This window comes from Triplophysa rosa, linkage group LG23 (assembly GCF_024868665.1).
Source record: "Triplophysa rosa linkage group LG23, Trosa_1v2, whole genome shotgun sequence".
Classification (NCBI taxonomy): domain Eukaryota; kingdom Metazoa; phylum Chordata; class Actinopteri; order Cypriniformes; family Nemacheilidae; genus Triplophysa; species Triplophysa rosa.
In genome coordinates this window covers 6,607,482-6,679,570 of record NC_079912.1, presented here as the reverse complement: position 1 = coordinate 6,679,570, position 72,089 = coordinate 6,607,482, and the positions used below count along the sequence as shown (strand labels likewise).

The following is a 72,089-nucleotide window of genomic DNA, read 5'->3' as shown; positions in this document are numbered from 1 at the left end:
GATGTCCTTGATGTCCATCAAATTCAGCCATAGGTGCCGTTCCAACACCACCAGTTTGGCCATGGCCCGACCGACTGCTTGGGATGTGACCTTCGTAGCCCATAGAGCTAAATCTGTTGCGCTGCGCAGCTCACGGAATAACGCCGGGTCTGTTTCATCCATGTCGCAGAGGAGCTTCGCCTGGAAGACTTGGAGCACTGCCATCGCATGGAGGGCAGAAGTAGTTTGGCCGTCGGCGGCGTAGGAATTCACTGCCAAGGCAGACTTCAGGCGGCACGGCTTGGATGGATGGCTGGGTCTCGCCTTCCAACCGCTGGCCGAGGATGGGCAGAGGTGGGCAGCCACGGATTCCTCCAGAGGTGGGACCTTCGCATAGCCATGATAGTCAGCGCTGTCAACTGTGGAGAGCGTGTGGGTGACAGAGCTGTGGGCGCGAGTCGAGTGGGGAGCGAGCCAGGATCTGCTGAGCTCCTGGTGGACCTCTGGGAAGAAGAGGACGGGTCTCTTGCGGGGAGGTTGTTGACGGCGCCCCGGCTGCAGAAACCACTCGTCCAGACGGCTGTGTTCAGGCTTCACCTGAGAGGACCAATCGAGGCCGAGCTCTGCAACCGCTGCGCTCAAGCTCGCGGCTCCGCTGCTTTTTCCGTCTCTGCTCGAGAGGGACAGGAGGGGGAGCACAGGGAGTGGGATCGCTGAAGTGGGCGATCCAGGCCAGAAGTACGGCGAGGGAAAGATGCTCAGAGTGGGGGCAGCTTGCACCTGTTAGAGCTGTCTTGGCGTGGGTCCGTCCTAGGCAGGCGACACACTCTGGATGGAGATCTTTGGAAAGCAGAGGGGCTCGACATGAGCCGCAATGCCTAAGCGCCATTTGAATCAATGGCGCTCTTTTTAGCTCTTTTATTGATCTTCGGGTAGCCGTAGGGGGAGCGTAGATTCAGCTGCTGGACTGGTCGATGGAGAATTAAAGTCTTCTTCTTGGAGCAGCGAGATGATCGCACTGAAGGAGAAAAATGGTACTGGACGGCATCCGGCCCGGACTTATATAGGCGAGCGGCGTCGCCCAAAATGGCGGGCTTGAACACCATTGGTCTGTGATTTTCACAGACGTTAACCAATAGGCTTCAGTATTGGATAAAGCAGGAATTTTCCCATAGCGTTTGCAACGCAATGCGAAGTGAACCGTATCGAAAGGGAACAGCAATATTCCAGCAGCTAGGGCACCATAAAAAATGCTAAATGACATTTTTGTTAAGTAAAATTACATGTTTTCATGATATTTTACAACCAACTTGTAAATTTGCTGACTTAACTGTAGTTTTAAATGTTTTCATTTATTTCAAAATAAAACAATAAATCAACAAAAATAACCAAATAGCTACCAATGCTCAGATGAAATTAGTCCTAGAATACCTTTTCATGTAGAATTGGATACAGTTTATTAAAGTTTGACAGACTTTACAGTCTGACTTTAAACAGGTTCACACCAAAAGCTATAGACCATTTTGCAAAATGTAAACACTGGTCAAGAAGCACTTCTTGTTTCCGTTTTTTAATTTCACATATATAATGAGGTACAGTATATCCATACGGGTCGATGACGTACAGTACTTCCGCTAAAACCTCAGCCAGGCTTTTACATCCATAGAGAACAATGGCGTTTCGCTTCAGTATGCACATAGGATTACGATCAACAACATGAGTATAATTATTCAAACACTTTGCCATACGTCGACAACAAAAAAAGGAGAAGCACGTCAGGCTATCCGTTTGAAGGTACATCAACAAATATGAAAAAGGTCAAGTGAAATTTTGCACTTACTAGAGGCATGATCACAGAGGCACCTAACAATGCTCTCCCGTAGTGCTGTCGGTTCGCCGAAATTTGAATGTTTTCTTACTAAACACATCGTTATCACTTTGTGAAAAATCCCCTTGCTATGAAAGTGGAAGTGACCTACCTGGCTGAGATTTTGGCAGAAGTACGTCATCGTGTGCATATACCCCATTAAGAAATATTAAGAAATATTTGATTTGACATTTTTACAAAATGGTCTACAGGATAAAAGCATCCTTCCCTGGGATACTCTGGGAATCAAACCCATAACCTTGACGTTGCAAGTGCCATATTTCCCCCCACTGAACTACAGGAAAGTTGTGACCCTACTAATCCTTTAATTGCTGGATAATTTCCACTTACTGTCAGGAATGACCTTCTCAGCCACTGAGTAACTGTCAGTAGGAGACACAATCAAAAATCCCATGGTTAAATTAGATGATTTAGTTTGAAACAAGCTGGCATGGAAACCCAACAACATGCCATGTTGCATTCTGCTTAATACCGAATCCGGGAATTTCAGCTGAGGCTGAGATCAATAACATTCAGTATAACATGACACTCCCCCCAAAATGTCATCAGATGCCAAAATGGCTGTTTTTACTGTCAGTCTTTTTTAACCTGTCTCCCTGATGGTTGGCAAAGGTATCATTTTACTGCAGCTGTGAAGACAGCAAACTTATACGTGAAGATCTAAAGAAAGTTCCTGGCAATTCCGCTGCTGATTCTCCACATCAAAAGGCCTCACATCTCTTTAACCTGAAAGCAAATATGATTGAAAGTGAAAGCAATCTAGTTTAATTTAACTTGGTTGCTTAATTTATTAGAAATGAAGTTGACATGGTCATGTGTGTGTGCACTTATCTGTATTCGTAAGATAAGACAATCCACTTATATTGGTAAAAAATGATAAAAGGTATTACAGAAAATATTTTTTAGAATGTTTTATAATATTTTTAGTTAAAGTTACTAAGCATGGTTTCTAGGTCTTTACTGCAAAATTTGTGAAATCAATATTTAACTCCTGGCATTTTATATTGTATATTATATAATAATAATAATGTATATCACATTAAAAAAGCACATAAGTTGAACTTAGTTCAAATTTGGAATAATTTCTGCTCACAATAAAACCAAGCTTTAATCAACCTTTTTAGTTTCGTCAAGTTTTGATAAAAAGTTACAATAACTTTTTTGTTAAAACAACATTATTCAACATTCCTTCCATCATTAGCTTCTAATATTATTTTTCAATTCATTTCCCTCTTGTCTTTATCTAATGATACGTCAGTTTCATATGTCACATAACACTGTCAGTTCTACAGCAAGTGCTTTGATGTGCTCCGCTTCTCTCTGAGGACTTTGTGAATATTAAAACTCAATGCGTCCATTAATAAGGGGTGCTTCGCATTTGCAGGCTAATTTGTATTTCTGCCTCATTTAGCGTTTGAAGTCACTTCACCATCATTTGAGGCATTTCCGATCTGCAATCTTTAAAGGTCTAGCTACATTAATCAACAAGTATTTACCAGAGAAACTAATGATTATGAAAAGTGATGAAGGTACTGATAATGAATGCTCAAAGACACAGCCATCTGTATCTATCCATACCTCACCATAACATGACAATATAAAATATAGCCGCAAGCAGTCATGATGGGCTCAAGCTCTACTGCGCCACCTCTCTCAAAAAACAATGAATGGTGGGCATGTGCATTTACATTTACATTTAGTCATTTAGCAGACGCTTTTATCCAAAGTGACTTACAGAGAGTTCAGGGAGCAATAAGCAATATGTCACACAGGAGCAATAATACAATAGGTGCTAATACAAAGTTACTAGTTTCAAGAAAAGCTAGACCACTACCTGTTGAAAGAAAGAGAGAGGGTTAGTTTTTTTTCTTATTTTTTTTTCATTTGTCTGTCAAGTATTCACAGAAGAGATGGGTTTTAAGTAGTTTTTTGAATGTTGTGAGAGATGTGGTTGACCGGACTGAGTTAGGAAGAATGTTCCACCAGGAAGGAGTTGTGAAGGAGAATGAGCGGGAAAGCCATTTACTGCCCTTATGAGAAGGCAATACAAGACGCAGCTGGTTTGCTGAAAGCAAGGTTCTTGATGGGGTGTAAGAGTGTAAGAGGGTGTGAAAGTATGCCGGTGCAGATCCAGTGATAGTCCTGTAGGCAAGCATTAGTGACTTGAATCTGATACGGGCTTCAACCGGTAGCCAGTGGAGAGAGATGAAGAGGGGCGTCACATGAGCCCTTTTGGGCTGTTTGGAAGACGAGGCGTGCTGCTGCGTTCTGAACCAGCTGGAGTGGTTTGATAGCCTTTGCAGGAAGACCAGCAAAGGAGAGCATTGCAGTAGTCCAACCTTGAGATTACCAGGGCCTGGAGAAGGAGTTGTGCCGTATGCTCAGTGAGATAGGGTCTAACCTTTCTAATGTTGAATAAGGCATATGGGCATGTCCGCGTTGTCTTTGCAATGTGATCATTGAAGGACAGCTGTTCATCAAATATGACTCCGAGGTTCCTGGCTGTTTAGATGGATAAATATTTAGATGGATAAATATGAGTGATCTATTTAAAAGTGCTGTAAGTCACACAATTCTTGCTGCCAGTTGGTGGTGCTATGACTGTGACCCACAATAATCACATTAATGTGATCAGACCCTATAAATAAACATAAAGCCAATTCAAATCACTTAATGCAAGCAGATGATATGAGACAATTTCTAACTTTTTTACTATAAGTTTATTCCATCTTTTCAGCAACATCATACTATATATCAAAATCTGTTCTCAATTTACCATCTTCAGTGTTGACATAGTAATGTCACTTTCATGAATCCCCAATGAGAAGTGTATAAAGTTTACCACATGCAATTGTCAAAAAAGAAATCCACATTAAATCCAAGATGGCCGACATCGTGTTGGGCAGAGCCAATGACGGTATGGTTGAAAGTTGTTTGGTTTGGTGAGACCAATTGTACCAAGTTTGCTAACTGTATGTTAACCTAACAGGCGCTACAGAGCCCCCTTTTTCCTACTTTTACACAAATGTAATATAAATCTTAGGGGTCCACAGAATGTGTCTGTTAAGTTTCAACTCAAAATACACCACATATCTTTTATTATATGCCCTAAATGCGTAGTTCTGCATGTGAGGAGAAACGCGCTGTTTTGGTGTGTGTCTATTTAAGTGCAAATGAGTTGCAAGTCTCCACCCCCTTTTCAGCAGAAAACGCAGCCAGGGCAGTGAGCCTGTGCTTCCAACGCATTTTCTGCAGGTGAAAGTAACGTTACACATGACAGTCCCTTCGCGTGTTTACAATCCACACACATTGCTTTCTTTGAGTGAGCAGACAAACATTTTACAGTGATATTTTACCTACTTTTAGGTTGCCACAGGTCCCTGGGGTCTTACTTAAAAAAATATTGGTACTTACAATGTCTTTATCTGCAGCTTTGCCTCTTTCAGTCTGGAGGATTTCCATGGAAAATTCATTGCTCTCTTGTCTCCTTTGAGGCTGGGAAAAGTTTTCTGTGCTGGTCTGTGTCGCCAACAACAGAACAGTTAACATGCTTTGCCATGGTGTCAGAACTAATAAACGTATGTCGCTTGCGAAAACAAAATGGCAGCAGCGCCATGGGCGGACACGTTCAGATAAAGGGGCGGTATTATTATAAAACGAACACCTACCTACGTCAGAAAGGGAGCGAAATCGGATCGGCTCGTTTTCTCACAGGCTTGCAGAGATAGGCTTACATAAACAAAGTTATTGGGTTGTCATTTTTCACATTTTCTGAGTTGGTAGATGCAACAGAGACCCGATTATAGCACTTAAACATGGAAAAAGTCTGATTTTCATGAAATGACCCCTTTAAATGAATAGAAATGCTGAGTAATTCATTAATGAGGATGACCTTGCTTTAAAAACCTAAAATTGAACTTTGCAGAAAAGTTTTGTACTATCTACCTTATCAGTTAACAAACTTTACAAGAGTCAGATTCTCTATTGTTTTCTCCTTGCTTTCTGTTATTTTTTATTCCTTTTTTCTTGTTCACATTTCTAGCTCACTTTTCTTTCTCTTTCTCTCGCTCTCCATTTCTTTGCTTGGCTCTTTGGAAGTCTGACTGTTGATTACAATCATAAATTACTCACTTTTATTCTTGCTGTGCGTGACTGGCGTGATTTTTTCCCATTCTTCTTTCTTCTCCAGTTCTCTGATAAGGTACAGGAGCATATCTGATGCTGAAGGTACGTGATTACGTCTCAATGGACTCTTTTGGCCATGCAAAAACTCCCCTCCACAACGCAGGACATACATTTGCATTGAACCCAGTCTTTGCTATTGCAGAAGAAAAAAAACGTTTGTTTCATCAGCAGTGTCACCTCCAAAAATTTGACAAGCACTAAAATTGACAGTTCAGTTCAGATATAATACATAACAAATAATCAGAATTATGAAATTAACTAGCGTGTTAAGCATTCTTATTTTAAAGTAACACCTGGAGGCTTTGATGTGACTTTGTCTTATATTAATAGTATCAGCAGGGCTATAATTCTGTATAGGCACAAAAGGATGTCGATTATCAATTCTATGCTGATACAAAGTACAACAGCACAATTGGGTGATATTGCTTTATCTTATTTTTTTTTAATTTAAGGGAAAATTTAACCCAACTTAAAATTAAGTTGGGTCTGTGAGACCTCTTTGCAATGTGTACTAAAAATGATGTGATTATATATTTTACAATATATTGTTTCTTTTATACATGTATATTTATTTATATAAACATCTACATTTATATTTGTATTGTTCATCAAATAAAATAAAAAGAAAACATAAAATATAAATTGTTTACACAAAGAATAAACAGTAAATTTTTTCATAACAGATTATTAATCATATATGTTGTCTGTTGCTTGTAACTGCATAAAGTAAACATCTGCAAGTTTATTTACATACATTTATGGCAGTATTGCAGTATTTTAAAACGGAATAATGCTGAGTAACAAAAACATGAACAATATGTACATTTCACACAACATTTGTAGTTAGCTCATGCATTTGTTTTTAATGTATTTGTCTTTGAACGATTGAAAGGATGCATTGTACATCATCCCCTGTGTTATACTAGTGTTCCTTATGTCTTTAATCTCGAAACCACAAAACCCTTTAAGGAAACATGAATTTACATTAGATTAAAAAAGGAGCAAGTCCACCACTGCTTTCTAGGTACATCTGCATGATAGATGCTGGCAGCCATGTGGTCAGGAGTAATATACACTTACCAGTCACCGATGCTTATTCATTTGTTGTCCTATCTAGACTACAGTGAGGTACATTAACATTGGATTGACCTCTACAAAACAACAAAATCCTTAAATGCTGCCCCATTACACCTATTTTATATATTTAGTCAAAAACAGACCCGTTTTAAATGCCCCAAGTGTATGTGCATGGGGAAAAGTAAGCAGAGGTCCATTTGCTCGTTGAATGTGAATAAATACATATCCTTAGGCAATAAGCTATTTTAGAACAGTGCTTGGCTAACATCTCTCTCTCTCTCCATCTGGACCTTTCCAAATGCCCCTTTCCAGGATAAACTGTGAGCCAGGGATATTCATCTCTAGTGCTTTTTTTGGTTTCTTTCAGGACGGTCATTTTAATGACCCAACTTAGTGGAGACTGAAATGTTACCAAAACCGTTATCCTGTTGTACAGTACAATAATAGCTGTACTATGGCACCATTGTACCACAGTACTTTTTGTTAAAAATGGTACTCACATTGTACACTTCAAGATTTTTCAAGGATGGTACACTATTATAATACCTATCACTTTATTACAAAATGACTGATAACATTTATATATTCATAATGTTTAAATGTTATGGGATTTATATAGTATTTAGAATACCATGCTGTTACTATTGCCACACATTTACACTGCATAAGTGACCCAATTTGTTTTTTTTTCTTACAATGTGGCACAGATCGGATATGACGCACATGCGTGTAAGCAGGAAAAAAGCACACCGATGACGATATTCTCAGATCAGTTTTAGGCCTCATGTATCAATGAAATTAAATCAGATATGAATTAGATAACTGCTTTGCATTTACTGTGTAAGCGGACAGATCAGATATTATTGTTAAAGCGAGTTGTATGAAAAAAAATGATGTGAACGACGTTAGCTCAGGTAGACACCAACCACGATTACCTGGTTCTTTTCATGACTTCTGTCTTTTCATTAGTATTTTGTTTTCATGACTCTTTTCATTGGCGAAAAGTTTTGCTACGCAATAAAAGCGAAACCTTGTATATGATCATTTTGCCTGCATTGCCCTGCGCAGCGTTTTATTTTCTTTGCGGCTTTTCTGGGTCAGTACGTCAGTCTTGAATAGTTTCGCCAAGTGTTTAGTATAAATACATACATCAGATATAACATTATAATTATAACATGGTTATTATTACATTATAACCATGATAAAGTCAGTGCACTTACTGGTACTTTTTCTTAGAGTAGTTTACAAGTAATGAGAACAAAGCATTTGTACATTGTTTATCACATTTGTCTTTGTACCTCTAGGTTTCAGTTTCATATACTGTATATTTGTTTTCCTCGTAGATATAAACCAAGAATAACGCGCTTGTCACAAACTGAGAATGTAAACTTAAAATGCTAGCACACAGTGTATTCCTCTTCTCTAAATCTCCATTTCATTTGCCTCTTTCGCACGGTCTCAGTTTTTTGTCTCTGAATCTGAAGTGTGTCCCTGGGTAATAATTGCTGACACGCCAAAGCCAACATTGCACACAGGGCCCCCTTAATAGTTTTCATTTTTCTTCTTTACAGGCCAGGCTCAGCGCTGCCATTATGAATGATCAGGGCACAGCCACCATCGAGAACTCTCTCACCCCCCCCCCCCCCCCCCACCTCCCACTCTCTCTCAGAGGCTGACCCACGCCTCGTTGACCATTATCTCTCCCCGTGTCTTCCCTCTTCCCATTTACTCCTTCTCCCCACACAGACAATTTATATAAAAGACTTTCCTCCAGCTTTCATCAAAGCCCAGGTACCGAAGCCCATTTCGTGACATTAATTCGCCACCTCCGCTGACCCCGACACGTCAATTCGCTACTTTATAAACTATTTCCAGAATCAGATTTATCAGGCCTGACAGAACTTTTTGCGCCGATATAAACAGCATTAGCGGGCCTGGCTAGCTTCCCTGCGCCAATTCATCATTATCTTATTTGGAGAGCCAAAAAATTCTGACATTATTAATAATAAGATGAATCACTGGAAAACTACTGAATCTGTGCCCGGCTAGGCCGAAGTAATCCATTTGGGGCAGAAAATATCGGGTGGAATTGGGTTTCGTGATAGTTGGGCTCATTAGCGTTGGCGTATGCATGGCTGGTGAGCAACCAAAGCGTGACGTGCTATATGGAATATAACACCTGCACCTTAAATATTGAAAGTGATACATGATTCTTTTTGGCTGAAATTTGATTTTCGGGCAGAATGGTTGAAATGAGGCGAACTTGGTTGTCTGAGATAGTGATTACACATGGCAGTGTGTTAAAGTGGATGTCATGGCAACGGATGCATTTCATATCCATGCACGATGTGAATTTCAACATTTTCTGTTTTTGAAACTGTCTGTTAGCCAATGGCATGGAAAAATGGGATACTATACTGTTGACCATACAATGGTGGGATTGGTGGTGATAATCTGCAGCTAAACTATAATGCACCTTTCAAACTGTGATGCAAACAAACCCCTTCAATATAGACAGCTTCACCGTTTACAATGCAAGCGATTTAGTTTTGATGTTGTAGTAGGGTATGTGTGACATGCAGAAGGTGTAGTTGTTTACAGTTGCACATTGGTAAGTAAATACTAGGGCTGTCAAGGTTAACGCGTTAAAGCATGCAATCATTGTTTTTTCAGATAAACGCGTTAAAAATATTTAACGCAATTAACGCAGCATCAGTTTGTTTTGTCATCCTTTGTCTTGCGTTACATTATATTATTACGCTCTTATTCATGTAAAGGCTTTTAAACCATTTCAGCGCGATTTGAAACAGTAGCTTTGACGCGTTCAGTATAGATAGCTCTTGTCTGTCAGACAGCGCACCAGTAAGTTATCTTTTGAGCTTGAATGAACAAAACCACACAAGAAAGCTCGTTTTGTATAGCATTTTCCGAAGCACATGCAGACTTCAACGTGTTAAATTAAATCTTAAATGAATGCAAAGATTTGTGAAAATGGGAGTGGCATCAGATCTGCGTAAAGAGACAGCGTTCAAAGGGGTCGCATTCTTAAACTTGCTGCTGTGACACCGGTCACTAATGTTAATCAAATTGTGGCTTTAATGAGAAATCTTCATTTGATTTAGAATTTAGCATCAAGTGTTTGAGAACTTCATTCAATTTTTGTATATTGCCTACCTGTTAGACATGATAGCTCTCAATTATACTGTTGATTGACTATAATTAATGTTAAAATAAATAAAAAAAATAATACATTTGGTACAGACATCAGTTGCAGTACTAATATCAGAATGTTGGCTTTCATTCATAAAATGATGCTGTTAACGAAATCTGTTGTTTCTATACCAATTTGGAGATTAAATGTGAAATGATTACAATGTAAAAGAATATTTAAAAACATTAATGTAATGTAAGATTAATCACAGAAAAAATGTGTGATTAATCAGTTTTTTTATCGATTGACAGCACTAGTAAATACACAATGAAATCATTTAAATGATGTTTTGCATGATAAAAATTTTACTACCACTTAGGATCTCTATTTCACGTGTACTGAAACCTGTTAAGAATAGTACTGAACATATGCACACTTGGATACACAAAATGAAAAACTCCATCTGAACATTGTCTTTGTTTTCATCACTTTATTAGTGATGAAAACAAGTAGTCTAGTGGCACAAGTGTGGTCTCTGTGGTCCCCGGGCCGAGCCCTTCTGTGTTCTGGAGCTGTGGCTGGCCTTTGGGCCTCTGGCTGCTCTCCCTGCTGGATCTCTTGCCTGTTATTGAGATCTGAGATTTAAGCCAAATGACAATGTGATTATTTCTTTGCCACTAACAGCTATATTTTGATGCTTGACAGTGCCAGTGGGCCGAAACAGAGTCACTACATCAGTCAAGCTACTTCCTTTCTACTTCAGAAGCTACTCATGATACAGTTACGGTTATACAAATCATCATTCAGCTCAATAGATTTTCAAACTTTTACAGAAATTTGATGGTGTGTGATTACACAAAAGAAGATGTTATTGCTCTGAGATTTTTTAAGGTTAAAGACATCTCTGTGCTAACAGTCTCAGATTCTCAGTAAGAGTGGAAAGAGCTTCCTCTAGCTTCTGTACGTTTTGTACATACGTCTGGTACGTTTGATTATATCTATTTAATTCCCACGGTGTTACATGTGTCTGCAACCATTAATACTGTATACGTTTACGACGTGTGTATTTATAGAAATAGTGTGAACCTCCAATCCTCATCTGAAAATTCAAATTGCTAATGGTCCTTCTATGCTTTTAACTTAAACTGCCAAATTTCGGATGAGTAAAATTCAGATGTGATACCCTTTCTGTGCATACAATTTAAAGGGACAATTCACGTAAAATAAAAAAAAGTACTGAAATTGTTATCAAATGGTTTGACAATCACAATACACTTGTAATACAAGGTCTTTGTGTCTTTTTTAAAAAACATTCCTACATCCCAAACACAGCTACAACTAATAGAATCGATAATGGGTGTGCTAGATTTACAGTATATTTGAAGTGAATAATCAAGCACAATAGTTGTATTGGGGAAACCAAATACAATTCTGCTTAGGGCTCCATAAAGGCTCGAGCCGGCTTGAGACCTCTAAATTCAGATTGCAGACTTTTGTACTTGCCAATAATAGTTTGTCGCCATCTGAGATTTTCTTACAGTTGATCTAAAACGGCAGATAAGGCAGAGAAGCGTCTTTCTAAGATCTGTATTTGTAATCTTATAAAAATATAGCAAAATGTTGAGATGGGATGTTAAATCACATTTTAAATGACATATCTAAAACATGTTTTATTCTTTTCTTGTGTGTATTAATTGTGTTAATCAAGCTTTCATGCACAGGTTACAAAAAGAGCATACATTTCATGTAATATAATATACTGAGAAAAAATAGGAAAATATTTATTCACTGATTAAAAAAAGACTTTAAGAAGAGACTGAGTTGTTTAAGCAGATTTACTGCATATTTTTGTATTTTAGCTAAACATTACATTGTTTAGTAAACATCAAATATTCAAATGATGCGCACATCCAAAAAATCTTCAGCGGGTGCTCAACCAAAGCACGAGTCAAGGCTTAAATACAACAGCACACTGCTTCTTTCTGGCATGCCATGCCAGTGATGTCTTTGATATACAAGCATGAAAACTAATAATAATGTGCTGAGTGGCAATTTTTAAGATCAAGACCATTTCTTGGTCAAAACAATGTAAATAATTTTTTGGGAGCACCCGGCAAATATTTCCATAAAAAACAATAATTTGTGTTCCTCAACACATGCTGGTACTGAAACATACATCACATACATCTTTCACTTGTCTTATCTACACAGTATGAAAAAAAGAAATGCGAGCTATGTTTGTGTAAATGTTTCAGAACATTTTAGGATAAATGCAGTGAAGTTATATTAGATTTATACATGTTTATAATTCCTCTCAATTTCAGTTCTCCTTAAGGTTGATTGGGATGAATGTCAACATGTGTAATGCTGTTTGATTAAATTGTACATTCCTTTTATTTTTGTAATACACACAAGTATCTAAACTTGAATTCATGATCAGCAATAAAATGATTTGTTGAACAAAACAGAATAGACCACAGAAATACCATGTGATTATTATTACTATTATTCTTATAAAGTATAATATTAAACCTATTTGAAAGCTTTCTTCATTCTTGCAGCAGCTCTTGTTCTAAAGTACCTTATTACTTAAAGTATGAACTTCTAGATCAATAAAATCATTCAGCTAACACTCATCAAGGCCGACTGTGCTTCTGAGAAAAACTCAGTATGTGATTTCTAACTCATGTAATGACTAATCCAAGTGCTTTACCTCTAACCGTACCTACATTGCCTTCCAAGAAAGGGGATTTCACCTGCAGAGAACAACATCTGTGCTTATAAATTGTATGATCAAATATAAAATCTATTTTCAGTTTATTTGAACTGAATTACACATGGTAATTTTATATTGTGCTTATGTGCTTTTCGTTTTCTGAACATAATTCAACTATTTGCAATATTTACACATTCATTTCCATTCTTTTATCCTATTAATTCGTTTCTAATCTACACACCAACATTTGATACAGCCTGTACATGTACGAGTCATTCAATGGGTATGTTACATTTTTGCTTACTCGTTTTCTCTAACAATTTCATTATAACGTAACAAATTACGTCTCTATGAAATTTTTCATTTATAAAATACATTTCTTTCTTTCTTTCTTTCTTTCTTTCTTTCTTTCTTTCTTTCTTTCTTTCTTTCTTTCTTTCTTTCTTTCTTTCTTTCTTTCTTTCTTATCATCACCATTGTTGTCTCATGACATTGTTGACTTCTTTGCAGTAGTGTCTTAGAGAACATTCAGCTATTTGTGAACTCCCATGACACTTTATTTTTAATGGCACTGGGGAAACTGTGAAAGCAGCGCTCATTTTGTGTGTTATTTCTGCCCTCTGCTGGTCATAGTAGTACATGACATACGACTATTTTCCAGTCCAGACCATTGCTTGCTGGAATTTTCCGTGGCCTGTACTTAAGACAAATAGTTTGAATTGTGTTCTGTATTATTAGTCAAGCAAACAAACCCCACGACTAACTTCACCTTTCTGACCCATTTTATGAATGACTTTAAATCAACCGGTCCCAAGGTTTCGCTAAAATAACACAGGTGTCACAATTTCTGAGACTAACAAAAATGTTTTCGTTTTATGAAGCTTATGATCAGTGGAGTATGTGCACAAAGCTTACAGGTAACGTTTGTCTTTTATTATGTGTTTTAAATTTTAATTATGTTTAATAAGCACTTAAACACATATAAATATGATTATGTGTTTTTTAAGAAAAATGTTAAATAATTAACCTGCCAATACTGAACATTTTGATAAACCAAGTGGGAATGAATTACGTTTCATCAGATTTGACAATGTGTTTACATGTATTCATTTGTTGTTTTGTTGTCTGTTATTCTTTTACATCATTCTATTCAATTTCATGATCCATTAATTGTTAAGTGAATCGAATAAATAACAGAATCTGAGAATAAACGCAGAATTTGTCATTAAAACACAATTATGAAGAAAATCTCCCCCACACAATGCTGGAACTCTATTGCCTGTTTTCCACCCTAAGCTCAATACTGTAAGCGAGCTCTCTATGTGAAAATAACCAGCTCATTGTCTTGCTATCAGACACCCACGCTGCAGTAATATGATTCTTATTATCATGGACTAATAGTTTATTTAATGGGCCTGTAAGTTCCTGCGGATGGCTGGTCAATGGGGGCACTGCTCATTAGCCAAACAAATGCTGAATTACACCGCATCATAAAATACACATTCTCGCTGAAGGGAGATCTAATTTTACTAAACAACTACACTGTACATCATGTGCTTTCTGTTGATGTTATCACTTATTATTACTAATATGGGAAAGAGAGAGAATACAGAAAACACGCGGTCATATTCTCTGCAGTGAAGGCATGAATCACTGAACATGCAACACATGATCAGTGCGATAATATGAGACCTGCCATTAAACGAATAGTTCATCTAAAACTGAAAATTCTTTCATAATTTATGTCATGACACGGGGTGAGACATGGACAGAGGACCCAAGTGCAGACAGCGGGTAAGGGGTTAACATAAAGGTTTAATAATAAAACACAAAACAAAAACCCACGAGGGGGTAAAACATCAAACAGCAAGGGTATTAACAAGAAGGGTAAACAGGGACCTAGACAACTACATTAAACTCAACAAGACTAGATATAATACAAGACATAAACTAACATTAACAAAACTAGATACACAGCAATACAGACCGGGGTGGAGACAAGGTACCGACAAGGCAAAATGAACCGACACAAGACAGAAACACAAGGGCATTAAACAAGGGAACAAATCAAGAGGGAACAGCTGACGGGCATGAAACAATAACCAGCAATAATGAGGAGACGAGAGGGCGGGAACAGAGACGAGACCGGAGGGAGTATGACGAGCCAAAAGGGCCAAAATTACCTCCCACCACATGAAACATGAGGTTCTGTCATGGCTCTGCCTCATCTTGTCATGTTTTTCTTGGTCTTCTGCAGAACCATGACAATTTACTCAATGTCATCTTACTATACATGGGACTTAAAATGTTGACGCTTCATAAAGCTCAAATGACTACCTTGGGTTACTACATGTCTAAAATGTAAACTGATACATTTGTGGGAGAGAAAAAAACATATTTTAGGCTTATTTAGTCAAATTAAAAAAAACATGTTATGCTAAATTTAAAAATGGTGGCAAGTTATTGATTTCATATCTCATTGGTTTTGGAGTCCCCTGACTAGTTATGTTATTTCATTATGAGACATGTGGGAAATTTACAATAATTTTCATTTTCTGGTAAACTACTTCTTTTAAGCATGCTAAATAGACGATACAAGAATGCCGCGCATGATACCAGTCGTGGATTGGCCATCTTAAGAGTTTTCCCGGTGGGCCACTAGCAAATGTGGGCCGGACAACTCAGTAGAAAAAGCCATAATATTACATCTCTTTTCTATGCAGATGGATAAGTGCATCGATCGTGCGGGCGCCGCCGACAAAAGAGCGTGTGTGTGTGCTTGCGAATGTCTGCCATCCCCCTACATGGCTGTTGTGATTTTTTTGATTGTGTCCCAGTGGTTGCAGCAGCAGTAACAAGTGCTTGTCAATGTCAAAGACCGGGTTCACAGAATTCCAGCCAATCAAATTACAGAGACCACGTAGAATACAGCCTATCAAACTAAAGAAGAAAGAACTTTCAGCCAATCAAAATGAAGGAGGCAGAACTTAATGTCGGTAGGCGGGCGCTAAACACGCGGGAACTCGAACGCGGGGATTCAGTTAATGATGACCGTGTAGTGAGATGCAATGCTGGGTTCTCACCAAACGCGAACAATCGTGTGCCACGCTCTTTTTTACTCGGGGAAAAGTTTGTTATTTTTGCGTGAGTGACGCAATCTGACAAATATTTTCACCTTCGCGGAAGACGAGATTGACGCGCGTTAGAGGCAATCGCGCCGCCCGATTCGCGTCATTTGCACCGCCTGCCGCGAGTTTGAATCTTTGCATTGACTTTGTATGTATTTTACTCGCGCAAAACGCTTAATTACAAACATTACAAAGCCAACGGTTTTACAATAAACATGTTAAATAGTAAGATACAGAGATGCAAACTTGAACTTTTTGTACGTTTTGCTGTTGAAAACTTTGAAGAATGGTTTGTCACATAATTTAAGACGTTTGTTCCAGTTAACATGTCTGAAAACACACTGAAACAGATAAGATTATAGCATATCAGGCATAAAATATGACTGTGTGTATATAGTCCATTTTATTAGCATGGAAGATGTCAATAGACTGCAGAACTATTATCACAGGTAATGAAATGACTTTGACAAATGTCAAATTTGTATTCAATGTATAGTTTTAAAAAGCTTATTGAGCTCCTTTTATTAAGCTTATAAGTAAGCTGCTTACTTATTAAGCCCAAAGAGTGAATGTTTTCTCTTCTCGATTTATAAATCCTAAACACTCACTTATTAAGACTTGTATAATGTTGATTTTGTACTTTATAGCTGAGGTAAAACAATATTTGTTAGCAAAGTCTAGTCACACCATGTCATGGTCAGTTTAAATACATTACCTATACTGTATATTACAATAAATACTTTATATTAAATTTACATGTTTAGGCAGGCTTTTATGTCGTTTTGATTTCTGTTTGTTGCTTAGATTGTAATGGCCTTTACTGTTTAATGTTTTATTGAATTTGCAAGGTGGCATGAAAGGTCTTAAAAAAACATTTACATTTATGAATTATAGTGCTAAAGAATGGTTTGTGCATCGGTGCGTTGTTGTGTTATGTTATGTTGCGACCTGGGTTTTGTGGGCCGCTCCTGCTCAAGAAGTCCAAGACTTTTTACTCCCAGACCGCCCCTGTGTGATGCTATTGCATTAAAACACACTAGTAAAAGTGGATGAATCTTTGTGGAGGAATATTTAGCACATTTTATCCCAAAATGAGGGATGAAACGGATGATCGAGGTGAGTAAGGAGAGGATCAGTGAAGATTAATAGAGAATCTGTTTCTAGCTTCATTCATTTGCTTGCTTTTTGTATTAACCAGTGTAAAAAAGTTTATTATTTTTTCCAACATTTGATACATTTTGTTATTCTAGTAAAATACGCTGTATTTAAATCTATACATTTATTTAATATTTATACCTGCAAAAATATTATTTCATTTAATTTTGGTTTACTGTACAACACCAATACAGGTATCAACTGCCACTGATGGTTTACAATCCCGCATGGAATATGTGGTATTAGGAAAAGTGTAGGTGGAGGAAATCTCTTTTTCTTAAAAAAGAAAGTGAGAGTATGATTGTACAGTATTTCCTCTGCTTTGGTCGGCAATCCTAACTGTGGAATGCGAAACTCAAAATGCTAAAGGACTAAAGGAAATACCAAAATAACTGCTAGTTTCTAAATCCAACAACAAACAATTACACAATCCACTTGACACACTCCTACCCTCTGCATGTCTGATTAATGCGTAGTCGTGTGATAGAGATCTTATATCAGCATGGCTGTGATTAGGCCAGAGACATCAGGCCGCAAACAGTTCTTGGCCACCATTGACTACCATAGTGGGCAAATGACAATGGTAGTCAAAAGTGCCCCAGAACTGTTTGCTTTCCTACATTCTTCAAAATATCTTCTTTTGTGTTCAACAGAACAAATACATTTATAAAGCAATTTTTCAACTAGTAGTCAATGGTGGCCAGGAACTGTTTGGTTACAAGCATTCTTCAAAATATCTTTCTCTGTGTTTATCAGAACAAATAAAATTATACAGATTTTGAACAACTTGAGGGTAAGTAAATGAAGACCGAATTTACATTTTTTGGTCAACTGTCCCACCTTTTGGGCAACTCTGAAACGTTTTTTTTTTTCTTTAAGAGGAAAGACTTATTTTTTGTCCAAGCCATAAAATATATTCTGTTTGGCAATATTAGTGGAAAAATACACTTGACTTTAAATCCATTTCCCACAATTCTGCAGATTTCCCAGAAAATTGTTAGAACGAACATAAATTCCTTGCAGGCCTAATTAAAGACTACAGAAGAATTCATGCATTTTTATAAAAATACATGAATTGTATGAGCTGTGTACCTGAATCAATAACATAATGTGACTTTAGACTCAACTGTGTGTGACATGATAAGTACGGTGTTTTCTGCCTCAACGGGTTTTGGGATTAACATGAACTGTTCTTTCCTGAGACAGTGACGTCACTACCGTGCCTTTAGAAGTGTTTTGAATTGTGTTCCACCACTGGGATGAGTAACGAAACTACAACTCCAGGCTTTTCCTAAAAGACAGGATATGAACAGTGCTCACTAATATTGTATTATTTACACAGTTTAAACATCTTGGGAATTTCATGATAATGCATACTGTTTAGAATTTATGTAACATTTTTTATTTACCAATTTGATTAAACAACTTATTTATTTGATTAAGTCGATAAAATAGAATAATGTATTATTTACTGCACCACTATTGTTGGTGGCAATTTTAATTTTGTGCAAAGGGTGAACTTTTATCTGTCAAGATTATAAAGATTATAAAATAAACACCAATTATAAACAAGAAAAACAAATAGCATTGTTTGCTTAGACGTAAAAATGTGAAACCAGTTTGGTTCCAAAGTCATGTTTTATTAGCTTCCTATTCAATCAATTGCTTTTGCACAATGAAAGATCCCTGGCCTTTTGGTCAACCACTTTAGTCCATCGATTTATTCCAGTTGGTAAAACTGGCATAATAGTAAGCCATTGACAAACCATTATTGCCACAATGCTGATGGCTTTTCAAATGTATGTTCTGTTGGATTTTGCCAAAATGTGTTGCCAGGATTTTGCACGTTTGTGTCATTTTGAGTGTCTAAATAGATTTTTGTACTATATGTAACATTTTCAAGGCTTCAGATTTCCGCTCTGTGCTCACTTATTGAATTTTATTTAGCCGATTCTGTTCGTTTTTATGAATTACTTAAACTGACCAACACAGACTTGATAATCCAATCTTGTTATTTAAATAAAGTAATGGAAATGTTTTATATGTATAAAAAATGTCACCTTTACTCATTATTATACCTTCTATGCAATGTTTGTGATTATTCTTTTTTTTATTTCATAAACATTGGCAAACAAACGTCCATCTACAGATGCTTGCTTACTTTATTTAAAAGCTCCCATGATGCTAAAGTACCAACGGTTACATGTTTCTAAAATGACTTTTAACCTTCAGCTTTTTACATCACGTGAAGCATGCTTTTTAGCACTGAAATCATGTAAAGCAATGTGACTTTCTCCACTGAACCATGTACTGTATGCACACACTGTTAAACAGAACTGATTAAAAATGCTCTATAATGCATTGAAATGAAATGACCGGTATAAAATTAATACTTTAAATATGAATATTAAATAATAAAGATACATATATGTATGAATTTCAAATACGAACGGTAAGCTACACTGTGCAGACAAAATGGCATCATCGGTGTTGATGAAAGAGCAGTGAAAATATGTAGTGCTGGTTTCTGAGAAGGGTTCCTTGAGGTGCATGTTGAGACAGGTTACAATCTACTACATATACTGGTGATATAGTGTTTTGCGGAAGAGCCTGTTTTCCTCAACTGACGGCCCTAATGGGTTCAGTTTTCTTTTCAAATAATGTATAGTGTGGTATCACATTGTCACAAAATGTTCTCATGCAAACCGTTGCATAAATAAAAACATAAACACAAATCATGCATATTTCTGTGACCACGGCATTCCAAAATGTTTCTACAACACATCATCTACTTAGCAAATTAAAGCTATTTACAATCCTGTGCATGTTTCATATGGTGCATGATAAAGACCCTCGGCTCGGGTGACTTCAAGTAAAAACATGCTGTATATGCTGCAGTTTAGTCCCACTAAAGTGATTATGTCAGCATTACCAGTCTGAACACATTTACTTTCATTTCTAGTTTAGAAGCTTCACCAAAGCAACAGGTCACTGGGCTTTCCTGACATGTGTACTTTAAGGGAAATCCAATTACGTAAACCATAATAGAACACTGCAAATCCTCTGACAAAATAACACAATGGTTTTACCGTTGCAGCTGTGATGTTTCTTGTAATTGCTCATCCCTCAGGTGATGTAATCTATTTCCCAATCATTTGATTCATATTCTGATCATTCTGAATGAAATAAGTTGAATTTGCAGTTGCATTAATAGACCAATACTTGATAATCCAAACTTGTCAATTATATACTGTACATGTTTATATAAACATGCTGCAAATATTACATTTATATTTATGCAATATATTTATATTATGCAAAAATATTATATTTAGGCAGAAATGTGTATCCAAATGGACGTACAGTGTATTTAAGTTAAACGTTTTATCAGTATGTGCATTCCCTGGGAATCGAACCCGCAACACTTTAGAATAAGGTTGTAACTGTTAACTTAGTTAATGCACCATGAACTAACATGAACATTGGACATTAACAATAAAGGGGTTGTTCACCCAAAAATGAAAATTCTGTCATCGTTTTTTCAAACCTGTATGCCTTTCTTTCTTCCACAGAACACAAAAGATATTTTGAAAAATATTGTTAACAGCAACGGCACTTGCATTGGTTTTGTGCCCATACAATAGAAGTGAATGGGTGCCGGCACTTTTCTGTTACCAACATTCTTCAAAATATCTTTTTTTGTTTTCACGCGGAAGAAAGAAAGGCATACAGGTTTGAAATGACATGGGAGTGAGTAAATGATGACAACACATTCATTTTTGGCTGAACGATCCATTTAACAAAGATGAATAAATACTGAAAAACTATATTGCTTATTGTTAGTTTATGTTACTCAATGCATTTACTAATGTTAACAGATGCAACCTTACTGTACATCGAACCTGACCTTTTGCGCTGCAATACAATGCTCTACTAGTTGCATTATTTTACACACTTAATTTCATAAATACCATCTAGAAAACTTCAACATGTTATCATATTTAAGCAGTGGAAAAACACATAGAGGTTACACTAACAGTTATGTTGTAAATCAGCCGCCCACGACCTCAGAAACACCCCCACACTTTCCATTGAGAGGCATGTCCCCAAAGAATGACAGACTTTGGGCATCCCAAAAGTGATGTCCTGTTTCATTTTTACCCTCCCTGATAGGTGTGCTCAGCCCTTGTGGCCAGTTTCATTTTGATCCACACTGACAGGTGTGGTATGCCAGGTAAAACGTTTTAAAAGTATAAAAGGCCCTGCACATCACATCATGTCAGCATCCTACAGCAACTTATCTGCCCCGACCGGTAAACAGTGGAAAACTAGGTGAGAGCAGAATATGAAATTGACTTTCACATGAATTATTGCATTATTCAATTGAATATTACATTATTATAACATACATTTATTCATTTCTATGTACTGTATCTATATAATTAACATAGATTAATAGACATACATTTGTTGGTTAAGCTGTCCAGTTTTGAGTTAAACTGTGTGTCATTCTACGCTTTCAGAAAAATGATCTGGATCAGAATCGTCGTCATCTGCGCTTTAATGTGTCTGCTGCAAGCTCACAAAGAGTGCACGGGACATGTGAAATGGGAACATCTCACTATGTCTTTGAATTCAATGGTAAATGATCTTAACATGAAACAACTGCCATTACACGCAAACACATCTTCCATAACCTTGATGCAATTTAACCAAACACGTCTGTGCTGTGTGTGTTCATAGGGCACTGCGATATCTCATGACTGTGCTTTTGACTATGAAGACGGCAGTCTGTGTAATCCACGTCATCTGATCAACATGGTTTGTATTTCTTTCCATGTTCTAATTAATCTAGCAGTTTCAAAATGTATTGTGTAAGTCAAATAAAAAGCAAAGAGTAACATTTGGATGTCCTCAGGTCAATCATAACACAAAGCTTCTGGTCGACGTCATCAAGAGGGCAGAAAAACTGTACAGGGAGAATCCAAACCCACGGAAGTTTATTGAGGTCCTGCATCACACTCGCCACAGCATCAGTCCCTGTGTAAGAACCACAAAAGTGCTTCGTTAAGGTGAAACGTACATAACTCATATCATCATCGTGATAACCGTGCCGTCTTTATTTTGTTTGTAGATTCATCACTCTCAGAATGTAGAAGATGAGCACGTGACCTCATGCTTCAACCAATTACAAGATTTTCTTCAGAAAAAGGTAAGATCCACAGTATGTTTTAGTCTTTGTATCTATGTCTGACTTTCTACAAATATATTTAAATCTATGTACATTATCATTTCTTACAGTCCCACTCACACTGTGCCTGGGAAATCATTAACTCAAAAGTGAAGGAGATTCTTCAGAGGCTGGAGAAGCGTTCTGTCAGAGGAAGACGCTAGAAACTGTATTATGTCTTCGTACATGGAACTTGAATGCTTAATGGCACATATGTAAAAAGTCCTTTTTAAGCTTGATGGATACTTTTTGGACGTATATTTTTATATGCATATTGTTATATATGTATTATTATATTGTTATGACATTTTACAAAATACAGTTTACAGGTTTACAGTTTACAATTTATTGAGCCAGAAAGAGATTGGTGTACTGTATAAGATTGTTTGTATTTGAATTATGTGTTATACATATGTTTTTTTTTATATTTTTCTTTGTTGTGTCTCTTAGACTATCTATAGCCACACGTGAGTGCATTATTTAATAAATCTGATGTCTTGAATTCTCCTTGAACTTGAACTCATGCTTGAACTCATGCTACCTAATGTAACAAAATGCTCTTGAACAAACGTAATAAAGACATCTTAAAAAAAACCTCTCCCTACATCTATGGCATATTTGCAGTATAAATTAAAATAAAGTGTTAAATATGTGATATTCTATGTTTTGAAAGAAAACTATATTGCTGTATTAAATGTCAACAAAGTTTGTTTTTCATTCCTCAAAGATTATACACAGTTTGTCAACATTCATTAGCATGAAATATAGCGTTTGTCTAGTCAAAATACATCAGGCACAAGTGACAGTACAAAGTGTAAAAATTCCCAACAGCATTCATCCTTTTCTAAGCAAAAAAATAATATTGCATGAAAATTACAGCATACAGGACACGCGACGAATGCTCATCCAAAGCCAATTCCTTAATGAAACCGACAGGAGGCAGCATATTCAAGTTTTAAAATAACTACAGTATCGCAAAACTACAAAAATGACTCTAAGAGGTAACATAGTTAAACCATCGTATTTGGTATGTAACTGTATAATATATTGCAAATGCTAATATTTGGATGACTACGTTCATCTTTGAAAGCAATGGTCTTGCTCTTTGGTTACATCTTAAAGTTGCCGGATATATTTGACGGACCGTAATGTCCAACGTAAAAACTGTAGTCCCGCCTACTTCACCTTGCTACTGCGGAAACGTTACGGATAACGTTTTCTGTTGGTCAAAATTCTGACGAGAACGCGTGATCTGACCGTCTATTGGCTGAGGAAACAGTCAGTCACACTCAGTTAATGCGAGCTCAGGAGGGGAAATAGAGGACGTGCTGGAGGAGAGACCGCTGAGAGAGAAGAGGAGAGGGGCGGATAGTGTCCCCCCGACCGGCACATTTTTACAGTATTTAATTTATTCATTATTGCGTTTGACTATATCGTGATTAGAAGAAAGATGTCTCAGTCAGACAATAAGAAATTCTTCGAGAACCTGACAGGCGCTGGGAAAGCCATAGCAGTGCTAACGAGCGGAGGAGATGCCCAAGGTACATGACAGCACTGTAACTTCTCTGTGATCACAACGGTTACGTTTACATTGTATCGATGACATCTGGTTATAATTCCTATACAACGTATATTAGTGACGTCTGATTGTCAGAGTTAAAATGTCATTAGCGCGAAAACAGTTGATTTCGTGAGAACGATACGTTGTATATTTACCGTTATTATCAGTTACGTTTCATTAGCATATGTAGAATGGTTGTAATTATCTAATAGATACATCTCGTTAGGATGGATAATCCGGTCCCTTGGGGGTGGGAGGGGGGGCAAAGGGATGGAAATGTAACTATCAGATTCCATCAGGTTGACAAGGTCACGGCTTGATGTGTGCATGATGTGCAGAGCAGCAGATGTTAAGTATTAGTATTGTCTTTTGACCAACAATTGCATGTTTGTTCTGGGTGGAAAAAAACTGATGAGGACGATTAAGAAGTGCATCACACACACACGCACACACACACTAGCCTACCCAAAGAGCTCATCCAGGTTTACCACGACACATCACCGGAGTGACCTATTCATTGTAAGCTATAAGAATGCGTGTAAAGACCTGATAGCTTTTTACTTTGCGCGTATATGTAATACGGGGACTGTGCATTATATTGAGCTGTATTCTAGCACGAATTCATGACACTGCATTGCGGAATCCATCCTCCCCCTCGTGTGACCTTTACGAAACTACACGTAGCATGTCATCACTCTCTTACCTTCATTCAACCTGACAGCGTGTGACACGCCTAAAATTAGCCAAGATCACGGTGTTACAGTTGATATCAGCACGTTTCTGTCTGTCATCCATCGATATGACGGTTTTGCGTCTTTCTCAACCAGGAAGTTGCCGTGTGCTTCTCGGTTGCTTTCTCGTGTTTATCGAACAAGTGCAGATGCTTTAAAGAAATGTTTTTGATTCATTGTACTGTGTTGTGTAATAAAATAAGGTTTATGTGAAGTCCATACCGTGCGCCGTGTCCGTAGGATGCCTACGTGAGGAGCAGGTGCGCGTTTACTGCTGCGTTACGTCACAGGAAACCGAGTCATGTGATTCACGGTCAAAGCTAGACAAGCTCGTAATGTCACGTTTGCCACTTAGTCATATTATACAACATTTTTGCCATTTTCTTGTTGTTCTTCCTTCTTTTTTGCATCAGTTCAGCTCAAGCTGTGTTACGAGTGTTCATTTAAAATGTTTTTATTAGAAAATACGTCCACACAGAAGAGTGAGGCTTGTGATGCGATTTTACAGGACCTGCATACTTTGTATTTACTCAGTGCAAATGGGTCTGCCCCACAGTACAGATGTGTAGGCAGTAAAAACAAGATTTTATTTTGTGTTGGCAGGCAGTCTGTGATTGCTGCTAACACTGAACGAGTTGCATGAATGATTGACTCAAATCTTGCTTATTATATCCCTGCTTGAGACTAATCCTGAACAGTCCTTAACCTCTCAATCTTGCCTACACTGAATTGCATCATCTCACGGTCGATGAATCAAATGTTTTACCTCATCATGCTTGGCCTCAAGTGACAACTTAATATTGTCTTGATCACCTGTAATGTTTCATATAACTACACCTGTCTCACTCATTCACTACCCATATGTTATAGATGTATTCTCTAATGAACACTTTGAAACCCTAAAACACCTGTAGGACAAATATAGCAGGACCTTTGTCTGTTGTTTATAATAGACCTGTGTGGTGAGGCAACAGCTTTAGCTTGAGATAGTGATGTTTTAGGAGGACTGTTATCCGATACATTAAAAGAACGTAATCAATTCGGTGGATGAAAAGAGTGCAAAAGTGTAGAATTGTATTTGTAGAGGAGCCAATTTTTTGTGCTAACCATATAAACAGAACTGCACTGAAGTGGTTTCATCTTAAAGATGGGGTAACATGCTATTTCATGCATTCTGACTTCTTTACACTGTTAAACATACTGGCTTCTCATGCTTAACATGGTCAACTTGTTAAAAACGAGTTGGACATATGACGTAGTATTTCTGTGCTTGATACACTCCCCCAGCACTCCAACTTGTTTCGGAAAGTGTTTTATAAGTCTGGATCCCTGTTTCGTAACTATTTCATTTATTGGGCAATTCTCCCGGAAAAGCACGGCAAGGTGAAAGAAGTAGGCCGCCCACGCGCCAACCGGTGAGCGATATTAAGACCCGCTAATAGGGATGTAACGATTCACTCAGCTTACGATGCGATGCGATTCACGATACTGATGTCATGATATGATTTCTTTTTACAAAATGATTTGAGACAGATTAGAAATGAACAAATGCCCTTTTATTATCAGGGTGCCATCCTGATCTTGTACACACACACGTAGGCCTACCGTACCTTTAAGTGACTTAACCAAAGTGACTTTGAGTTTGACATATTAAAAGTTCTAATAAAATTAGATAAAAATGACAATTATTAAGTTATATGAAACATTACTTTTATTCAACCAAACAGAAATGTTTTTTTTAATCAAATAAAGCTTTTTTATCATTTTCAACTAACTTTTCAGCCCACAATAGCCAACTGAATTAACCAGTCTTACTAAATGAGCAAAGCTCATTCACATCTTGCATTCTCTGTGGTTAACTTTAAATGATTCAAGATCTCTTATATTTGCTAGTGACTGAAAAGTTCAATAGTTTAAATGAATCGGTTCAAATGAGTCATTCGTGTGCGAGTCGTTCTGAACATGCGTTCATACTGGCGAACTCGCTGTGTACAGTATACGCTGATTCAACGATCCAACTGCACAGCTAAAGACATTACAATGATGTACGTCATTTTAATTTAATAAATTTCAAGAAATTAAACGTAGTTGGATGCAAAACAAACAGCCGTGAAACACAGGCTGGCTCTTGTTCTGCAACTCTTTTTAGCGCCTCAGTGTGCTGATAACGAAACAGCACCACCACTGTGGCGTAATGTTGCAACTGCAGTTACAAATGACAGTCTGTTAAATGCACGCAGCATTTCTTGTGAAGACTCACAACAACATAATTTTGGCGAGTGCCTGAGGCGGCACGACATTTGACGGAGGCAGCCGCCTCCAATTTCTCTATGCAGGAAAAACCCTGATTATTAGAAATGCTGCACATTTCTTTGTAAAATAAAAATAAATTTTATGTCAAATAACAAAACTAAACTGCAATTTTAAAACGAATTCCAAAAATGTATAATTCAAAAGTCTTTTTAATATAAACAAACTTAGACTTTGTCTTTGCTTTTCTTGGATTTTTTTACACTTAAGAAATATCAGCATATCCACGTTTAAGTTTGCAGTAAACAAAGCGGCCCCTGCTGTTCAAAACATGTATTGCGATTCATTTTACACTCAACCGACTTGAATCGTCACATATTATAATCGATTTTCAACCGGCTCTCGGTGAATCGTTACATCCCTACCCGCTTATCAAGATTGGCTGCGCTGCGTCAAGATTGGCTGCACTGTGGGCCTGCAGCTGCAGCTAGTTACTCTTGCGATAGTGAGAGAAGTTGAGGTGTGTTTGTTTGTTCACGGCATTTCAGCAATGGATGTTATATAAACGGTGGATATACCACTGGATTTGCAGATCGTTTGAAACTGATAGATGGCGTGGTCCCAGTGCTAAAAGATGCCGGACATGAACTGCACGCGGTAAGTCAAACTAAGTCATATGTCTGTGTTTTGTGGGCAATCAGCACATACGCGCATAATGTAAACAACACGAAGGGATTAATGCGATGATGTGTTGTGTGCTCGTGCTGTAGTTCTGCCCCCCAGCCTGCCTCCAGCAGCTCGTCTTTTTCCGGAAATAACCCTACAGCTTTATCTCTCTTTTATAAATGTGATCAAACTAAATACTCTTCGAAGATACGACGTATTCAATACTACTGTATAGGTACTCAAGATCAATATGAGATTTGCAGAAACTGCGTGTGTTACCCCATCTTTAACAACAACGAGCGCGGTTTATCTGACCATCAGATGCGTGTGAAAGCTGCGTTCGTAGAGCGCCAGACTCACTATGCGATTTCTTTGAGAATCATTAAAAATCATAAAACCTCTGCAAAAACCATTCTCTCCTCCAGAGGGCCTTTTTCTGCAAAATAAGCTGTTATGCTTTTTCATAACTGGCTATTTCTTACTCAGTCTTTTCCAGTCATGTTGTAAATGTGTTGCCTAGTAACAGCAGTAAAGCTGAGCCGAGTGTTAGACAATTCAGCAAGCCATATTAAATCACGGCTAATTTGTATGTCTCCCTTTTAAAGACAACACCTCAGGGTAAAGAGGAATTATATCGAGATAAAGAGAAAGCATTCGTCTTCATTTAACCCTCTCTTTCTCTCAATTTGTAACCCAGTATTGCTGGCTAACATCACAGCTTTATGACTAAAGAACTATGGGAGGAGACTGAAAGCGTTTGACCAAACTTGCCAGAAAAGGCCTGCAGAGAGAGCCCAATGTTTTTATAAAGTGCTTGTTTGTTCAGAGGCCCTGAAATATCTACAAAGTAATATTGTGGTGTCACCGAATGGCTACAAATCGAAACGATTAACCTTGCAATTTACAAACCTGTTTTAACCTGTTTTCTGTTATTAAGCAATAGACATGCTACAATATGATTTGACTTGTTTTTGTGTGACCACCAGGGATGAATGCTGCTGTTCGGGCTGTTGTCCGTATGGGAATCTATGTCGGAGCCAAAGTGTATTTTATTCACGAGGTGGGTCTTTCTAGTAAATATTGTTGCGTTTTTTTTCGAATGCTCTCTAAGCTATGGGTTCCATTGCCAAATGATAGACCTAAATATCAACGATACAAAGCCGAGTTGCCTGCAAAACAACTGAAGAACCTTGTTTCAAGCCCATCCAAGTATACAGCCCCCTGGATGATGTTGTCACCTCCCAATTGTTAGCACGCCTAACTGGTGTTGTATCTGCATTCTCTGCATATGCCAGCCTAAGCATTTTTAGCTACAGTGGTCTCCGTACCCATATTTGGATTCTCTTAACTATGCACATGTACCTTGCATACATTGCATAACTTGTGAAGGTCACAGATCTATGTATATATACAGGTTGTGCCGGTCTTCACAATACGAACAAGAGACTCGTAGAATAACCTTAGGAGAATAGAAATATTCGAGCTCTTTACTTCACTCATGATGCAAAACACCATACTTGACAATCGACCACAATATGAACACAGATCGTACTGGATAACTTTCCTGTGGCTCAGTGGTTAGAGCATGGCGTTAGCAACGTAAGGTCATGGGTTTCGATCCCAGGGATTGCACATACTCAGATACAAATGTATAGTACAATGCAATGTAAGTCGCTTTGGATAAAAGCATCTGCCAAATGCATAAATGTAAATAAATGTTCCTGTTTTGTATTCATGAACAGCTACAAATATATCCAGAACATTCCTTTGCTAACCGATGGGCCTAAAGGCTGTCTGTAGTGCCCGTTATTCATTCCTATTGACTACTGGTTATTCCTTATGTAAAAAATGTTTACTGTTCCGGAACTAATAGGAATAAACATTTTGATGGATGTGTAAGTCATATTAGTGTATTTCAAACTTCTTGACATAGCACATCTATTTCCTCAGTGGTACAGCATTACTGTAGGCTTATACATCTTGATTTGTATAAATATTATCACATAGCGTCTACATTCCAAATGAACTCTGAGTTGCAGATCTTCATCCACTTTTATATTACTGCGTCAGTAGAGAAAAAACCCCACACATCCATTTTCTACCAACCTTCCTTCTTAAAGGGGAAGTGTGTATTGTGACTGTTTATTAACCCTGCAAGCACCACTCACAATTTCTTAAGAAAAATTCTTTTTGCAATTCTGTTTGGTCCTGGTTCATGTTATCAAGCCCGAGGTCACTGAAGGACACAAGAATAGATGTTCATTGCGTGTTTGTTTTGACTCACAGGGATATCAGGGTATGGTGGACGGGGGCGACAACATCGAGGAGGCGAAATGGGAGAGTGTGTCCAGCATGCTACAAGTGGTGAGTGTTACGAAAAACAGACGGCCCCCAGGGGCCCTTCAGAGTGCTCATGCATACCGCCGCTCATCTGAGCACCACCGCTGCTTGTTGCCGGTTACCACGGTAACCAAGCCTGGAGACACAAGGAGCTCAGTTGTTTTTCTGTCAGGTCACTCTGACCTTTAATGCATATGCTTAGGAATCTTTCAACTACAGGAATCAAATAAAGATTAATGGGACATGTAGAGGTCATGGGTTCAATCCCAAGGATCACAACTGTAAAAATCATGCTTTATGATTTGAATGACCATGCATGATTTGGTCCCAGGGCGGCACCGTTATCGGAAGCGCGCGATGCAAAGAGTTTCGAACACACGAGGGCCGTCTGAAAGCGGCTCATAACCTGGTGCGGAAGGGCATCACTAACCTGTGCGTGATTGGTGGAGATGGGAGCTTGACCGGGGCCAATCTCTTTAGAGAGGAGTGGAGCGGCCTCCTGGCTGAGCTTCTTGAGCAGGGTATGTGCTGCAGATTATAAGAATAAGGGATGGTGTAATGTTTCCTTTGTGTTTATTTCAAAGGCCTTATGGATGTTTATAGTGTAAATGATGGATTTTAGATTACGGCAGCTAACCTGCTGAACAAACTTTTAATATTGATAATTTGTGTAAGAAACATTGTTAATCTTATAAAAGAAGTTGAAAGTTTTGTGTCTATGTTAGTGTACCGCGGGCCTAAACAAAACCAGCAGATACACATTTGAAATTTCTTGTATTGTTTTTCTACAGGTAAAACGCAACAACAATATTGATGACTCATCTTGCACATGGAAGCTATTTGTGAACTATTTATGAAGTCTTTTTGTTTTTGTTTGTTTCAGGTCTAATTGATGAAGAGGCAACTCAGATATACTCTGCCCTTCACATCGTGGGGATGGTGGGCTCCATCGACAATGACTTCTGTGGCACAGACATGACCATAGGCACAGACTCGGCCCTTCACAGAATCATTGAGGTGGTGGATGCCATCATGACAACAGCTCAGAGGTGCTTCAAAATCTGAAAGAATGGGAAATATGTCATGTTTAGTGGCTAACAATAAAGTATTTTCGTTCAACCATTCATTTGTGCATTACAGTCACCAGAGGACATTTGTTCTGGAAGTGATGGGCAGGCATTGTGGGTAAGATTTTTTTGGGACCAAATTATTTTATTCCAGTTGCATGATTATTACACTGTATAGTGAAAGATATTGTTTACCGTCAGTTCAGTTACTGTTCTTCTGTATGTGTGTGTGTGTGTGAAGTTATCTGGCATTAGTGAGTGCCCTGGCATGTGGAGCCGACTGGGTGTTGATTCCTGAAATGCCCCCTGAGGACGGCTGGGAAGAGAAAATGTGTCAGAAACTCTGTGCGGTAAAAGAAATAAACAGCATCGACACTGAGGAAACATTTAATATTCTTTCAAGTGCTCATAGTTACATGTCTTTATTATATACTTTATACTGTATAGTTTTGGTAAAACGGCTTGTGGTTGTACACGGTGGGAATGGTGCTACTCATTAGAATTAAATCAACTAAGATTGATTTACAATAATTAAAATCAGGATAAAGTAGTCAAGCCAGCCTATTGTCTAAAGCAGTTAACGGTCGTGTATATACTTACGAAAACTAAATCACTACATTAAAGTTACGTAAGGATTTTAATTAATCTTTTTAATTATAATGATACATTTATACAATTCAGCAATTTCCAAAATAGGGTATTTGTTTATTGTTTACAGAAACTGTAAGGTAATTATTCACATACCACACAGACGATTTCATTAACACTGTGGAATGGTTCTCCACTTGCGCCAAAACGCATTGTGCTTAGTTGTACATATACTCTATTGTGTGTGACAAGCTTATGTTTTTGTGGAACAAATATGTTCACCGCCCCAGACTCGATCCAGAGGTTCGAGGTTGAACATAATCATAGTCGCTGAAGGAGCCATTGACAGACATGGGAAAGCTATTACCTCTAGTATTGTCAAGGATGTGAGTACTGAATGCTTCCAAAAGGAAGAGCGCAAAACGCTGGAAACCTGTGGAATGGTAAGAGCCCTAATCAAAATTGGGTTAACTGGGTCGTGTTAAGCGATTTGCGTGATTTGGATCGTGTAAGGTTCATGTGGGCCACTTCACGAGTCTGCACTCCAGCTTTTTGAATCTCTTCCACAGTTTTATATCATCAGTTTGTGACGTGTCTCTTACCCTCGTAGAAACGGGCAGGAATGAAAAGGCTGAATATCATAATAGTAGCTGAAGGTGCGATTGATCGTAACAACCAGCCCATTACCTCAGATCATGTAAAGGATGTAAGTACACCAGGCAAATCAGGTCCAGCTCCTGCATTGACCCTTGACCTCTCTGACTTCTTGCGTGTCCTCCCTCTCTGGCTTTGTCCTGTGTGGTTTGCTTAAGCACACACACCCTCTTCTCTGATAAGGCACCCCTGAACCTAACCAACTAACACAGCGCATCAGTGCATACAGTATCATTAACGTCTGTACACTTTCTCTAAAGCAGGGGCATGTTTTTGTTCAGGATGGTATGTAGTTAAAGGCAAACATCACTATTACTGTTATTTATTCTTAAGATTAGGGCTTTTTTAATATGGTATGTGGCTTGTTGAGGAGATGGCTTTTTTAAGTGATTATACTGACAGTAGGGATGCACCGATATGTACATTTTGGCTGATAACGATAACCGATAGATCTTTAATGTTGGAAGCCAATAACCGATATATTGGCCAACATACAGTATCTAAATATTAATATAAAATTCCCTAAAAAAACGGCAGGCGCATTTGACAGCGTTTAAGCCGAGGAGCTGATACATTGCTTTATATAAAGACATGCAGCTGTACAAGTACAATGCGTCGATTGGTTGGTGTGGTATTTGTCCCGTCTCTGCTGCACTGTGATTGGACAGTTTACTCTAACTGACAGATTCCGGCCCAAAAACAAACACAACACGGGAGTGGGAGGGAATGGGAGTAATTCTTCTGGGCTTGGGACGGGACAGGATTTTCCCCCAGTTTTTTCGCGGGATTGGGAGGGGGCGGGATTTTTTTTGTGGGAGTGGGACGGGAGAGGTTTGAAAATCCACTCCGGTGTCACCCTCTACTTTACACTAGATTAGACCCGATTCTTTAACCTTCAAACTTTTCTAGTATTTTTTTAATTTAATAAACAATTTATTTGTTCTTCCAGAGCAGGACAGAAAAATGTTCTTAATAGCCACATGTCTAACAAGTCATTCAGACAGCAGTCTGATTCAAACAATATGCTTTTGTTCCTATTATTTACACATTCATAAATACTGTGTCTACATACTGTACCCACATCAACAATGTTTTGTTAATAGCAGTAAGTGAATGATCACGACAGAGAGATATAGCACTGTACTGTATTTTAACTGTGAGCAGCTGAAGAAGCCTATAATATATCGGCCTAAATTTTATTATCGGCTCATACGATAACATTAAAAATGACTATTTATCGGCCGATACCGATATGGCCGATCATTTATTCATGCATCCCTAACTGACAGTTTTGACAAATAAGTAAAAAAAATCTCGGACGTTAATAAAGTGTGTACAACCTTTATCTTGTATAGTATTAAAGGCGGGGTGTCCGATTTCTCTTAGCCGTTGTTGATGTTCAAATCACCAAAACAAACACACCCCTACCCCATCTTTCGCTTCCGTCAGCGCTCGGCTCGGCTAATGTCCGTCCTGTGCACTGTGCCCCTTACTGCTGATTGGCTACAAGGTTGTTTTGGTACTCGGACCGACTCGGTTGTCTAAAGCGTAATTCGGAAATCGGTTACCCCGCCTTTACGTTAATCAAACTATTTCGTCTGCTACCTTTGTCACACAAACGAGTCATTTTAGGTTTAAGGAACTAGATACAGGTGCAAACGCCTAAAGTTTCTAGCTTACCAAAAACAGAATTTAAAGGTAGCAAACTCACAAATATGTATTAAAGTGATAGTTGACCCAAAAATCTCAATTCTGTCATCATTTACTCAGCCTCTTGTCATTCCAAACCTGTATGACTTTCTTTCTTCCGCAGAACACAAAAGAAGATATTTGGAAAAAATGTTGTTAACTGGCCTCCATTCACTTGCATTGGTTTTGGGTCTATACAATAGAAGTGAATGGGGGCCAGTGCTGTTCGGTTACCAACTTTCTTCGAAATATCTTCTTTAGTGTTCTGCAGAAGAAAGAAAGTCATAAAGGTTTGAAAGTAAATGATGACAGAATGTGAAGTTTTGGGTGAACTCTCACTTTAAGTAGAATGTTTTTACAGTTTATGACTGTGGTAACAAGCCATATTTACTTGTGTAATTCACACAAGCCCCAGAATATTGTAGTGATATGAGAAACTGTTGAAAACTGAAAACCTTGCACAGGCATGCAAAACATTTTCTTCAGGAGTAAAAATCGTGTTTTAGCTACAGTAGGTTTGTCATTAGTAAACAGAAACAGATTTTATTAAACAGGTCCTGCAGGAGTTGAACTTGCACAGTGTCTGAAAATGGGCTCCAGTTGACTGACTAGCATGAAATGCTGTTATGATTTCACCAATCGTTGCTAATTTTCATCTGCATGCTGCATTACAGCTTTCTTATCAATCTTTCCGCTAAATGCGTGCAGTATTATGGGAGATTCCTGCCCTGCCTGTCTTGCTTATGCTATAGCTGATCATAAAATATTGTAAACTTAATATCTTAATGAGTCAAATTCCATTTACTGTATGACCATTTAAATGAGGGTTATGGTGATAATACCTACTGTGAAATAAAATAACACTTTGGCTTTTGCTTTATATGGAACTGTTGTTTTTGGATAAAGAGGTTTTGTTGACAAAATGTGACATAACCTTTAATTCCCATGATTCCCTTGAGTCAAGATTAAATCTTCTTTATTATCCCTCCAGCTGGTGGTTCGCCGTCTGGGCTTTGACACGCGTGTGACCATCTTGGGCCACGTCCAGAGAGGCGGGACCCCCTCTGCTTTTGACAGGATTTTGGTGAGACCCTGAGAATCCTGGGACAAACGGAGCGGTGGGGGTGGTCTTACAATAAGTGCAGCTTTTATGTCAGTCCTTGATAAAGGGATTGGGGTTAATCTACATATCACTGCTGTCCTTCTGAAACCTTGTATCTCCATATTTTGTGATTTTAGCCATAAATCATTATTATTAGTCACCCTTGATGTTTTTTTTACTGGGTTTGCAAATATCTAACCAATAAAAAGTATTAGAAAGGGCTTGTCAACTTTAACAACACAGTATTTCATGATTTAAAAAGTACAGTGTTTTTTTACCATTTCCTGAAAAATAGCGACTTTGGACATCAGAGGTTTCAGAAGGACAGTGACGATATGCTATATATTCTTCCTTGAAATAATAAAGCCAGATGTAGTGTTTAGATGGAAACATCGTTGTACAGAAAATGACATCACTTTCTAAAAGCTTTGCTTACTGAACTGAAGATTGGTGTGTTTGTTCTCAGGCCAGTCGCATGGGTGTGGAGGCTGTTCTGGCGCTGCTGGAGACCACCGCAAACACAGCAGCTTGTGTAGTGTCTCTGTGTGGAAACCAGTCTGTGCGGCTGCCGCTCATGGAGTGTGTGCAGATGGTAAGAACTGGACAGATGCCAACCCGCTCCGGCTCGGAGTTTACCATCTCTGCTATAAAAATCCACAGTCATGCTGTCCAGCAGAGGAATGACAACTGATGAATCATATCTACTGTCTGTGCTAATGTACATTAATACTACACAGCCACTTGCCACATTAAAGTTAAATATTGCAGACAAAATAGTGGTTGGAAATATTTTATTAGCTAATTTGTAATAAAACAAACCTGGTATGAGAAAAGAGACAGCATATGTTGATACACAGTATAAGCAGTAGATCAGTGTGTTTCAGAAGTTATAAAGGGGTAATGAATGATGAAATGTTGTGATTGACCAATCAGAATCGAGTATTCCACAGAGCCATGTATTAAGGAAGGGATAATGTATGTAGGCAGCTGGCTATTGCAGAATAAACCCCAGACAGGGTGATCATGACTTGTTGAGGGTAAAATTAGATTGAGAAAGTGTTCATTTCTGATGGCAAAACGTGGATGCTAACACGTTTTACCATAATGCGATTAAACATGATGCTAGCATATATTGTATATTGCTCCGAAATATTGATGTAAAAAATGTAAACCTAAATGTTATACATGTAAACGTTTCCAAGTGGCCTTAAACCAAGACACAAAGTTCAAACAAAACAAATCAAGAGTATTTTGAATCATTTGTAAATCATACATATTTATAATAAATTATTGGTATTAAACTGTACCGGTCAAGATGAGTTTTTATCTTGAGATATTGCGTCTATCCAATCAGAATCAAGTATTCCATGTAATAATCGCAATTAAGACATCCCATTGACACAGTTTTCAACTGGTACAGATGCATATCATTTGATATATTTCATTACATTTACATTTGATATATTTCAGTACATTTCAAATAATAGAACTATAAAATGAAATTTTGTAAGTAACCAGAATAGTAGTATCAAATTAATCTTAGATCATTTTAATTACTGATATTTTTGTATCACAGCATTAGGAGAAAAATGCATAATGCAAAAATAATATATGTATATTTTTTATTGGTCTTTCCTGTTTTAAATTTTGGGATAGAATATGACCAAAACATTTATCAAATCACCCAAACAAATCACAGTCTTACTAAAGTGTCATTATCATCGCTTTTCTTTTGTTCGTCTCATAGACTCAGGAGGTGCAGAAGGCCATGGATGAGAAGAGATTTGAGGAGGCCGTGCAGCTGCGTGGCAGGTGTGTTTAGTGAAACTGTTAGATTGTGTTGTTTCACATTGTGTCAGGCTCTCAAGCTTTTACCAAATGAGCTGAGACAATAGCTAGTGCTTTGAGATTTGTTTAGCCAAACTATAAATATAACACAAGAGTCATATGAATTTGTGTGTGTCATTGTTTAACTGCAGGAGTTTTGAGAACAACTTGAAGACTTATAAACTTCTGGCTCATCGCAAACCAGAGTCTGAGCTGCCACAAGTGAGTGTCATGTTGTGTTTTATTATACGGTATTCTCTCACCCCACCTCAACCGCACAACACTTCTGTGGACTGACACCGGTGTGCTGGTTGACCAAACATAGTCATTCACAACCTCTTAATACACACTAGCTACAAAACTCCTTGACAAGCAGATGCGTGTAAATATTTCCATTGTTGGATAATTTTGTATTTTTGCTAATTTTAGTAAATTGGTCTGTTATTATCTCAGTGTCACAGAATTCCTAAGGGAGACATAATCTACCTTACATTGATTTTACTGAAGGCCACATAAAATGTTAAAAACGGATTTTGTAATTGTTACTTTACCGGACCTGCCAACCTGGACGAATTTTGCATAGCAGGTACGCATTTAGACCTCAAAGTACGCTGGTACGATTTGTAACTCTAAACAGGAAAAATTAAAAAAACAAATGTGTATCAAATGTCATTTGTGCCAACTGCTGTCAGAATTTGAAATACTGGAATCTGAGTAATGAGTATGGGGGATTGTGTTACTTGTTGTCATTTATGTGATTTGTATGATGATGTTGAATGTATTTATGTGGTGAAGCCAAAGACTATTTTCCACTTGTGACTTAACTAACTAAACTACGCAAAAACCTGGGGACGCCTCTGCCGCGCGCAGTACTCAATACAAGCAACATGAAAAAGAAGAATATGTCCAATCATAGCACTGGGTTCATCCACCAATAGAAAGTGGGGAGGATTGACAAGTCGTATGGCCTATCAATAACAAGAAGAGTCTGCAAATTGACGGAACCACAAAATCCCGCGTGATCCCCTTCTACCCGCACTTTCTGACGAATTTTTAAACGAAGACTCTCAAGACGTCTGACCCCTAAGGTAAACGGGTCGGGGTGGATGTGGAAAGTTGAAATATTGAATTAGCTTAATTCCAAGATTGGCAGGTCTGCTTTACGGTCAAGATAATATCAAAGTCGCACATTTCTGATCTTGCTGAAGACGCTTTATCAAGCTAAAGAAAGTTTTTCCTCCAGTAAACCGAAGTAAATGTGCTAGTAAAATTGCGCTACTTATCATTAAAAAATAGTACTTCAATTTAAGTAGACCTAAAAACAAAAGAAAAAAAGAAAATGTACCAGTAAGATACTGGTTTATTAACATAATTGTACATTATACAGGCATCGGCGAGTACCAGAAAAAAAAATATCGGTACTCGTTCTTTAAAAAATGGTATCGGTGCATCCCTAACAGTAATACATTTTGTAGGTGTTATTATGTGTTACATTTCTGTATGCAGATTAGCTCTGTTATGATTGGTTAAACTCTGCAGGCTCATTGCTGAATACAAAGTAGTTACGAAGTCCCTTTTGCGTAGCCGTGGCAATCGGTGGCCATGTTTGCAACAAGTGCTGAAGCTTGCAAACGTAGATAGTCATATATCATTTAATATATTATATATTTATTTTGATATATTACTTTTGCTGCTTCACAGTGGGAAAGTCAAAGGGCGCATTGCCCAGAAGTGTTTAGTCAATAATCCATCTCTGTTTAATGTAGCTACGGGCTGTTAAGGTTGAAAGGCCTGTTTACCCTGTGCAGAATGAAATGGAAAACATATTGACGAATGCTGGGAGCAGGTTGGAAACATTGCTAAATTCTTAATAGACATTGAGTGCTAAACACAGCAACACAGCGAACGACCTAAAGAGAACAGCCCCAGATGTACACAAACCTGCGATAAATGAAGAAATGACTGTAGCCGCAATAAAAGAATATGATTTTAGTGCTCTATACTAAACAACCATCAGGATTTATTAGGTGAACGGTTATTTTATTCATTACAGACAACTGAACACCAATGAAGCCCATATTACAAACTGACATCAATAATTAGACCTACATATGACGTATGATTTGCTTTTTTCTCCCACTCAGAGCAATTTTAACGTGGCCGTGTTGAACGTTGGAGCTCCCGCTGCGGGCATGAACGCGGCCGTGCGCTCTGCCGTCAGAGTGGGCATCTCTGAGGGACACAAAATGTTTGCTGTCAATGATGGTTTTGAAGGATTCTATAAGGGACAGGTAAATAAATATTTAATAACCATCCAGGAGGTTTGTTGCTTTGAATATATCATGTCAAATATATATAAAACATTGCTAAAAAAGTAGTACTGTTCAAGTTGGTTACTTATGAGCTTGTATTTCAGTTAAAGGGATACTTAACCAAAAATGAAAATTCTGTCATCATTTACTCACCTTCGAGTTGTTCCAAATCTGTTTACATTTCTTTGTTCTGATGAACGCAGAGAAAGATATTTGGAAGAATGCTTGTAACCAAACAGATTTTGCCCCCCATTGACTACCGTAGTAGGAAAAAATACAATGGTAGTCAAAAGTGCCCCAGAATTGTTATCTGTCCTACATTTTAAAAATGTCTTCTTTTGTGTTCAACAGAACAAAAAAAAGATATTGTAATTTTTCCTACTACGGGAGTCAATGGGAGGCAAAATCTGTTTGGTTACAAGCATTCTTCGAAATATCTTTCTCTGTGTTCATCAGAACAAATACATTTATACAGATTTGGAACAACTCGAAGGTGAGTAAATGATGACAGAAATTTCATTTTTGGGTGAACTGTTCCTTTAAGAAGCTGACTTAAAAGGTAGCTAGCTATGTAAGTGGTATACAGGAAGAAAACGGACTAGGTTTTAAAACCGAGCCTATGCATTTTTATAGTATTTACATTAGATTCAGTGCAATAGTTTTAAGTAGTGTTTTTATGATTGTTAAAGAGATTTTTCTTGCATTACTAACAGAGGCCACTAAGTTGAATGGTGGGTTGAATGAAGGGTTGAATCTTTAAATACCTGGATGACTCTGATTGTGTTAATTGTATTTCTGTGATAATTGCATTAAAGATCAGGAAGTAGTCAACAACACATTGAGCCCCAGTAAACATTAAAACAGCAGACATTGATTTCTGCAGTGCTGATCTCAACTGATAGGGGGCGACGTGTAAAACCCATTAGACCACTGCCAAGAGCGATTGGAAGAGAGATAAAACAGAGTCATTCATTACGTTTCATGGGGTTTGTTGCTGACATACATATAGACATGATTCAATAAATACCTTCAGAAAAAAAAAACTTGTGGAAAAATAATATGAGCCATGATTGATTCATGGCAAGCTTATAATAATAAGTTGAGCTGTTGGTTCAGACTTTGCAGAAAATGTCAGTTTGGCATTAGTTGATTTATAAAATACATAAAGTAACCTGCAATTTTATTGTGATAGAGTTGTGATAGAGAAGAATTTTTTTGTTGTTGTCAAAAACAAGTGCAGACCTCTAGCTCAGTTATAGCAAATGTCCTTACGTGGATCGATTGTGCATCCATATGATTTATCTGCATCTATATTTGTTAATTGTCAGTATTGATTTTTTTGGCTATAACAATAATAATTATATTTAAATATAAGACGGCTGAATTTTCCACTATATCAGCACAGAACATGTGATGTCTTAACTCGATAACATATAAAGAATATATAGAATATTCTCAGACACATAAAATCTCCCCCTGTAGACGTCCTTGTTCACATATTCCTCTGCGTTTCATTTACAGATCAAAGAGATCAAATGGGCAGATGTTGGTGGCTGGACTGGCCAAGGTGGATCTCTCTTGGGAACTAAACGGTATTTATTTCATGGGTCATGAATGCAGTTTATTGCATTAGTTTGGAATGTAAAGTGTCGGGTTTTGCTCAATTCTTATCTGTACTACATTCTAGAACCCTTCCTGCGAAACACGTTGGCAAAATTGCAGAACAGATGCGGAAATATAACATAAACGCACTGTTAGTCATTGGAGGATTCGAGGTACGTGTTACATTCAAAATGTTGTCAGTGGTGTGAATCACGTGATAACTTTGATATATTATTGAAACATTAAATTGATATGCTAAATGTATATTTTTAAAGAATTGAATTAACTTTGTATTAATCTGTCTGTATACTGTAAATAGTGTTTTTCTAACCTTCTTACACTCTCCATCATGTACACTCTCTATGTAGCGTCACCTAAAGCTTTTTTTATGTTCTTTTCATAACAAGCGTCCAAAAGCACATCAGACTTTATCCGCTGCTCATCCGCCATCTGTGCTGTCTGAATGAAGGATCAAAAAGACCCACATTCACACAGCATGAATAACCAGCCGTTCTTAAGATCAAAAAATGCACCTCGTTTCCTTTTCTAGAGTCATTTCATGCCGGCGTCTATCTCTCTTTATACAGCTCATCAGGATACGAGTGTGAAGGTGTTTGAAGGATGGATGAGTTCATGTGTATGTGTTCCATGCTAGTGTTTTTACTCCATGTGTGTGCAAGGAGTGGCTCCCGCCTCATGCTCTCCGTTGTGATGGCCATGGCTTTCCACTTGGCCTTCTCCCAGTCTCTTTCCCATCGTTCCATCCCCGTTCCCATCGCAGGCAGTGTTAGACTAAAGCCCCGGCTCTGCCCTATAGGCCTACCTGGGGATCATGGAGTTGTTAGCGGCCCGCGGGACATACGAAGAGCTGTGTGTGCCAATGGTCATGGTTCCGGCCACTGTCTCCAACAATGTGCCCGGCTCAGACCTCAGCATTGGTGCAGACACGGCTCTGAACGCCATCACTGATGTAAGTGAGGCTGGGGGACCACACCCACCCACCAGCCAATCGCATCAGACGCCTTGCGTTTACCAGCCAATCGCATCAGTGGCTCCGTCTGCAGCGAACCAGCAGCACATGAGGTGAAAGGTGGTTTGTCTGCATTGGATTGCTAATGGCATGCAAATTTAGTTTTTGCTTGGGCTTTGTTTCTTTGCTCCGCCTGAAGCGACACGTTGCCTTACGATGCTAGCAAAAATGCTAATTGTATAGAGCCTGCATACGATACTATGAATACGCTCATTTCTGATCTACTGCCCACTTTGGCTTTCAAAAAAACTTCAAAGTACAATGGAAATGTTTCTGACATCATGAAGCTTTACCGATTTGGCTGGTAAACTCAAAGGCGAGCTGTTAGCTAACAGGTAAGTGCAGATGAACTCATGGTGGCATGTTTTGAACCCCAGCTTTTTTGTGGCAGTCATGTGACCGAGCCCGTCATCACACTGAATTAACCCGTCATATCAGATCAGTGACCCTGACCCAGAGTTTGTCTGCCGAGTTTCTTTATACAAACGGTTTAAATCAGCACAAGGATCAGATGTAGGGACTGCTCACTAACAGGACTAGTTGCAAATTCTGTCATTATTGCCCACCTTCTTGTCATTCTGAAATCGTGTGATTTTCTTTTTTTGCGAAGCACAAAGCAAACATATACAAGATGAGTAAACTGCTCGTTTCTGTGCAAAGGGGGTCATCACATATACCGATATTGACAATAACTGCGATGATTGATTTCATGTTAATATTACACATATGATAATATCGTAAAGAATTTAGTGTCAGTTTCTGGTTGACACTTTAACATAGGTGGTTGCATTCTACCTTAACCTCTTAAACTTTGCCACCCCCCACTGACCCATCAAATCTATAAGTTGTGGAGCACAAAACTAGACATATATGGTACTTTTGAAAGCTTAGAATCAGCTTTCTTACTAGTCCCATGAATTTTGCATTTATGTTACACAAAATAACATAAGATCTAAATTTGTCTTCCCAAGACTTTGACACTAGACAAGAGATAATCCTCAGTAGAATAGCTGGTTTTGATGACCCCTCGTTAAGGGGGGGCGTGGCCTTATAGTGTGTTCAGACCAATCGCGCTATTCGCGCGTAGTTGGACATTTTGAGTTTACTCGCTTCATTCGCGCGTGAAATTCACAACAGACGCAAGCTCGAAAAGATAAAATGGCTGCCGAAACGCCCGTTGGAGCATAGTTTTGTAGAAATGTAAGTTTCACTTTCAACAACTTCTGATTGCATTTCTAGCGAGAAATGAGTATTGTAGTTTTTAAAAATGTGATTAGTTATTGCAAAGACGCTCTCTGTTTATAATTCAAATAGACTTCAGTTGCGCTGCTTATCTGTTTCTCTGGGCTGCCTTCGTGCACAGACGCTGCACGTCACTACTAGAGCAAGCTCCTGATTGGTTAACGCGGCGCGAATTTTTGCCAAAGTTCAGATTTTTCAACTCGCGCGAATTGGGTGTTTGGAAAATCTGAACTTTGGAGAAAATTCGCGCGAATCGCGGCGGCAAGTAGGTCTATCGCGTCTTTGCATAGACTTAACATGTAAGTCACTCGCGCTTAACGCTTCATTCGCGTTTGGTCTGAACACACTATTAGGCAGCTCGAGACAGGGCAGCAGGTAGCGCACACACGGGACAAGACAGTGGCAAAGAGAAGGGCAGGCAAAGGGGATGCAGAGGCTGTGGTGGCCTGGGGTGAGAGGTGGCGGCTGGTTGAGGGGGCCAGGAGGCCGACACGAGGAACTGGGGCCTACAGATGTCTGGGAGACGAAGGGCCAAGAGCACCAGTGGGCCAACCTGATAGCACAGGAGGGGCGGGAGAAACCAAAAATTCTGCTTTTGGAGATATACAAAAACACAGTCAAACACAGCAAGGCAAAGGGGAAAAGCCTTGAAAACAAAACCAGCAGTGGTTCTGAGAGCAAGACAAAACAAACACTAGACAGCGAAAAATACTTAAACTACTAAGAGGCCAGGAAGAGGCAAAAAAAACCCAACAACGATCTGACAAGAGAAACACAGGGAATGTAAAAGGCAGAAAATAAGAACACAAATGAGGAACAGGAGAGGAGAGAGAGAAGACAATGACCAGAAACAGGTGAGGAGAGTGAAACCATAAGGAGATAATTAACAGGATAACAAGAGGGCGGAGTCACATCACAATAACAAGAGAGCACATGGCTGGCTGTCAAAGCAATGCCATGTGCTCACCCCAAAACGAAACATCAACACGAAGACAAAACTGAGGCACACTAGACACGACCCCTGACAGATATATGTCTTTATGATATTATTTTGTGGAAAAAAAAAGAAAATCATACAGAAAGGACATTACTGTGAGTAAATGGTGACCGAATGTTTTTTCTCTGATGTACAGTATAACAGAAACTTAAAGTGATGGTTCACCCAAAAATGAAAATTCTGTCATCATTTACTCCCCCTCTTGTCGTTTTAAACCTTTATGACTTTTTCTCCTCCACAGAACACAAAAGAAGATATTTCGAAGAAAGTTGGTAACCGAACAGCACTGGACCCCATTCACTTCTATTGTATATGGACACAAAACCAATGCAAGTGAATGGGGTCCGGTTAACAACGTTCTTCAAAATCTCTTCTTGTGTGTTCTGCGGAGAGAAAAAGTCATACAGGTTTGAAATGACAAGAGGGGGAGTAAATGATCCCTTTAATGCGTGTCAGGTTGCATTGTTTAATCATCATTGGATACGCATTATTGGTCTGTTATTTAGAAGCTAAGATGATATCTCAAGACGTAATTTGTGGAGCCAAATTTTGATCATTACTGATAACGCATAGAGTTGTTAACAAAGGGTCACACGTGACATGACTTTCTGTTACTTAAAGATATTGCAGATTATTTAAAGACAAATGGTTTATCTTCTGCATTTCTGCCTAAATTGAGTGCATTGTGGGATACAGCATTCCACCAAATGTGCTCTATTATCTACTGCACATTTGGCAAATTTTGATATCAACCGCGCAGAGAAAATGTCCAAGCATGCTGCAAAAACAGAGACGTATGTAAGAGTGTGATGTTCTAAACACAACCATGTTGTGTGCCAAATGTTAGATTTAGAGACGGATGAGGTCAGTCGTCCTCCTGCTGTGTGTGGACTGTGTGCTGCTGCTGCTTTGGCTGTAAAAACATGCCTGATCCCTTCCGTCTCGCACCCGACAACCCCGTGTGTGTGAGCGCACATGCGCACGAGCCGATCAGATTCGCACCCCCATCCCTCCCCAATCTCTGCCACCCGGAAGCCATGGCAACCAACAGGCGGTCTGTATCCACGGGGTCCGCTCCTGCACCAGTCCTCCCCCTGCTGTTCTAACGTGTGAATTGTCCCGTCCCATGTGGTACCTGCCGTGCTGTGATGTGAAAGGCGATAGAGTGTCTGCTGCAGCTGTATGAGGCTCGCTCCAACTATGAGGAGTTTTGCATCCCGCTGTGTATGCTGCCTGCTACCATTAGTAACAATGTGCCCGGCACTGACCTCAGTATCGGGGCAGATACGGCCCTCAATGCCATTGTGGAGGTAAGGGATGACCCTCCTGTTTATGATACAGGTAACACTTTACAATCAGACGGGATAGCTCAGACAAAAATAAAAATGTTGTAATCATTTGTTCATCGCCATGTTGTTCAAAACCCGTATATGATTTTTTTCTGTTGAACACAAAAGAAGGTATTTTGAAAAATGTCTCATATAATGGAAGTCAATGGGGGTCAATGTTGTTTGGTTACCAACATTCTTCAAAATATCTTCTTTTGTGTTGTGCGGAAGAAAGAAAGTCATACAAGTTTGAAATGACGTGAGGGTGAATAAAGGTTGAAAGAATTTTTATTTTTGGGTGAAGGGTCCCTTTACCAAAGATTAATAATTGTAGTAAAATACTGTATTTTGCTTATTGTTAGTTCTTGTTATCCAATATATTAATTAATGTGTACAAATGAACAAAAATGAACTTTTTGTAAAGTGCTTTAGTTACTTGTAATTAATGATTTCGTAAATAAACGATTTTTCTTATTTATCTCAAAGGGAGCGATGTCACGCCATAACAGTGTTGAATAGAAAGTACAGGACGAGAACAATTTTTTGCAATTTTTTAAAAAACATTTTTATTAAACAGATATTAAAAAAAACATTTTTTTAAATAAAAAACAAATAAAAACATATATTGAATTTTAATGTTAAATGTAACAGTATATGTTGCAACTTGGCTAAAATAAACATGCAAGTTTTATTTTTAACAATTATGTTGTATCACACATTAAACTCAATATAATTGTGTATTCTGTTGGGTTTGTGTACCTGTAAATGACATGTTTTCTTAAAAAAGGACCCAAGGATCTTATACAATCCTTAGGCCTGTTATATATTTAAACGTAACATGTATAAATACGCACAAATGCTTCTTACATCAAACTGCATATCATAAATTGAGCATAAGGTGGTTTTTAATGTCATGAGAGTACTCTTGAAAGCTCATATTTAATCTGGTTTATGTTTCCAAAGCGCTCCATCAAGTCGACAGAATTGATCATGGCTGTGATTTACTCTTACAGTAAATATGTCATGTATACACGCACATTAATGTTTATACTAATTGGCGGGGAAGGAGGACTGCGAGTTACTTATGCACGGCATGTAGTCTGGCATGACAGTGTTCAATGAAAACGCACTTCAGTTTTATCCTGCACATTTCTGACAAACCTGTGTGTGTCTCAGACATGTGATCGCATCAAACAGTCAGCCAGCGGTACGAAGCGCCGCGTGTTCATCATTGAGACGATGGGGGGATACTGTGGTTATCTGGCCAGTGTTGGTGGTCTGGCAGCTGGAGCAGATGCTGCGTACATCTACGAGGAGCCGTTCGACATCAGAGACCTGCAGGTTACACACACACACACTGCTGTGCTTGTAAATAAAAACAAATTATATAACAATATATATGTATATATATAGCTGTAACATAAGGTTATGTAACTGATCATTAAAGGAACACTAACGCCATCTGTTGGTCAAATGAAGGAATTCCTTTTCCTCTTGGTTTCAGGCGAATGTGGAGCACTTGACAGCAAAAATGAAGACCAGCATTCAGAGAGGACTTATTCTGAGGTAAAACAGTGTGTTTTCCCAGTTTAGATTAGAGTATTATGGGTCAGAGCCTCCCCTCCTATGGCTGGTTTGTGTGTGTGTTTTTATACAGGAACGAGAACAGTAATGAGAACTACACCACAGATTTCATCTATCAGCTCTATTCAGAAGAGGGCAGGGGTGTGTTTGACTGCAGGAAGAATGTTCTGGGACACATGCAGCAGGTACTGCACATAACATCCATGAAACATAAAGCACAATGGGATCATTTAACTCAAATCTAATAAATACATGTTGTGCTGCGTACAAGCCTGCTAATTCAAGTGTGAGACAATCCGGGGATTGCGATTGCAATTGATACAGTTTCTTCCAGATAGTCCATTACTGTAAGACAAGCACAGTTCTTGTTTTTAACAGAGAAGCCCAATGCGAACGTAGCAAAACAAACATTTTTAAATGCATTTTTTCTCTAGGGTGGTGCACCTTCTCCATTCGACCGTAACTTCGGGACCAAAATCGCTGCTAAGGCCATGCAGTGGATCACCAAGAAACTGAATGAGAGCTACAGGCAAGGTTAGTGTGACAGGGTTTTTTTTGTTGCTTTTTTTGTCACCTTGAAGACAACTTGACAAACTTACTGAAGTGTTTTCACAGCAGACAACAGAACTCAATCACTACTTGACCTTCTTTCTAACCTGTGCTGTTGTACATAAGACACTCAGTAATCTCTCATGTTGTTAACATGTATTTATGATTACCCACATACGGACTCAACAGACATGACATTCACTCAGTGCTTGACCTTGTTTTACTTGATTATATTGATTGAGTACTATCACAGAGTCGCTGCATTTTTCAGCTCCATTTTGTGTGTGTGTTTTCCTTATTTTGCTGTGCCTGTTGCTGAATAAAGATGAAGGTAAAGATTTGTATTTTAATCACAAAAGTTTATTTTATCCACAGTGCATTTGACCCGCATTAGTGACCTTTTTAAAAGCCTGTCCTTTCATCTTGCTTGAAAACAACCTCTAAATCCTTAGAGATTTGCCAAATTGTGTGGTGTTATTTGGCGCACATTTATCATGCTGTTGTAAACATGATGCTTTAAAGTCCCCCTATGGGCGATAATTTTATGTTTCAATTTATTCGTTAAAACTAATCTTTGACCATCAAAATTACATATTTAAAAGTTTTTTTTCCTGTGAAAACAGCTTTTCCTGCCTTAAAATAGCCTGAAATGTAACTCTACACCTCAGCTTAAGTATACACAGATACATGAATATGCAAATTAGCCCCACCTCCACTCAATCGCACTCGGCAGTTCCAGACGCTGCTAAAACCGAAAGTGAAACTGAGAGCTGACACAACAGTGCAATGATCATTTTAGCCCGAATCTATACGCTATCTTTGCATATTTGCTTAAAACTGCTGATCCACAGGGGTGAAATGAGTGGATGTGATTGGTTACAGGTTTATGATGTCATTAACTGGGGCAGTTTCAAACCGCACTTTTTAAACAGTTTTTGGTAAACTCCAGCTATTTAAAGAAAATACTCAGCAATGGTTTAAAATGATAAATTTGCACATTAGTTCACCACATAAACATATAAACAAAATTGAAAAACTTTATTTTCACAACAGGGGGTCTTTAAAAATAAAATGACATTGACAAATGACATATTAGTGCAGTATAAAGTAGCTTTGGACTAAAATTGTAAATGTATGGTGAATTATATTGATATTTATATATTTGTAGGGCTGTGCATTTAACGCGATAATTATAATTAATGGGTTATGGAAAATGAACGCGATTAACATTTTTAGCACACAGACATACAGTAAGTAGGTCATCTTACATTTCATACAGTTGATTGATGACAAATATGATGCTGGCAACAACTTACTGCGTGATATAACATACCAAATACTGTCAGAGAAAACCTAAAATGAAAGATATCTGTGCAAAATGACCCTGAATGAGCTTTTGACTCGTATTTATTTAATTATGCAATCACACAAGCGCAATATCATAGCAGTGCTACTTTTGTCCAGAAAACTACGAGTGCACATGTCATGTTGATTTTATGCAACAGTTAATTAAATAAGAAATTAATTTTAAGATTTATTTTATAGACAACATTGTCCTCAGGAAAAGTGTTGCGTGTCTCGGAGGAACACACAGCGTGGTTTTGTTTCTAAATGAATTAAGTTTCTTGAGCGAATCAATTGGGTGAATCAATTAATCAGTGGCTCATTCATAAAGAGTCATTTACTGCATTCCTGAATTAATTTCATTTACCGCCACTTACTGGCAGTTTTTAATTCTTCAAAGAATTTTAACAGTATTCAAATAAAAAAGTTAAATAATAAAAATACTATTATATTGGTGATAGTTTGCCCTCCCAAAAAATGTCTGCTTATTTAAATTCACTTACCCTTATGTCGTTTCAAACTTGAATTACTATTTATTTGGGGAAAAGGAAGATATTTCTTAAGAATGTTAGTAACCAAACTGTTGGTCTTTTATTATAATAATTCAGCTTCTGAAAAAAAATCAAAATTATGGCCGTTTGAGCTTCTGAACATCTGAAGCTACTTTCTGTATTGTCCTGTTTTGGCTTTGGAGTGATATTTTAGCCCCATATGTTATCTGTGATTAAATTGCGATTACTTAGATTTATCGCAACATGTAATTAATTAGATTAAAAGTTTTAATCGCTTCACAGCCCTAGTGCAAATATATTAATACCTAAGTATTCATACAAGTATAAATATAATTGTTACCTGATATAATAATGGCCTTTTTAATAATAATTGATTTACAACAATCCATTAACCTGTTTACATATCGTCAAACTTTTAAAATGAATATTTCCTTTTTTAATGTTTAGGATATATCAATGAGCTAATGTTGTTTTTAAAAAATAAATAACGCCAAATCTGTTTTTACGATCCATGAGTGCATGTTGATTTATGAGTAATGCTATTCATAATGTAGTTTTCCCATGCTAGCTGTAAAGTCATATCATGAACTTTCTCAACATCTCATTCTCGTGTTTGTTCATACTGTGTGTTTGTGTAGGGAGAGTGTTTGCTAACACGGAGGACTCGGCCTGTTTGCTGGGTATGCGGCGTCGTGCTATGGTCTTCCAGCCTGTGGTTCAGCTAAAAGATGAGACCGACTTTGTGTACGTACAACGCCATATTTCATTATACACGAGTATTTAAAAACATGATGTATGTGTAATAATGATGAATTTTGCGGTTTGCATATTCTAGGCACAGAATTCCCAAGGAACAGTGGTGGCTGAAGCTACGTCCACTCATGAAGATCTTGGCCAAGTACAAGACCAGCTACGACGTGTCGGACTCCGGACAGCTGGAGCACGTGGTCCTCAACAGACCCAAAGCTTCTGAGGCCACTGCCGCCATTTAAACGCCTCCAAATAACTGCGATATTCAAAGGTCACGCTTCAGACCAGCGCGTCTGTCCTGTAAACGACGTCTCCGACGCTTTTGTTCCCTGGGCTGACACCTCTTTGTTGACAACGCGTTGTTGGGAAAATGTCACCTTTTGTTATTTTACAGAAGTCAATGTTATAACCATAGGAGAGCGTATGAAGCAGTGCTGTATAGTTTGATGCGTTTTATGTCCTTTCACTTCTGGTGCCCCGCGGTGGCCCCGCTGTCACCCATCACTTTAGTGTTACGCTTCAGTGCACACAGCTCTCCCTCTGAGAAAAATGCTGAAATGATTCCACTCTCCGGTGTCCTGCGCTGTACGTGGCGACGTACACATTGCCAGAACACTGTTTGATGTTTGAATGTATTGCGTTATTAGTGTCCACATTTTCCTGACCAATAAAGATCACAGTGAAAGCCCGTCATCTGTTTTGTGATTATAAAACATTAACATATTTTTGGGGAATGTGCTGATGTAAATCAATGGAACTCTTGAAAGTAATATGAAGTATTGTGTAAATATAGAGATCATTTATATTTAATCATTCTGTATCATGCTACCACTACAGTACTTTGTAAGAGAATAGAAAAAACATAATTCAATGCAAACATAGTAAAAATTAAATAAAGAAATAAGTTTTCACATTTTCTAAAACTTGTCAGAAACCAACAGCACAGTTATCAACTTCAGCTTTTTAAAACGTTTTTTTAAACATGTTTTGAAAATGTAATATTATGTGCAATTTAAGTCTAATTTTGTGCACAACTAAGGGACACAAACAAACTAATGGCACAACACATCACCGAATTCATCATATGCATTAAATTAGCAATAATTACATTTGCCATGTGGCTTCCAGCGAGTTTATGTAACTTCAGAGATGGAAAATGATATTTGAGTTAACAAGAAAAGCACTCAAGATGTAGAACTTGTTGTTTTGAAAACAACTGCAATATTGCTTAAAATGTTTGCCAGTTTTTCATTTTATTGCTAAAAAACTACATAGACATCACAGAAATTCTAATGGCTTTAACTGTCACATAAAGGTGCTATACAATGCCATATAACAGGGGTTTTCAAACTTTAGGATGCCTGGGACCCCCATGACAAGCCTTCCTAAAATGCATATTCATATATGTTTGTATTAAAAAACAATTAAACTGTGTTGGATAAATCGTAAATGTGATATTAAATGACAGCATATTAAATAATTGGCTACACTGATATTGGATGTATAAACTTGAAGAGAGACATCTTCAATTCAAATTTATTTGTACTATAGGATGTTTTACAATAAGTCTTGTGCTTTACAAAGAATACTGCCTTAAATGAGTTAAATTACCTCCAGTGAGTGAGATAAAGGGAACTGTAGTGAGAAAAAAATTCTAGAAAGAAAACAACAAATATAATAGATAATATAATAGTATGCAAAAAAACCCACTTGTTTATAAATAAATCAAATAAATATGAACACTTATGAAAACAGTTGTAATGTTTACTAGACTTTCACAATTTTTGCTTCTTTTCTTTGTGGACTCCTTCTGAAGGGTCCTTCTTACCCCAGTTTAAAAACCCCTGCATTAGAACCTTTAACATCCCGTTGCCCAGTTAAAAAAGTAAAAAAAGGCTCTCATTGGGGGACCATATACTGGGAACCAGTATATCATTATATGATACATATTATTATATCATACCATTATAATGGTTCTTGTGAAGATCTTTTGTATTGGTTTTAATGGGAAAAAAGGATGTTATCTGGCAGATGGGAAACAACAGAACATCATTAAATCCTATACTACAGTAGTTCTCAAACTGGGGGCCGTGGCCCCTGGGGGGGTTCAGGGGGCCCGAGATGGATCCAGGGGCCACAGATTTTGTGGCATTTTATGAAATATAGAAATTGATCATAGATTTTATGCAATCAAACATCAGCAAAATAAGACCACCAGACAAAAGAATTGATGTTTCAGCATTACATAACCGAATATGTTTTTGTTTAAATAAAAATGTTACATTTAAGAGTATAAGTCTTTATTTGGGGGGCCGCAAAGCGATGCACTCTACACAAAGGGGGCCTTACAACGAAAAAGTTTGAGAACCACAGCTATACCACATAGAACACCATCAAATCCTTTCACTACTTACTGTATGAAAAAATATGGTTATATTGTTAAAAAAAAAATATATGGTGCTGAAATAGTGGGATTATAACACCTAGTTCTATTAAGCAAATCTTAATAGTAAACCGCTGATATTTCAAAACAGTATTTGTATGGAAGCGACTAGCAGGGCCTGGACTTGGCAAAGTATTGACAACATTTCTTGTTCAAATTTTATAACAGCAACATAATTCACTTGGAATAAAAGAATGCAGACTTTACATATTTAAAACGTACAATTGTTTTTACTCTTTTTTTAATTTATGTTCAAATCCATAACCCTACAAAATGAGCAACAGTTGAGCTTACCTTAGAAAACCCCAGCAAATGATTCCTGACGCTAACATAAAGTGAAGTAATTCACTCCTCAACCAGCGGAGGGCAGCAGTGCACCGTCACACTCACAGACATGCGCACGTGTTCTGCAGCATGGTCGAGCACGCTTCTGTCAGACATGCTGCTCACCTACATCATACTGCATGTGCTCGGTAAATACGGTGTGCATGCTACATTTGTTTATAAAGAAGTCTGACACAAAAACAATTCCCAAGACAACTGAGAATTATAATCTCTTGTCTGCTACAGCTAGACCCAGCACAATGACCAGCATTCCTAAACCCCCAAACGCACCTTCAAAACACAAGCCTAATGCCTCACATCAGCCAAGTAACTAATTCCTTTAATCGCTTATTTATTCTCAATGTGATCACGGAGGCATTTTATAGTCCAAGCCACACACACGCACGGTTGCTCCACACATTCAAATATTAGCAAATCCAATTATTTAGGTTGATTTAAGTATGCAAAGCAAGGCTTGTGGGGTCATATGCACATAGGTAATCAATAGTAATTACCATTTCATCTCCCCCTTGTTATTTCTTTCCGCCTTAAATCAGAATCTGATCTCATTGCACTGATTAAGCCCTGGACGGGCGACCTGTTCGTGCTTCGCCCGACTGCCCGGACTTCAACTTCATTTTACAGCAGGCCTACATCACTCCTCGTAAACACGGCGCTTCAATTAAAACTCCAGGCCTGGATCATTCGCATGCCCCGGCAAATAGACCGTTTCCATTAAAGAGACTCCTCATTTCAGCTCCGTGGGGTCCCGGAATGCTTTGTGCTGCAGATTTCTGCCTTTGATTCTGCACTTTTATGGATTTCCAGAGCAAGATGTATGATCCCGAATGATATTCCTGTGCAGTAAATAGTGAACGCCCATAGTGGTAAAAATAGATTACTTGAAAGCTACTGCGATAACAATGGTAATGAGAGACAATAAATCTCGGCGTGTAATATTAGAAAAGCAATATTTCTCTTTCAAATAAATCGCGCGTGTGCGCGTGACATGTGGAGGATGAATATTTATGAATGAATAAATCCATGAAGAAATAAACTGCCGCAATGTTCCGGCTTTCGCGGCTCGATAAAACCTGAATGATGAATGTGGGACTTTTTGATGCTTACTTGCAGGCAAATTGAACGAATCTGTATAGCGTACTGTACAATGTACAGTATCTGACGCTGGATGTTTCATTGATTAAGGGCCGTATGCTTCGCCACTCTCTCGTCTGGTATATTGGAGATGTTATCAAGAGCCTTATGTATATCGTCTCTAAGGCGCTTGGTTTTTAAACGGTAAAGAAAGTGAACAATGGGTTTTATATTCATCAGCAGATCTCAACACTAAGCCCTTTTTTCTGCTGGCGTGGTCGGTGCGGTAGTTCAGATTTTCACTTGACATTTCTACTAGTCAAAGGACCCCACTTGAGACCAATAGGAACACGTCTACAACACGTCACCCAGAAAGCCCTGAAACTTCAAGAGAGAGTCGGAAATGGACCCAAACCTAGCTTCAGGCAATCTTGCTGTCAAGCTCCAATCAAACTGCTTTTAATTTCAAAATTCAGCGAGAAACGCAGTAGCGTGCAGGTGGGCAGCATTTATCAAACCTAACGCCATCTAAACAATCACAGCTGCTGTTCCCCACGTTGCTTCGTAAAACAGAACATCGATCACGACTATACAGCCCGTCGCTAGACGCAAACTCATCCTTCACGCGTTAGATACCGTACTGATGGTCTGCTTAGATTCTCATATCGTGTCGCAGGACTGATTTCGTAAACCCGCATTCATCTATCACGTCACCTTTAACACGCCAACCGGCGACTTTCTGACCACCTTCTCCAGATTACGATGCTGACCGCATATGCGCGCAGCTTGAGTCGCCAAGCTGTTGTTTGCTCAGCACTGTTGGGAAGATCCATGATTTGATATATTAAACTTAATATCTCAGTGACATTTCTCAGGACAGATTTTCATCGTCACCGTTTCATCTGCACTTTTGGGTCCCGTTCTTGATAAATGACCCTGGACGTTAATTCACTCCTTTCATCTGTGCAGAGCGGCTGAAACCCGCTGTGACCGCGCCGGGGAGAGAAACTTTGAGCGGCGAAAGGGAGAGAGCGAGAAAATGGACAGCGCCATTAATGGAATTGACATTAATTTGACAGAGTGCTGGCTAACATATGAAGTCGCTGCCAGTTCATAAGAATAATATTAAGCGTGCATTAGCATGCGAGGACGGGCGTTGTTTGGAAGGACTGGAAGTGTGGGGTGTCCAAAGCCGACTAACGCGGCCATCGGACGGCTTTACTCTGCTGCAAAACGCAGTAAATGGGTTAACGCGCACATACATTAACGCGACGCATGGCTTTCGGGCCCTCGAGAGAAGCAATTATGCACATGCGTTCGCAATAACAAACTCCCACGGTGCATCCCGACTTGAAGCATGACCGTCCATGTAACAGCCAAAGGCCATTACCAATCCCCATTAACACTAATCAAAAACCACTTTACTTGATAAGAACCAAAGGGTCGCGTATGAGCGACCCGCAACATCCAACCCGAACTGTTATTGACCCACCCCAATCGAGGAGGCAGTTAGGTTCACAGTCTCGGCGTCGATAAAAAAAGGTAAGCGGGATTTCCAATTATTACTAAGGGGAGAAAAGGGTAAAAAAACGCCTTTCTCGAATCTGCTTGAATTTAGCCTTTGGGTTATCTGCCTGAGAGGGGATTTGACTGGTCTCCAAACAATATGGCTCCAGAGAGACTTTCTGTGGTGCAGAATGTAATTATGCAGATGTAGTTAGAGAGCGAGAGAGAGAGAGAGAGAGAGAGAGAGAGAGAGAGAGAGAGAGAGAGAGGCGATCACACACTTTGCTTTCATGCTGGAAGTCAACCATACTGAATTGTTGAGTGTGTGACTTACAGAAGGCTTCACAGCTGGAGCGTACAGCCACAAGGACAGAGTTATGACACACCGTGGAGGTGAACTAAGAAGTAGTTCACCCAAAAAATGAAAATTCTGTCATCATCCGCTTCCTCTCAGGCGGTTTCAAAACCAAATGACTTTCTTCTGGAGAACACAAAGGTATTATAATGTGAATAAGTTTTGTTCACATATTTCACAAGACCCCCCCAAATTTTTGTTTTTGGGGGGGGCTCTTTCCCCTAGGTCTCATAAGTGGGCTATACTACATTAAACCTAAGAGTTTCCCCATGAACAGTCGCGGGGTGAATAAATGATGTCAGAGTTGTCATTTAGAGGTGAACTATTTATTGCATAATGTTTTTTTATCTTCAACAAAATAGTGCGAATATCTCCAGCAAGAAAGCTGTCTACAGATATTTGGTATGAAAAAACAATGCATTGATATTTATTGATGTTTTTCTTTATGTCTTTCATTGATCACTGGCCAAACGGGGCTGCTATAATCTAAACCCTCTGTGCTTAATGAAATCACATATTCAAGGTTTGATACAAAAGCAGATGAAGGCGTATTTGAACATTTGAAAGTGAGCATTCCCAAAATTAATTTCATCTCTAGGGTTCATGCATATTTAATAGAGAGCGCTAGAATATCACAGGGTAATACAATCCCAGCAAGTGGCAAGTAGAGAGAGAGAGAGAGTTCTGCAGTTGTTGTCATGAGCAATAACTCTCAGCGGTGGCTGGGAAACAAAATAGGCAGGATGCTTTTGATGAAAGAGCCGAGAGTGTGGAGAGTCAGGTTAAATGCTGAGGAGCCGCTGAGACTCTGGGCTTCTGCTCCACCGAGACCTGCACATAGCGGGAGAAACTCTGATAACTGACTGACAATAATTGACGAGCTGCGTGGACAACATCTCTGGAGACTCAACCATGTCTGCCTTCAGTCATACTAACCAGCCGCCGCATTCACCGCCGACAAAAGACCACACTCGTCCATTATTACAAATCAAAAAGACTGACCGAAGGTAAATTAATTTTGTAGTGATACAAATTGGATATAAAAGGGGTCGTCGTTTTAGCTCATGGGGCCGGGGACAAAATTAAGGATGGGATTTGAAATGCGACACAAATATAGAGTATAAACACCCGTAAGTAAGTCTGGAATTGGGGGGGATGGAGTCCAGGGAGTGAATTTCAAGGGGGGATGGAGTTCCACCTCAAAATGTAAAGGGTTTCCATCGTTTAGCCATGAAATAGCATCCAAACGCTATGCACATTTTATACATGCACAAAGTCGCATTTTCTGCATTTATTGTTTAAAAATATTAAAACACGTTCCCGAATAGAGTCCCCTTAGTAATTCTTGGCCATTTCCAACACTGCACATACAGTATGAAAGAAAAAGCACTGATGAGACCTCTTGAATATCCTAACATTCTCATCAATGAGATTGAATGAAGAGCAAATTGAAACTTTTGCATAAATCTCCTGCATCTCAGATATTTCTCTTGAGAAAACTATAAGAAATCTCACACCTGTCAGGAAGAGATCTCAACAATGTTTCAACCTGATCTCAGATTTGTCAGGTCTGCAAAAGATGCCTAGATCTCAATATGACCTCATCAAATTTACCCAAATCCAGATTATTTTACATCTACATTCTACATTCATTTTATAACTCCATACTCAGTGTATTTAAACAATTATCTCACTTATTTGACTTCAATTGTTAGGAGAAACATCTGAGAATGAAACACAACTGAGAACTCCATTCATTATTTTTTTTTAACCATATGAACCAAAAAATTGACCATTTGTTCACCACATCCAATAACATTCTAAATGTTTAATGCAAGTAAGACAAAAGGCTACTTTACTGTAAAAATAGATCAAGCTTAAATAAGGTATCTTTCCATACAACTGTGAAATGTACACAAAGATATTTCATAATTTGTATCACTAAATATGCTCCACTCAGAAATATGTCACATTACAAAAAAAAATAAGTTTTTCGGCTCTCACTATCCTTGGTGTTTCGAGTCTGACGTCATCACCCAAACGTGTTTTTTCGTCAATTTTAACAATCATAGGTAGTTTAGATGGTTAGAGTAAGGTTAGGGTTAGGGTAAAGGTTTCGTAAGACTTGAAACACCAAAGATTTAGTCAAAACCAACAAGCCACGCCCACGGATCTGACTCGAAACACCAAGGATTTAGTGAGAGCCAAGTTTTTCATTGACATTAGCAATGTCATGTTAACTTTGTCGCTAGTCAAGCAGAGCTTTATTAAATTAATCTAATAACTAGAAAACTTAATGGCCAAATAAAAAAACTCATTAAAATCATCTCAATATTCACACTGTTCCTTTTTTTTGCAGGCCACTCCATTGCAAACATATTGTCAGAACTGATCCTTCCTACATGCAGACTACGCAAAGTGCGTAGGGCCGCTGTACCACCAGGGGGCCCCAATTAGTACCAAATAAAAACACTATTGTAAATAAGACACCATTTTTATAACTTGCAGATTAAACTTTAGAGGAATCATTTGGAAATTTCCTTTTTAATATTTCATTTATTCAATTACTGTTACATACTAGGATATCATGCAGTGGGTGGCAGGTAATGACATGCGCATGATGTGCATTATGCGTCGTTACATATGACAGTTGCTTTAAAATGGAGCTATCCATTTGGGCGGAGAAAAAAATGGCAACCGAGCGAAGCAAAAGAACAAGAAGGTATGTGTTTTTGTATTATTTTTAAGTCTTATTTAGTTTTGCAGGGATGCCAACTTGTCACCTTTCGGCGAAATTCGCCGTTTTGGATCCAAAATGGGTCATTATTGTGATTCGTGTAGATCCGATGAGTTTTTGAAAATGGGGGGTGAGGGGGGTCTGTGAGTCTTTGGACGGGGTCGCGGTGAGTGAAATTATGAGAATCATGTCTAGGTGTTGTGGTAACGATGTCAAATCACTAGTCAGTTAGCGGGTTATGTTTTGAATGCTGCGCAGATTGAGCGCACATACTCAACTCATGAAGCAATATTAGATGTAGTTGAATTACGCAGCAACTCGACTGCGCATTTCTGACTTACTTTAACACAACCGTCACTAAGCAACAGGTAAAGGCGCGCTGGTTTGTTTGCCTTGAAAGGAATGGAGCAGACCCAAGAAACATAATATGGGGTAAGTGCGTTAACACACTATGACAACCGCTATCACCACATTTACGGAGAAGCCCTGATGTGTAAAAGGAATCGTACACGTCACCCATCAGTCGCCGTAACATTAAATGTGCTAATAAAAGCACGGAGCAGTAATGTTTTGCACAGCCGATCTATCTACAGCTGCGCTACAGTATAATGTGATAGTCTACAAGTGTTCATAGATGCCACAATGCAACTCCAGATTTCTCGTACAACTGTACGCATGTGAGTGTTGCGTTTGGTTTTTAGTACAACGTTGCTGATAGTATCACACCTGACGTTGTTGTTACAATGCAACCTCTTGTGTAAAAATAAAATTTAAATCTGTCACTATGGTTACAGGCATGCTGTGCAAATAGTATAACGTTACGAGTTTGACAGTTCATTCATGTTTAGACTAAAGCTGTAACTGTAAGCTGTTGTGTGAACAGAGCACCTTGAAATAAATGTCAAGAGTTCATTTACAAAAACAGAACTCTGTTTTTGTTCATCACTATGTTTTTTATTGTGCATTCCAAGTAAGATCATTTAAACAGTTGGATTTAGGGGTGAAACGATTCCTCGAGTTACTCGAGTAATTTGAATACAAAAAATCATCGAAGCTTTGTTTAATCCATTTAACTACAGTAGACACGGAGCACTGCGTTTCCCCACGGACCGTTATTACTGACGCACAGCCCGCTAAACTCTTCATGTTACAGGGCTCTCAAGTCTCACGCATTCACCGAGTCTGTTCACACGCTCACACGTATTTCTCATGCTGATAAATAAATGATAGCTTATTGAAATGGTGAACTGCTATTTTACTTAGTTTTAGTCTATTTTGCGCGTGTAACTTGTTTTGCGGCTGCACTGAGTCCATAAAACTAGATGTGGACTAGTGGATGCCGAATCTGTTCTGCGTGTCTGCGTGAATGAACTGCACAGTTTAACGTGCTACGAATTCAGTATTTGTCCACTATATTTCGTTTGTCCATGATAGGCTATAATATGTAATTTTCATTTTGTCCCATCACATTTAGAGAATTATTGATGTGCTTTCGCATGCTTAACTTTTTTGAGAAAACTATTTATCATGCTTTATTTTTGTCAGTAAATCATTCAATTGGAAGTAAAAACACATCGTTTGCGTGTTATAGGTTTTTTTTACAGCTAGATTGTCCCAGAGTCACGTGTTATGTCAATCAAAATTTTAACTGAATTTTAAGCTTAATTGATTAAGTATAAAATGACCCCCCCATTTTAATGATTCATGTTTTTTTTTCAGTCTTCATTCGTTGAAGTGTGTTATTTGAGTTATTATTTTTTATTTCATATAGTTTACATTTATGTTTAGGCCTATATCTAATTTTAATTATTTGTACAAGACCCCTTACAAGGTTAGGGCCCCCGGACATCTAGGATCGGCACTGCACATTGTAAATAGTTTCATATAGAATATAAAACTGTAAATAAAACCGCATGCATGCGTAGACTGTAAACATACCGTTCTGTGTGTAAAACTGTTAGTGTCTGTAAACTCTGCCCACTGCGATTTCATGCCCCTCTGCTCATTTGCATGCCTCTTATGACAGTAAGTGTTGGTTTGTTATTTACTCATTGTGTTCATGGTGCGGATTGTGTATTCCTCCTGTGTGTGAAAAATGAGGCATGAAACAGCGTTGTCATGCTGAACAGAATTTTAATTACTGACTGTCGCTCTCCTCGGCGTGTGTACGCCCCAGCAGCTCTGAAACAACGGAGCCCGACACGAGGCAAGTCACCATCATTACCGACGCGCGAGCCGGCTTCCTTCTAAAAGCTGCATCAGGACAATTAAAACCCACCGGCCAAGCTAGCATTATACCACCTTGGTGTAAAAAAACGGTAAAAAACTAATCAATGCCAAGCCAGAGAGTCCATCTGGAATATGAAGCCTGATAAAAATTTGATAAAAGCTCATTCATTTGCATTTAAAATGTAAGTTTTAATTGAGACTGTTTGGATAATTAGGAAAGAGAAATAGGATTTTTTCACGCTCGTGTGAGACGTGTTGCCTTCTGCCGGGCAACCGGGTGATTCATGACACCTTACCCGATCCCCGGCGCAACCCGTGCATCCAGGCCTCTTAACCAAGGTTAAAGAAACTCATCAAAATAAGCCGTATTCATTAGCAGACTTTGCACAGCAGCAGAGAGAGAGAGCTATTGGAGTCACAGCACACATCCAGGCCCAGTATAATTCATCCGCACCTTTGTCTTTGACGTGGGCTACTTTTATTTCCTCACGGCCTAAATTGAGTCGTAAAGACGTGTAAAAATAACGGCACGGCGAACCTTGTTCAAGCCACCCATTTTTATTTTGCCACAGGTCCCCGGTGGGCTGTTTGCGGCCACATTAGAACGCTGACACATTAATAAGTGTGGAGATATTTACACACGTTGACCTCCATCCTGACAGCTCTGTAGTTTGGGCCTGCTAAAGTTGAATTATGTGTAATCACTACGAGGCCTGATACCGTCAGACATGTTGTGCTTTGTGCATGTGTGCTTGCCTGTTTACCCATGGGGTCTTGAGAAAGGAAGGTGAATAGGTATATAGACCAACACACAATGGCAGTGTGGTTAATCTTTAGTCAGGTGGGAGAGCGGTTAATGAATGAAAAATATTATAGGCTGAAATATTTTCGTCACTTTCTAGGAATCTAGTTATTTATTAATAGAGATGGAAGGGTTTAAAAAATGTATTCAAGTACAATTTACTTGATTACTAGAAAATGTGTAATAATCAGTAACCTAACATTCCACAATATGAAAGTAACAAAATTTCAATACTTTTAGTGGATTTGGATAAATATTCAAGAATCTGCATTGATATCCCACTATTGTTTAACCATGAATCTGCTGGTTTTGCATTGCATTATATGCAAATAAAGACAAGACATCTTACTTGGTTCATCTAAAAAAGATTGTTTAAAAAACGTTTCAGTCTAAAAAAATCTTGTAAAAAATGTAAAAAAAAAAAAAAGATTGTATAAAATGTTTTACCATTAATATACACTACCGTTTAAGTACACTTACATGTAAAAAAAGTCAAATGTTTTTCATCATCTTAAAAATACTTTTGATCTGAAGGTTTTTGAGACAAAATATAATTGTGCAAATAGAAACCTCTAACAAAGTCTGTTTAGGGAAGTCGTGCCACTCGGCGTATGTTGTAATGTATGTAATAATATGAATGAATGGGAATATTGATATTTCAACAATCGCCGACTAAAATCCCAATTAAACGACATATTTAAAAACAACATTTAAAAATGACGTAAACTGTACCATAACATGTTTCCTATGATCAAATTGCACTTAAAACCTTTTTTTTCCCATCTTGCTTTAGATACTACCCATGCGCAAAGCTTTGCTAGGGCGGCCATATTGAGCGTTGCGTTCCTCCCCATTCATTTCAATGGCAGTGACGCATCTTGTTAATATTCAAATCTTTGGCTGCTCTTGGTAGATTGCATTGGTCATTATGGGAACTGTTTTTCTTATTCTTCAAATTATGAGCATCCTTGTAGTTCAAACTATCTTCCCCAGTGTGTCCATTCACAATCAAGCACCTCTGTAGAACCCATGCGGTTCAATGTGCTATAATGAAGTGGTGAGCCTGGGATTGTTGCCACCCATAAACACTTTAATTCCCTGATTCATTAGGCCTCATTCAGTGGACATAGCACACCATAAATTACACTCCACACAGGCTGCTCAGTGCACTCAGATTGAGACAGACTAGGAAACAGTCTGCCTGATAGTTTGGATGTCTGCAATCTTAGTTGCCCATTCCTCCGGGAATTGGGATGTTCTGTCCATGTCCATCATAGAGGAAGCTAGCCAGGCTAATCTCCTTCAGCGAGCGGCCATCTGTAAAGGAGACATGCACACAAACGGCGGCATGCGAACAGGCTTCGGATGTCATCCAGTCATCGTCTTTTCATCTGCGCGGAGACTGTGGAAGTATAGAAGAAACGTTTCAAAGAAGCCTGGCAAAAACACAAATACGGCCTCGTCTGTGACGAATGACTCAACTGGATGTCTTCCATTACTCACACTTGCCGCTCGAAGGAAAATCATATTTCATCTTCTTATTACTTAGTTTCGTAAACACGTTACTGAAAGCTCTATCATAAACAGGCGAAAAATGCTGCATTCAGCGACTTTGTTAGTACATTGATACACATTGAAGCGTTTGATCAATGCGACTAAAGCCCATCAAAGGCTGACTGGGTGAAAATGTTGCTATCTGCGTGAATTCGAGGAATACTATTCAAACAGCTTACTTTGTGTGTGTGCGTTTGAGAAGTGGCTGTACTTCAAATATCTCATTGAATCTACGAGTAACTCTTTTCATCCTTGGGTTTCCATGGCAACAAAGAAACAGTGATGCTGCAGAGATACATAGATATATAAAGGGTTCTTTTTGGAGGGGGGGAAGTTTTTGGCAGGGGTATTGCTGGGCAGGGTGTGTTTACTTTCATCCAAAAAGAAAAATTCAGTCAGTTTAATAACCTGCAAGTGGTTCAAAACATGTACAGTAAAAGAATCGTTCTTATGTGGAAGACAAAAGAAGATATTTTGAGAAACGTGTCAGTGGTTTTGTGTTCATACAATGGAAGTCAGTGGGGTGCAACGTTGTTTGGTTATCAACATTCTTCAAAAAAAACTTCTTTTGTGTTCTGCATAAGAAAAAAATACAGGTTTGCAATGACATGCGGGTGAACAAATGATTAAAGAGTTTTGTATTGAAGCAATACGGTGCAAGAGACATTATTGTGCAAAATTATGCCCCCCTCCAGCCAAGACAATATTCTCAATATACTGTAACAAAGGCTTTAAGTGTCCTTTTGCTTTTATGAAGGGGAAACCAGAAGATTAAAAAAGATGGTGATGTACCGAGTGTTAGTGAGCAGGTTATGTTGTAACAGTCAGTTGTGTCATAATTTGGCTCAAGTCTTCAGAAACGCAAGGCTTTAAACCATGAAGCGCTCCAGCACTATTTCAGTCGAAAAGTGTTTCTGTCTTTTCATCTGTGGATAAAAGCTTCCTCACTGTGGTATTTATCATTCTCATGCCCTTAATTAGCATCCAATTAAGGATTGCTTTTGTGGAGCCATTGTAATTCTGCACAATGTTGACTCCCTGGAGAGCAGCCGGGAAGTGAGTTTGACACCTAAACATTTTTAGGCCAAATCTCTCTGCCCACTTTCTCAGGTCACCTAACCAAGTCTGTCCACGGAGTCCCTGCTAAGTAAATCCAAATTGGAAATGTTCATTTTTGTTCGGAGCTGATTTTGAAAGGTTGGCTTTGAAAACGAAGGCAGCTTAGTGCGCGAAATGTTTCATTCGGAAGCATTTGGAAGTCTTTCATGTCAGCGATATGGTTTTTAAACACACGCCATCATCGTTTTACTCCACACAGAGGTCTCGTACAATACCACCCATCAATCCACAGATGTTCGCCACAGATTTTTCTCTTAGCGTGACAGATGCCGAGTCGCCGGTTAATTGGTTTGCTTTGGAGATGGCCAATGAACTGCTGCTGAGGCATGTAAGTGTTATTTTTTGGCTTGTTTGCATGAAATTATCCCACCGCGCGGCACAGCGAGTGAATTAGCCCAAACCCCTCAGAGCTCTGTAGAATTATCATAAGTCTGTTATTTGCGGCGTCCACCGTATCTCTCGCGAAGCCAAACGTCATCACAGAAGAGTGAAATATTTCGCCTCCAATAACAACTCTCTCAGCTGTGCGTTTAGAGCAATTTACATCGTATCAAATTTTTGCCCCGGGACACGATTTCCGTGCTGCCCCTGAAAATTGTCAGGGAGATGACTGACCTCATGTAAATTCATGAACATGAGGGAAAATGTGTGGATAGCCCATGTCATCGAGCAGGGGGAGGTGCTGATGTGTTTTCCAGGCTAAGATCGCACTCCCTGAACCTTCGGGTCTAAACGCACATGTGCTGACTCAGGCGCTTTTGGCTCTTGCACTTTGCAAGCTTTTAAAAAGCAAAGCCTACATCTGACATGCATGGCCCTGCACGCATAAGAACGATTAACACCCAGACATCGGACGACGAAAGACAGAGAGGAAAAATCATTGATCATCAGCAGGAAACGCAGTACTCAGGAGATCAAGTTAAAGGATTATACTCTGAAAAACACAGGGTTGTTTTTAACCTATGGTTGGGTCAAAAAGTGCGGAACTCAACCATTGGGTTAAATTATCAAAGAAAATGCCATCCATGAGGTAAAACAACCCAGTAAACTGACGTGAAACAAGCCAGAGTAGGTTATTTTATAACCCAACGGTTGGGTTTGTCCTGTTTTGACCCATCCTTGGGCTGAAAAACAATGTATTTTGAGTGACGTTCACCAAAAACTAAAAATGTTTTCCAAATTTATATGCTAAAATATCGGTCTCATACACTTTTTGAACATAGTTCATAGGGACCACATCTATCAAGCCATGACATATGCTAAGGCATGGAAGCTTCTGGCTACTATTAGCCGTGAAAAATGAGAGATTCTTAAAAAAAAGTATTTGTGTTCCACAGACAAATTACAAGCAAACACATTTGGAATGATGTCTTTTCTAGAACTGAAATTCTTAAACAGTCTCCAAAAAAGTTTCTTCACAGCGATGCCATAGAAGAACCATTTTTGCTTCCCAAAAGAATTCCTATAAGAACCATTTTATAGTCTAAAGAAAATGTTTTCACTACAAAGAAACTTTTCCGAAACAGAATTAGGGCTTTCAAATGATTAATGCCAATTAATCGCATCCAGAATAAAAGTTTGTGATTACATGATGCAGTATATGTCTGTGTACCATGCATATTAATTTTGTATTTATAAAAACCTACACATACCTGCATATATTAAAAAAAAAATATATATATATATAAACACTTATATATAATTTAAATTATTGGTAAATATAATACATGCATGTAAATATTTCTCAAATATATACAGTATACATGTACTGTATGTGTTTATAAATACAAAATGAATATGCACAGTACAAATACATACATTATGTAAACCCAAACTTCAATTCTGGATGCGATTAATCACGATTAATCGCTTGACAGCCTTAAACAAAATAGTTAGATATTAAAGGTTCTTTATGGAAGCAAATTGTTTTACTATGGCATCGTGAAGGACCTTTATTTTTAAGAGTATAAATCTAGAATTGCTGCCCCTCACACACAAAGCAATCTTTACCAACCAGAAGAAAGACAGAGGCTAAAAATTCATTGCTCATCAGAAGGAAATGCATTACTCATAAGTCCAAGTTAAGTAACTGCTTTTTCATGCAGTTTCTTCATAGTTGAGGTTAATGTGTCAACATCAATTCTTTTTATTTTGCTGCGATCCCCTGATCTTAGATGCTATTTTTGCTTCCCAGAAAACCTAAAGACAGATTACGGGCAATTTGTAGACAGCAGTCTACTCAGCATTTCCATAAAATGTGTTATGCTGAGTGTAATTCTTTACTGTAGCCAAAAGCTATTTAGGTAGCGTCTGCTGACACTGTTTGTAATAGACCTAAAAGCCCTGATTTAATTGAGCTCATTTGAGACGGCGTAAAGCGAAACCTTTACTTCTGATTTACTGATGAGATTTCATTAAAAACTAATAGTCTGTTTAGAGGCTGACGCTTCTAATCTGAGAACACGAGCCGAGCCTACACTGTTCGCTGTAATACCTTCATTGATTTTCATTAAATGAATTATCACTACATACACACAAAATACACCTCGCAGCAAACCTTCTGGTTGCCATGGATATTCCCTTTAGCTTGAAAGAGCGTGCCGTTTGTTGTCCTTGAAGTAACATGAAAAGTAAGGTCATTTTGTTCAGTGCTTGGGAAATATACAGTGAAACCAAGGTGTAACGGGGCAACACACACACACACACACACACGTTGGGTTTCCGTGTTTTATGGGGACATTCCATAGACGCAATGGTTTTTATACTGTACAAACTGTATATCATATTCCCTACCCCTAAACCTAACAATCACACAAAACTTTCTGCTCTTTTAGATTTTCAAAAAAGTGAATTCTGTATGATTTATAAGCTTGTTTCCTCATGGGGACCAAAAAATGTCCCCACAAGGACAAGGATTTGGGATATTGCCATCTTTGTGGGGACATTTTGTCCCCATACCGTATGGTTTACCCTCCCCCCCCACACACACACATGCACGCACGCACACACGCAAAAGAACCTTTTGTTCTTTGACATTTTCATTAAGCAGCAAAGTAGATTTCTGGTCCTTATCAACAGCCTTCACAGGCAGAGGAACAGTGGTTTAGTGATAATGGTCTTGCCTGTAGTGTTGGTGTAGGTAGAGATCGCTGCAGGTGTGAGAATGTGAGATGGAAACATGGTAAGATCACAGTTTAAGACAACAAAAGAAGATAACGCAGGTGTGATTTCACAGAAACGGCTAAATCAAGGACTGGAGCGAGGCTTAAGGGTTTAGCCAAAAATGAAAATGATTCATTTTGCGAGAGCGCATAAATGAAAATCTCACGTCGTTTGAAATTCACAGTTTTCTTCAGCGGGACACAAAAGGCAGAATGTTTGTTTTGCTCATTTTCACTCTGTGAGAAGTAAATGGGGGCAGATGCTGTCAAGCTGTGGAGTGAAAAGCAAATCGGACTTGTTATTAAAATCTTGTCCTGAAGTCTCATTCAAGTTTATTGCCAGAAGACAATGCCATTGCTCAGAGGTAACAGGAGATTTAATGGAGCTCTTCTGTTGTGCTTCATTTAAAGGGAGAGTTCACCCACAAATGAAAATTCTGTCATCATTTACTCACCCTCGGGTTGTTCCAAACCTGTATAAATTTCGTTGTTCTGTTGAACACAACAAAAGATATTTGGAAGAATGTTAGAAACTAAACAGATTTCACCCCCCATGGACTCCCACGGTATTTATTTTCCTACTATGGGAGTAAATCGAGGATGAGATCTGTTTGGTTACTGACATTGTTTCATTGTGTTCAACAGAACAACAAAGTGTATACAGGTTTGGAACAACCTGAGCGTGCAAATTATGAAAGAATTTTTATTTTTGGGTGAACTGTCCATTTAAGTAGCAACTTTCTACTAAAATGCATAGGAGAAAAAAAATCAGAAAACATATTAAAATAAAATTGCGGTAGAACGTAGATTGTAGAGGTATAATAATCTGGATTTGGGTAATTTTGATAAGAAATGTTTAGGTTCACATTATCTTCAATAATATTGACTTTTGATTGCAGACTTTACAAATATGAGCTAGATTTGAGATCTTTTCTGCAACTCTAACAGAGACATTTGTGAGATTTCTATTTTTTTTCTCATGAGAAATATCTGAGATGCAGGAGAAATTTCCATCTGCTTTAATCTATTCGATTGCCAAAAAGAAACAGATTACATGACTTTTAAATTTAGACTGAAATCTCATTTGTGATGTTTTTCTTTTTTTCGGTCGGGTTATTTTTAACCCACGGTCGGGTCAAAAAGGATAAAACCCAGCCGCTGGGTTAAATTAACCCAGAAAAAGGTTGTTTGACCCAGCAATGAGTTAAAACAACCCAGCATAGGTTAAATTACAATCCAACCGTTGAGTTCGTCCCTTTTTAACCCAACGCTGGACTGAAAACAATCCAACATTTTTAGGGTTTATAGATGGTTAAAATACAACACTCTCGATGCTTAAAAGATGAATGATGGCAAATTTTTATTACAAAGCTATTATCTTTAGTCGTAAGAAGACAAACAGGCTACTTTTATGGTGTTTCTTTGACAGTTTTAAAGCCTGACAGCATATGTCACACCATTCATTGTATGAAAAAAGCATTGTAAACATTGCGTTACATACACTACTATTGTGTTTTAGAGAAGAAAGTCATGCAGGTTTTGAAAAAAGAGAGGGCGAGTGAATGATGACACAATTTACATTTTCGTGCCCAAAACAACGGAGGTCAAGAAAGCATGAAGCTGTCAAGAATGAATCAAATTTTAATTTTGAAATTCAGGACATTTCAGGTACTGCACAGAAAAAACATGAATTTATTACCTATTTCATCAAAAGGTCCCCCGTTATTTTGCAAATCCTCTTAACAAAAATAAAGAAAGAAATGACATAAAATATAGGGTCTAGTGAGCATGACTACAGAGGATTGACTGACGTAATCAAAATCAAAATAATTGCCCAGAAATAACCCTGCCAATCATGCAATCACTCCGTCTGTAATTGTCAGGCCAGCGACTGACAGTATCAGCATGTGGAACCGTATCAACACCTGGGCCGATCTCACAAGACGGGCCCTAGAATCACAAGCCCGTGACAGCTATAATTATACCCTTTTTAACAATAGAAGAGAAATAAATAAACAAATAACACACCGACGACTAAAAGCTAAAACAGACCACAGCTGGAGGGAAGGCGACTGCTGGAACGGTGCAGGGGAAGGATGTAATCACACGAATGTAAAATGCAAATTTCTGCTCTTTATTGTCTATAGCTGCAACCTTGGCAGTGAGTGTGGCCCTCGGTTGACACAACCTTTCTTTCACCCCGCACACTTCCACAACCCCCTTCATTCGGTTCATCTCCCAGGGGCTTTGAGCAGCACACGGGAGTGTTTGTGTGTCAGCGGTAAACTTTCAACCCCAGGGCAAACCTGCAGAATGCTGGGAAAAAACAGCAAGGTTACAGCCCTCCTGGACCCACACAAGACGACGGGAAAGGAAGAAAAAATATCCCGATCGATACGTTCACTCTAATTGAATTAATATAACAGAGTTTCTCATGCGATACGACCTCAAACGTGACTATTTTAGTCATTAGCTGCGCGAGTTTTCAGACTCGTATCTGTTTATGCCCCTGGCTTCTCACCATTACACCTTTCTGAGTCAAATCTCTCTAACACACTCCAGAGTTCGAGCGAGCCGAATCCATTATTATGAATGATTACGGTCTATAAAGCACAAAGAGGTAGAAAGTTGTTTCATAATGTTGTTTGAGGTGCAGTAATAGAAGATATAAGAAACGCTCTGGAGGGTCTATTATGTTGTTTCTGTCGATTTTGTGCCGTTCTCCCAGTACTTTTCCCAATATTTATAAAATTTTTGACAAATGCCCTTGGTGTAAACATGAAAGCAGCGTTTAGAGGGGAAAATAAACAGTCTTCCTCACAACAGAGAAAACCGCAGGATCTGAAATACACAATACATGACTTTGTAGAGGTTGAAGACGACATTTGCGAGACAAACCTTTATGAGGTCACACATTGTGAATCTTTCTTTTTAAGCTTTGAAGGGATAGTTCACCCAAAAATGAAGATTCTGTCACCCATTATCCTCTCCCCTTTGTTCCAAATCGGTGTACATTTATTTGTTCTGTTGAACACAAAGAAAGATATTTGGAAGAATGTTGGCAAATGACATTTCTGGGACATCACTTGACAACCATAGTAGGAAAAATTAAAATGGTAGTCAAAGGTGCCCTATAACTGTTTGCTTTCCTAAATTCTTCAAAATGTTTCATTTAGTGTTCAATTGAATAACAACAACAACAAAATTATACAATCATTTTTCCTACTATGGTTATCAATGATGTCCCAGAACTGTCAGTTGTTAACCTTTTTCCAAAAATCTTTCCTGTGTTCATCCGAACAAAAAAAACGTATACATGTTTAGAACAACTTGAGGGTGAGTAAATGATGACAGAATTTTTATTTTTAGGTGGAGTATCCCTTTAATATCCAACATATTTACATGCATGTTCCAAAAATAAGACAAATATTATGTATAATTGTACATTAAAGACATTTCTTTAAAGTAAAACATATCAGTATGCTGTATATTTCAAACTCTTATCTTTAACCTGAAAAAGTAATTTTCTTTCAGTGCTTATCATGCCACAATATTTTTTATCAATGGTGCTAATCTGTAGCTTAGAAAGCCTGTTTGTGCTTTTAAAGTGTCTGATGCAGTATCAATGTCTATGGCATGCACGCATTTGACATCAAAACATTCAGTCAAGAATGTCCAAACTTTTGACTGGTAGTGTATTCATGTCTAGAAGACAAATCCTCCGACTACTAAGACATTAAATTATACACATTTTAATATCAATCTAGCCTAATGGTTTTATGGGAATGGGTATTATGCGTCTGCGCAGATGATTCGAATACTAAGAGCATCTGCAGAAGATATTTTCTTATTGCTAAATAGCTTTTCACAGACTTTACCAGCAATAATTTCAGCCTAAATCTAATTTATGTGAATAATTATTCGTAATCAAATTTAATTATGCACTTAATGCTAATATGACTATTAATATAATGTAAATGAAGACAGGCTTGACAATTCATAATTTACCGGTCTAGATTAACATGCATTGTTTAAATATAACAAAAAAAACGAATTAACATTCATTAAAACCATGCGAGTCACGATCTACCGCCTCTTCCATCTCATGCGGTAGGAAGTGTTTAAAGTGTAGGGGGTCGCCTCAGTTAACCTGCTCAGATTTTTTTTGAGGTGGGTCTATCATCACCTTAAAGAAAGTATTGTAAGAACGCGGGTGTAAATGGTGTGGTAATTTAATCAGCCACCGCTGTAATTGTAAGATGGCTGTACCAAAGGGGGCTGAGGGTCACTGTGCATCTCATTTTGGCAATAAAGAGGAAATAGAGATATGACCTTTTCAGTGATGTGGCGGAACCATTAACTAAAGGTCAGTATAAATGACACATTAAACATTACAAACCATCCGACTTTTAAATTAAACAGAACCACACGGGAACCAGTTGGCCCTTGTTAGGAGACACAAGATGTTAGGCCTTTAATTATCAATACTGAACGAAGGTGTAGACGAATTGAAAGACGTAAGGTTTTGGT

At 38.4% G+C, this 72,089-nt stretch overlaps 1 protein-coding gene across 5 annotated transcripts; it reads left to right on the top strand.

The window, feature by feature from the left end:
• Positions 1–23,793: 23,793 nt before the first annotated feature.
• Positions 23,794–50,922, top strand: pfkpa (phosphofructokinase, platelet a). Of its 5 annotated transcripts, none has more exons than XM_057322197.1 (22): positions 23,794–24,050; positions 28,704–28,777; positions 30,004–30,081; positions 30,389–30,578; positions 30,941–31,106; positions 31,198–31,242; positions 31,366–31,474; positions 32,323–32,418; positions 35,047–35,139; positions 35,624–35,749; positions 36,905–36,969; positions 37,137–37,206; positions 39,129–39,275; positions 40,818–40,888; positions 40,984–41,071; positions 45,325–45,477; positions 46,672–46,836; positions 47,000–47,061; positions 47,153–47,264; positions 47,514–47,613; positions 50,123–50,228; positions 50,320–50,922. In XM_057322197.1, the coding sequence occupies exons 1-22, from the start codon at positions 23,960–23,962 to the stop codon at positions 50,474–50,476; spliced, it is 2,364 nt and encodes a 787-aa protein (XP_057178180.1). In that variant the 5' UTR covers positions 23,794–23,959; the 3' UTR covers positions 50,477–50,922. The 5 variants fall into 5 exon arrangements, with proteins under 5 accessions (XP_057178180.1, XP_057178183.1, XP_057178179.1 ...); XM_057322200.1 differs by lacking the exon at positions 45,325–45,477 and adding an exon at positions 41,716–41,868; XM_057322196.1 differs by lacking the exon at positions 32,323–32,418 and adding an exon at positions 32,003–32,098.
• The last annotated feature ends 21,167 nt before the right edge of the window (positions 50,923–72,089 follow it).

Coding starts and splice junctions, on each gene's coding strand:
- pfkpa (XM_057322197.1), top strand. CDS start 23,960: ATGTCTCAGTCAGACAATAAGAAATTCTTCGAGAACCTGACAGGCGCT. Junction 31,475..32,322: donor TGTGTCAGAAACTCTGTGCG/GTAAAAGAAATA, acceptor TTACCCTCGTAG/AAACGGGCAGGAATGAAAAG. Junction 45,478..46,671: donor CCCTCAATGCCATTGTGGAG/GTAAGGGATGAC, acceptor TGTGTGTCTCAG/ACATGTGATCGCATCAAACA.